The following is a 72089-nucleotide window of genomic DNA, read 5'->3' as shown; positions in this document are numbered from 1 at the left end:
TCACAACGCAGGGCGGCGTGAGCATGTAGATCTGATATTTTCACAATTTCTGCCCCTAATATTTAATTTATCATTTTAAAAGTATTAAAAAGTCCTTAAATTGTCTCTTTAGAAATGTGCAGATAGCCTCTGTATACTGTTGAGTGGAAAAACAATGTTTCACATTAAGCTAAACATTTGGGACCACCCAAGATCATTTGGAGACCCCTCTAGGGGTCCCATAGTTGAACCACTGACTTATAAGGGGAGTATGGAGACCCCTCTAGGGGTCCCATAGTTGAACCACTGACTTATAAGGGGAGTATATGAGGCTGGATCCGTCTGGAACACTGCACTAGGCTCTCGCCAGCTCTGTAGCTCTCCACACTTGAACAGTTGTGTCCTTAAATTCAATTATAATAATTAACCCCTGTATATACGGGCAATAGTTTTACATGACTTTGTGTACACAGCCAATAGTTTTACATGAACATGTCTAGGCTTTAGTACTGTACTGCCTCGTATAGCCCAACAGAGCCCAGCACAGAACAGCACAGCCCACCAGAGCCCAATACAGCCCCCCAGAGCCCAACAGAGTCCAGCAAACCTAAGTCCAGCCCAGCCGAGTAGGAGTATAGACCGGGGAAAGGGGGTAGTTAGATGACTCCACCAGGCCATTACTGTCCAGATCTGGCTTGAATAGGCCAGACTAGGGTAGACAGGACTGCACCAGACAACACCAGGCTGCTCCAGCCTGGTGGGACACTCAGAGACTTTGTAAACGCCTGTGTACATTTCCCATAGATTCTATGGGACTTGAACACTTGCTCCTGCCCTTCGTGTACACAATCTGTGCCGTGTCCCCTCAGAGGGACATTGTGGGCCCCCCGACCTCACTTTGAGAACCGGCCATGGACCACTTGATAAGCCCACAGTGTCCCTCTGAGGGTCCCCCGACCTCACTTTGAGAACCGACCATGGACCACTTGATAAGCCCACAGTGTCCCTCTGAGGGTTCATGTAAAACTACTGGTGACTTTGTACACGCCTGTGTACATTTCCCATAGATTCTATGGGACTTGAACACTTGCTCCTGCCCTTCGTGTACACGGTCTGTGCCGTGTCCCCTCAGAGGGACACTGTGGGCCCCCGACCTCACTTTGAGAACCGACCATGGACCACTTGATAAGCCCACAGTGTCCCTCTGAGGGTCCCCCGACCTCACTTTGAGGACCGACCATGGACCACTTGATAAGCCCACAGTGTCCCTCTGAGGGTCCCCGACCTCACTTTGAGAACCGACCATGGACCACTTGATAAGCCCACAGTGTCCCTCTGAGGGTTCATGTAAAACTACTGGTGACTTTGTACATGCCTGTGTACATTTCCCATAGATTCTATGGGACTTGAACACTTGCTCCTGCCCTTCGTGTACACGGTCTGTGCCGTGTCCCCTCAGAGGGACACTGTGGGCCCCCCGACCTCACTTTGAGAACCGGCCATGGACCACTTGATAAGCCCACAGTGTCCCTCTGAGGGTTCATGTAAAACTTAAAACTAATGCCCGTGTACACAGTGGTTAATCGCATGTGCAAGGATCTACAGAGCTGGCTGGAGCAGCCTGGTGGAGTCTGGTGCAGTCCTGTCTACCCTGGTCTGGCCTATTCAAGCCAGATCTGGACAGTAATGGCCTGGTGGAGTCATCTAACTACCCCCTTTCCCCGGTCTATACTCCTACTCGGCAGGACTGGGCTGGACTTAGGTTTGCTGGACTCTGTTGGGCTCTGGGGGGCTGTATTGGGCTCTGGTGGGCTGTGCTGTTCTGTGCTGGGCTCTGTTGGGCTATACGAGGCAGTACAGTACTAAAGCCTAGACATGTTCATGTAAAACTATTGGCCGTGTACACAAAGTCATGTAAAACTATTGCCTGTGTACACAGTGGCTTTTTCCTTGACCTTTCGAGTTAGGAGTGTCGTAGAGACACGAGACCGGGTTTGTTGGATTCAGCGTCAAAAAGTAAGTCAGAATAAGTGTCTTTTATCCGAAAGAATGTGTAATCGTGTTGGTGGCGTGCAAATTTCGTGTCTTTTTCGCAATCATAAAGGGTTCAAAGTGTCGGAGAGACACGAAACCCATTCCATCGGATCAGGCATCCTTCAAATATGAAAAGTGTTTCCTGCGTAAAACAAACAGATTTTTTTAGATTTTTTTATTGATTTTAAGGACAAAAATCCGGGTTTCGGTGTCTTTTTCGCAATCGTAAAGGGTCATGAGAACCTAAGTCCAGCCCAGCCGAGTAGGAGTATAGACCGGGGAAAGGGGGTAGTTAGATGACTCCACCAGGCCATTACTGTCCAGATCTGGCTTGAATAGGCCAGACTAGGGTAGACAGGACTGCACCAGACAACACCAGGCTGCTCCAGCCTGGTGGGACACTCAGAGACTTTGTAAACGCCTGTGTACATTTCCCATAGATTCTATGGGACTTGAACACTTGCTCCTGCCCTTCGTGTACACAATCTGTGCCGTGTCCCCTCAGAGGGACATTGTGGGCCCCCCGACCTCACTTTGAGAACCGGCCATGGACCAGATCGGGCATGCTTCAAATATGAAACGTGTGTCCTGCCTGAAACAAAACATATTTTTTTGATTTTTTTATTCATTTTAAGGACAAAGGGCCTGTTTTGACGCCTAAAACGACCCTTTTCCTTGACCTTTCGAGTTAGGAGTGCCGTGTACACAGGATCTACAGAGCTGGCTGGAGCATGGAGCAGCCTGGTGGAGTCTGGTGCAGTCATCTAACTACCCCCCTTCCCTGGTCTATACTCCTATTGGGCAGGACTGGGCTGGACTTAGGTTTGCTGGAGTCTATTGGGCTCTGGTAGGCTGTATTGGGCTCTGGTGGGCCGTGTTGTGCTGTGATGGGCTCTGTTGGGCTACACGAGACAGTACAGTACTAAAGCCTGAACATGTTCATGTAAAACTATTGGCTGTGTACACAAAGTCATGTGAAACTATTGCCCGTATATACAGGGGTTAATTATTATAATTGAATTTAAGGACACAACTGTTCAAGTGTGGAGAGCTACAGAGCTGGCGAGAGCCTAGTGCAGTGTTCCAGACGGATCCAGCCTCATATACTCCCCTTATAAGTCAGTGGTTCAACTATGGGACCCCTAGAGGGGTCTCCATACTCCCCTTATAAGTCAGTGGTTCAACTATGGGACCCCTAGAGGGGTCTCCAAATGATCTTGGGTGGTCCCAAATGTTTAGCTTAATGTGAAACATTGTTTTTCCACTCAACAGTATACAGAGGCTATCTGCACATTTCTAAAGAGACAATTTAAGGACTTTTTAATACTTTTAAAATGATAAATTAAATATTAGGGGCAGAAATTGTGAAAATATCAGATCTACATGCTCACGCCGCCCTGCGTTGTGAGGTGTTGTGAGCATGTAGATCTGCTATTTTCACAAGGCCGTGTTTTACAAAATGTAACGCCTCAACTCTTTGTCCAAACAGTGAGGCATTGTGAGCTTGAAGATTAGCTATTTTCGCCATCTGTTGGAACCAAGTCAAATAAATGCAAGGCCTACAATTCTCTGTCTGTCTGTCTGTCTGTCTGTCTGTCTGTCTGTCTGTCTGTCTGTCTGTCTGTCTGTCTATCTGGCAATATCCTCAGGGTGTCCAGTCAAAACACCACAAAACTGACATTCAAGGAGTAGTTCACCCCCAAAATGACTTATTTTTTCAATGTATTACTCACGCCATGGAGACTTGAGTTCAATAGAAAAAAAGTCACTTTGGGGGTGAACTACTCCTTTAATGAAATGTTTTTCTTCTCTTCACCCACACCAAATGATCACCACTCTGTTTTGTTACACACGTGTGGTTCTAAAGATGAAAGAAAAATGCAGGGCATTCACAATCCGGCTAATTAAACAACAAACAAATTGGAATTATCAGAAATATTAGTTAGTCGCACGCATACTGTACCAACAAAACACAGTAAGTCCAAATGGAAAACAAATACACTTGCACTGATCTGAAACATTCTCTCCCAGTGAACTTGACTGACCAGGGAACAAAGACAGACTGGTGCCACTCATCAAGCAGAAGCCACTGATCAAAAGAAGGCACTAATTGACCACACCTGGCTTGGTGGCCTGAGTGGTGTAGTATAGTGTGTTGACAGCAAGGCTTATACAGGCCAACCTACTCTGTCCCTGGCATGTGCGAGGTGCTTGTAGATCTGTGAGGTGCTTGTAGATCTGCTGTATTGGGTTTTTTAACTAGTTTGAAGTGTTGGTGCCATGCTGTGACAGCTTGAAGCAGGGATGGCTCCCCACAAACCCAATTGTGATGAAAAATATTTATGAAATAAATAAATGAAATATATATATATATATATATATATATATATATATGTATATATATATATATATATATATGTATATATATATATGTGTGTGTCTGTGTGTGTGTGTGTGTGTGTGTGTGTGTGTGTGTGTGTGTGTGTGTGTGTGTGTGTGTGAAAGACAACTGACTTTTATGTAAACCATACTATATGGACAGTTTGTTCTGCATGTCACTATGCTGGAAAGTGTCCTAATCGGGAGATAAGCCCTGGGGGTCCCTGGAGGGGTGGAGGTTGTGGATTGGCAGGCAAGGAGTGTGTGTGCAAAGTTTGGCATTGAGTAATATGCTGGCTGTGTACACATGTTCACAGCTGCGTCAGTTCAGGAAAGGCTAAGGTATGGCAACATGACTGGTGTCTTGCAAGACACCAATCATGTTGCCATACCTTAGCAACAGGCACGATGAAAAGTACATTTAATTATTTCCCCCCTGTAGCCAAGGTATGGATAAGCCCACAGTGTCCCTCTGAGGGTCCCCCGACCTCACTTTGAGAACCACCACGGACCACTTGATAAGCCCACAGTGTCCCTCTGAGGGTTCATGTAAAACTACTGGTCGTGGACACCACCTAGGGCCTGTGTACATATGGCTCTCTGCTGCCCCCCAGTAAGAAACTATAGACGGCACAGACCGTGTACACGAAGGGCAGGAGCAAGTGGTCAAGTCCCATAGAATCTATGGGAAATGTACGAAGTCGTGTACAAAGTCACCGGTTGGTCCACGAGCCATAGTTTTTTCCATTGTAGCTCCCTACAGTGTACACGAATATGATTCTTACCCTTATTATTATTATTATTATTATTATTATTACCCTATATATATATATTTCCCCCCATTTATCATTATTATCTTTTGATGATGTGCAACAGATGTAGAATGGTCTTGGATGGTGCATGTGAGAGCCCTTATATGTTTTGTCAATGTATTATGTTTGTTATGTGATTGTTTCATGTCATTGTTGGTGTGTTGAGCCTGAGGACACTCTGGAAGACGAGATGCTGCATCTCAAGTGTTTAATCCTCCAATAAATTTTCAAATCAAATCAAAGCAGAGAGAGAGAGAGAGCCCCCGTGAAGCAGAGAGAGAGAGAGAGAGAGAGAGAGAGAGAGAGAGAGAGAGCCCCCGTAAAGCAGAGAGAGAGAGAGCCCCCGTGAAGCAGAGAGAGAGAGAGAGAGAGAGAGAGGCAGAGAGAGAGAGCCCCCGTGTTGGTCAAAAATAAATAAATAATGACTCACGGTCGAGTTGCAAAAATCCACACCAGGAGCTCATTAAGTAATTTCCAGTCCCAACAAAATACTCCGTGATTGTTGATAACAGCTCTTCTTGCAATCATTAGCTAGCATCCTTAAATCCTTAAGCAGAACTGCCTAAACTTTTGTTAGTTTAGTGTTCCTTGCGACAGATCTCCCCTCCTCTCTGTGTCCAGTCCACACGTGAAGCAAAATGACATGAGGTATTTTTCCCCCTTGAGAATAATAATGGCAGGCATCAAAAAAGCGATATAAGGTATTTCTTTTTCCTTGAAAAGAATGAAAGGCAGAAAATACCTACTGTAATCTGTCTGAATCGATTTTTTAACTCTAATTTACTTAAAAAAAATACTTGTATTTACTTACTTATATAATACAAATAGTTTTAGTTAAATAAACTGAAATCTTAAAATGTTATAATTAGTTTTCCTGTACTTTTTTCACATTAACATCACCATTAAATCCTATTGTTTAGTATTACAATGCCATTGGCCACGATATTTGCATATAAATACCCCCCACAGAGAATGACATTCACACCTCCCAGAGAAGTTGAAATTCCAGCTTTGCAGGGCTAAAAAAGAAAAAAAAAAGTGTAACTGACTTTTTCCAAAATGCTTCGTTTTGATTATTATTTTTTTTAAAGTAAAGTAAGGTAACTAGTAACTAGTTACTTTTATAATTTAGTAACTAGTAACGTAACAAGTTACTTTTTCAGAGCAGTAACTAGTAAAGTAATAAGTTACTTTTTTAAAGTAACTTGCCCAACACTGCCCATATATGAGTAATTCTGAACCACATCACTGTGACTCACAGACATCACGTGACATCACTTCCTGTACAGCAGACAGTCAAACAAGCTACGAGGTTTTTCAGGATATAATGCGACCTTCGGTCGCAATAATAACTAGTAAGACACCTCAGGGTGACTTGCGACCTCAGGGTGACGCCAAAGTTCTTGGCCAATATGGCCAACCACAGCGTTTCTTTGACGATTCTAGTTGTTGTCATTCTGGGGGGAGTTTGTTCATGTTTTTGTGAGGGTATCAACCCTGGGAGACACGGGGAGAACATGCAAACTCCACACAGAAAGGCCCTATCGCCAACCCCAACTAGGGTGTGGGCGCTGATGACACGGAGGGTCCTCACGCCGCCCATATATGTCCTTAATATTGATAACATGATATCCTTAAAGGTGATACACCATGAAATTTCACTTTTCCTATTTTAAAACCTTTTTTTGCTCCCACTAGCACCTTCTATCCTCACAAAGTCCCATTTCTGACCGTTGTGTCTTTCTCTGGTTTTGAGAAGGCGAAGGTTAAAAGTATCCCACGGGTTCTCAAAACAGGCTATCCAGATTTGCTGCCGATTGTGACGTCATCTGCCGATTGTGACGTCATCATCACACACGAAAAATTAAAAAAAAAAACATTTTTTTCAAAAAAGTTTTTTTTTTTTTTTTTCCAAAAAAATGTTTTTTTTCAAAAAGATTTTGGGGGGGGGGGGGGGGGTGGCGCAGTTCAGGCCAAAGGTGGTACTGCAGCTGAAATGCTCTGAGAGCCATTCAAAAATGAGAGAGGCTCTCTATTCAGGAGTGGTAATTTAGCCTCAAACCTTTTGAAAAACGTTTTTGGGACATAAACAATATGACATAAATACTTTTTAAATGCATGGTGTATCACCTTTAATAATGTCCTTAATATTGACAATATAGGAATCTCCATATATGGGCCTAAAACATACGTAAGTAATGCCAAGCAGGGCCTTGGTGAGTTAGGGCCTTGGTTTGATGCCTGTGAATCTCTATATATGGTCATGGTCAGGGGGTACCCTAACATTCTCATTTTCAGCCTGGGATTTATGACGTCAGAAATCTCCATGTATGGGCATAAAAGCTTTTTTTTTCTTTTTCTGGTAATGACCATATATGGCAGGGGTCGGCAATAGGCGGCCCGCGGGCCAAAACTGGCCCCTCGGAAATTATTTCTGGCCCCTCAGATTATTTTGAGATTTATTCATTTTATTTTACTTTTTATTTAAACAATACTGACAGTCCCACTAGATTGGTAGCACTACGAGCGAACGAACGTGTCGCTGCGCTGGACCGTCTCTCTCTCACTCACTCACTCACTCACTCACACACACACACACACACACACACACACACACACACACACACACACACACACACACACACACACACACACACACACACACACACACACACACACACACACACTGTCCGCAGAGCAGTGTTGTTTTTGTTGACGAGACGTTAACGAAAATGATTTTGTTGACGCCCCTTTTTTTCACGACGATGACGTGACGTTAACGTAACGAGCTAAACATAAGTCTGACGAAAATATGACGAGACGAATTTGTTTTTTTCGTTGACGTAACGAAGACGAGACGAACATCTGGTCTATCGGACGTTAAATAAACATGCATGAAAAGCTGCAATATATTATAGTAGTTGTTTCAATGGAGGAGTAGTGGCCAATCATATGGAACGTTCTAGGACGCATATAGCAACAGGCTCTGTGATTGGCTGGGATGTCGGCAGGAACACACGTGTTGTTTGTTGTTGTGGTCAGAAGTTGCACACATTACAGCTGGGAATGTTACTAAGTTTCTATTAGCAAATGAAAGCTAATCATCTGATTGAGTAAAGGGCCTGTATCTGCCTCGCGGCAGCAGCGTCAACATCAATTAATAGATTCGGTCGTCGGAAAAGAAGACACGATATGGATCTATTTTACAATCCAGTAAATAATGCAGGCTTACTTACAGTACCACAGAGCGCTGCTATTCCAATCCGGTAAGCTGACGGCACAAGCCTTTTAACAAATCATAATCATTTGCTTTGCTGAGAAGAGAAGAGAAGTTGATTTCCTTTCCCATTGACAACTGGACCCGCCGTGGTCACTTTCCTACTAATCCCTCCTCAACGTTTTCTATAACATCTGGCGCTAAGCTTCAGGCTAATGTTGGCTTGTTTAAGCAAACGTACATTAATTGGATTGTTTGTTGTAAAGCATGCAAACTTTTTTTCCGCTGGATGCAGAGAACGGTACGCGATAGCGAACGGTGCTATTCTCAAAGGCTACGTTAGTGACGTAGGGGTTGTTTGTTTCCCGTCAGCGGCCGCCGACGTCGCGTATGACTGTGACGTCACTTGTAAATCCTTGGAACTCAACAGTACCGTGTGTGTGTGTGTGTGTGTGTGTGTGTGTGTGTGTGTGTGTGTGTGTGACTACAGTACAGACAGCACAAGCAAGTGCAAGTGGCCATGGATACCGTATTCTTATATTATATTACTCCTGTGCATATAAATAGGATGGGGCAGGTGTAATATACACTTGTCATTAGCCTATACATTATGAATTCAATTGCACCTGTCAACTTTGATTCCAATGTCTAATAATTAATTTATTTAAAGACACATTTTTCTTTTTAACTAAAACTAAAAACTGGACTAAAACCTTTGTGTGGGTTTGTCGACTAAAACTTGACTAAAACCTTTCGAGTTCTAGTCGACTAAAACTAGACTAAAACTATCAACGATATAAATCACTAAAATCTGACTAAAACTAATAAGCATTTTGTCAAAAAGACTAAGACTAAGACTAAATCTAAAATGCCTGCCAAAAACAACACTGCCGCAGAGTCACACCACGCAGCAGTGGAGTGGTGCTGCTGCTGCTGCTGCTGCTGTGAGCTTGCACCGTTGTAGGCTACCTGTGGTCAAACTGCTTCTGTCTTGGGTGGAAACTAACTGGTGCCAAATCCATGCTTCATCTTTGGTGCTGTGTCTAAAATCCTTGCAAGCAGCCAAAACTGTCACGGCAAAGCCGTGGTGCTTCTCAAATGGCTTTGCGTAGATGAGACCAGGTAGGTAGGATAAACACAAAGTTTGCTGTTCATATTCCTCTTTAAACGCCCCTTTTCACTGTTTACTCCTCTTTCTTCATGCCTTTGGATTGTGTTCTCTTGCCAACTAGAAGCAGATAAGGCTGAATGTTTCGCGTTGTCTAGCTGTCTGTCTTTCTGCACAAGTAGGCTTGCAGCTGCACTCAATTCACACTAACGACCAATGTTTGATCCAACGTGCAGCGGTGTCGCGCAGAATGCGCACATTATTCAATCTACAAACTCACTCACAAGGCGTTGTGCTGCACAGCGCTGTGAGATGTGCAAAGTGATTTATTATGAATCATGCATATGTGTATGTAATGTTGTAGCCTACTTGCAGCAAAGAAGAGGGGAATAATAATTATGAACATAAATAAAAGTATGTAATCATTAAAATTATTATAGGCTACACTAATCAGTCCTATTTGCAAATAGAAAGAGGGGAAACAGCTTGTCTTTCCACATATAGGTCTATATATTTTTCTTTTTTAATCACAGATGCCTATGTCTTGTAAGGCAGTCTTGGAGTTCCAGTATTGTTTAACTATGACTTTCTTAAAATAGCCTTTAATTTTTTCATTTAATGTTCTGGCCCGCCATCTAATTGGCCCGGAAAAATTTGGCCCGAGGCCAAATCTAATTGCCGACCCCTGATATATGGACTTTTTATTTTATTGTATCCTTTATTAATAATATGTATCCATAATATACATACGATAAATGTTATGCCCATACATGGAGATGGGCATGAAAAAACGTACGTTAATTAGTAATGCCAAAATTTGCACGTAATAACTGCCGCAAATTTTACGCCACCCCTGCAATATATACATCAAAATGTGCGGCTCAGCCGGGAATGGGGTGCTATTACTTTTCTTTCCGCGTTAAAGTGATAGTTCGCCTATTTTATAACCACAGCTGTATGGAGTACTCACCAGTATAGGACTTGTTCCAAGGGCATGAATTGGTCTACTGAATCCCCTGGACAGAACTGTGGTCATTTTTGTGCTGAATTAAAAGTAGTTCCATTGAGTTGGCTGGCCCTAAATGTTTTAATAAACTAATCCACAAAACTGCCGTCATTATTATTGTTGACATATTTCTACTATATAGAGCGAGTCTCGTTAAACTTTGACCACTCTGTCACATGGTACTATTTCTTGTGTCGAGTAAGATCACTGCGCCCCATCACGGCGCGTGCTTGCTGTGCTCTGTGCTGCAGCACACGCCCCCATAACAAGTGGTTGGGTTGCACGCAAACAAGCATGGAATAGCCTAGCGCAGCTAAGCTCTATCTGCCGTTTCTAGCACAAGGGATATATATATCCACGCCTTACTGGATAAAAGAAAAGCCTCTTCCACCGTTTCCCCAAGGATAAAGACACCAGACAACTTTGGCTTTTTGGAGCCTGTGGGGTTTCCTGTTCTTTTTAGCTCCGGTCCCATATCTAACGCTACGCTATGTCACTGATGAGCACTTGCGCTCAGAGCCGCGGCAACCCAGGCTGCTCAGCCTCTCGTCTGTAGTAAAAAATAAAATAAATATTTCACTGGAAGTTTTAGCTACTCCACACCGCCCTCTACAGATATTGTCAATAGAAAAGTCCATTTGCCTTCTGGTGAAATATTTTATTTTATGGCGAAAAGTGAATTTTAGACATGAGATTTAGACAAAGATTGCCGCCACTACGGAGAGTAGGCTTTTTACTCTATGAAGATGTCTTCGTTTTGGTGAGAAGCGAAACTGTACTTTGTATTTTTACTACAGACGAGCGGGTGGGCAGCCTTTCCAACTGCGCAAGGGCTCATAGGTGACATAACACTCCGCACTACTTCAGTGCACTACGCTATGGACCAGAGCTACAGTTCTTACATTGACGAGGGTAAAACAACATAGGACTAATACATAAAATACATCGTCTGTAGCATTGGTTCTCAAAGTGGGATCCGGGGACCCCCAGGGCAGGGTCTTTGAGGGAATATGAGGGGGTCCCCAGCTAAAATTATAGTTAGGACCGAAGGCGAGATTTTAGCTTTCAGCAGAGCTGCTTGTTTTGGGGCTGTGTGCTGCCCCTGATGCGCCCATTGAGTTGAATGCGGTGCAGTGATCTAATCGAGAGAAGAAATAGTACCATGTGACAGAGGCGTCCACGTTGGACGAAAGTTACACTATATAGTAGAAATATGTCAACAATAATAATGACGACAGTTTTGTGGATTAGTTTATTAAAACATTTAGGGCCAGCCAACTCAATGGAACTACTTTTAATTCAGCACAAAAATGACCACAGTTCTGTCCAGGGGATTCAGTAGACCAATTCATGCCTTTGGAACAAGTCCAATACTGGTGAGTACTCCACACAGCTGTGGTTACAAAAAGTCGAACTATCACTTTAACGACGCCCAAAAACCCCATTGACTTTGAATGGGGGACTCCAAAAATAAAAAATAAATAAATAAAACAAACTTGGCGCCACATTACTCTGGCATACTTTTGCCTAGCAACGTGATTTAAACTTTAAAACGCGCACACGACTTTCAAAACGGTAAAAACTCGAGAAACTCGGGGTTGGCACAGGTAGGGTACCTATAAAAAACTCGGGATTGGCACTAAACAGGTTAATAAAGTTTTCAAATAATTGTAGTTTTTTTATCTCCAAGATGTAGTAGAGAAGAATAAAAGTACTGAAATACTCCAGTAAAGTAAACGTAATGAAAATGTTTACTTAATTACAGTCCATGAGTCAATATACTTAGTTACTTTACACCACTGTATGGGGGATTGGAGCGCAAAGAGAGAGAGAAAAAAAGAGAGAAACAGAGTGAGTGAGTGAGTGAGTGAGTGAGTGAGTGAGTGTGTGTGCGCGCGCAGAGGTTAGAATCGTACCCCTTCTCTGAATCATCTTCTCCCTCAGCTCAGACCTCTTCTCATACACCAGGTCATAGTATTCACCCTGTATTTCACACATCAACAGACAATGAGAGTCAAACTACATCAACATGTTAACAGACTGTTCCTTAACATTGGTTGGAATTAACTTTAACTTCCTGTATTTCCAAAATAAAAGACTAAACAGATCAGGACCTCACTAGGTATAAGTGAACACTGTTAACTTCATGAACCTTAGCTTCCCTATTCTGGAGCAAACATTCTGTGAAAATAGCAGATCTACAAGCTTAGCTCACACTGAGCTTGCATAGAGGGAGTGTAGATGAACAGAGTAGATCCCTGAGGAACCCTGTTCAGTTTAAGTATGTAAGGTTTAAATGTTTAATGAAGCTAAAGTACAAGTTAACAACGTGTCACATCATGAGGCATCGTGAGCTTGTATGAGGACATGGGACATTAAGTTATGGGGGGAAGGGGGGGACTTGGCAATACAAGGTTTCTGTCCGACAACAACGATAGATTGTTTTAACGTTTACACTTTATTTGGAACCGCAATGTAGTCATTGGAACATGTAAATAAATGTCACAGAGAGAATATTAGGTTCTTACATAGCTGTTAGCTGACTTAAATATGTCCCTCTCTATGTTCTGAGAATCAGTCAGCAGTTCCTTAATGTCCTCAGCTGGGTCTCCTGTTGACATGTCCTCTACACTGCTCACCAACACACAGAGAATGAAAGAGACAAAGTCAGACATCAGATTCAACTCATTCAATAAGTGATAATTGTTCAGCTGGTCTGGGGTCTAGAAGACGGTGAGAACACAGTGTATTTGTTCTGCTCTCTGTGTGATGAACACTCACAGCCAGCGGACATTGAAGTCACGTTCCCACTGTTTGTAGACTGTATGCCAAGCCTTCCTCATGTCTGCAGAGAGAGGGAGGGCTGTGATGGAGTCCCAGCTGAGAGAAAGACAATTATAGAAAAGACAGAGACATAGAAAGAGGAGGGGGAAATACATAAAACCATCATTATCATTCCTCCTCCTCCTCATCATCATCTATCACATAACAGACTGTTTAGTGGACACTATTTGAATGGTTAAGTAATGTTTTGTTTTTGTAGTAAAAACAAGGTAGAACAGTTCTACATTATAAATCATTTCAACATGAATTAATTCATTGTGTCTATCAGCTGAGGTTCACACAGAAAGAAACAAAAGACAGAGAGAACATTACCTTGTAGATAAGATCTTCGTCATATTGCAGTCTGAGCCTCTGCATCTTAAATCCTCAGCAGTGTTCCTGGAGCCACAGCGTTTACATACCCAGTCGTCATCATCAGTGGATAGTTTTTCTGGTCGTTGTGTCCTGGTAGAAAAAAAAAGAAAAAAAAACATAAGAGTCACGTTAGTTCTGTATGAATTACATTATTTAATAAGTATTAAAAAAAATGAATTAAAATGATGATGAAACATGAACCAACATGTAACATGTTACAATGTTTTTGAGCCCTGGGAGATGGATTGCTGAGGTGGAGCGCCACACCTACCATTGTAGTCAGTGATGTGTTCTAGAATTTTTTGTTTAGGTCATACTATAATTCATGGGTTTTCAACCGTTGGTGGCCTGTCCATAGTATCTCTGAAATGTTCGGTGAGTTGGACTTTCCGACGTGCAACTCTCATTCGGTCTAATGCTTTTCAGAAGTTGTGAGTGACGTCTTGCCTGGCTCCAGACCATAGACCCACCCACTCTCTGAGCGGACTGGTTCTCTTGGTCTGGCGTTGTCAAATGACGCTAAAGTTTCTCTGGTCTCAGGCAGTTACAGGTCTGAGCCTCGGAGGTGGGGGTGGGCCTTGAATCAGTTTGAGGTAGTGTAGCCGCTAGCTGTTTACAAGCCTCGGCTGCTACAGCCAGCCAGACCCAGTGCACTGTGAGGCTGCTACAGCCAGCCAGACCCAGTGCACTGTGAGGCTGCTACAGCCAGCCAGACCCAGTGCACTGTGGGGCTCGGAGGAGGATGAGGAGAGGAGACCGCATCCAGTCTGATTCTCATATGTTAATTCGTGTATAACGGCCCAGTTGACACTCGGCCGTTATTTTAATCTTTGATATGTTAATATTTCCCCGTCTGAAACGGCTGATGTAAATGGTGTTTGATCAATACGCGACCCGAGCACTCATTCTCACATGTACACACGTTATGTGCGGGTGGTGCACTGCTCAAACAAGCATGCACAGGCAGGTCTGTGTACTTTTAAAAGTTTGTTTTTGTATTTAATCTTAAGAACAACAGTACAGTATGTACACAATCACTCTGAACAGTGCTGTGCGGACTCGCACGCAGCCATCAGTCAAACACAACCCCTCCCACCAATCCCCTCCCTTTTGAAATCTCTTGTCAATGGGACAATGTCAGAATGAAATCAGACTGACAATGTCAGACTGAGTCTGAAATCCGGCTAAGTGACGTAATTTTGTAGTTGAACCGGACCTTTTGACAGAAAAGTTCGCTTTCTGATGTATGGACAGGCCTTAATTCATGCGTTTTCAACCGGTGGTGGTCCACAGACCAACAGGTCTGTCTGTCTGTCTGTCTCTCTGTGTGTGTGTGTGTGTGTGTGTGTGTGTGTGTGTGTGTGTGTGTGTGTGTGTGTGTGTGTGTGTGTGTGTGTGTGTGTGGCCCATATGTACAGACTCATTTTTCTAACTTCAGTTTTGGCTCCTCAAACATTTCAGCAACAATAACAAACAGTTATAGGCTAAAGAAAAGAATACACCTGCAAAAGAAGTAGGGAAAAATCCAATAACTGCTACCTGCAAAAACAAATGCTTCATAGACAGAACCTCTAGACGAATGTTAGTTAGGCCTACCTTGCATTTCATTCAGTGTGATATGACGGACAGTTTGTGAGTGTGGGAGTTGTCAGGTCTATTGTTAAGTTAATGTGTGTGGATCGCTTCAGAACTACGGTCCACAGCCATTCCTGTGGCCGCACTACAGTCCCTTTGAGCCGCATTGTCCCTATGTCTACATGTTATCTTTTCAACGGCCCAACTCTACCCCTAACCCTAAACCTAACCTCCGTGGGGTGTAGCCAGAAAAAGTGCCACGACCGGGATACGAACCCGGGGCGCATGGATTGGATCCCTAGAGATCAATCCACTAAGCCACGAAGGCAGGTGCTGCGCCAGGGCTGGGGAACAATTGCCTACCTAGGGGGGGAAGGGGGGAAAAAATGGAAGGGGAGAGGGGGAGAAGGGGGAAGAAGGAAAAAAGAGGAGAAAGAGAGAAAGAAAGAGAAAACGAGCGTGGAAGGGATGAAAAATGCAACAGGCCAGTCTTCGTGTGCATCTCCCCAGTGATCTGTCCAAGTAGTTTATGAGTATATATGATAGATTCATGAAAATTGTGACTTTTGTCGATTTTAGGTATGGTTGGTGAGGATCCGAAGGTCGTGGGTTTGATTCCCACCTACGCCGGGTCAGGTGTTCGATTCCCACCTACGCCATGCAAAAATAAAACTCAATGAATGAAAGAAACGTCCTCATTGTTTTAACCATCTCTAAATGGACCACAAAATCAATTTTATCACCATCATCTAACCTATTTGTACTATTGTATTACTACAATATAACATGTAGGCCTACTGTACATTGGCACATATTGACAGATGCCTGTTAAGTATAACCCTTGTGAGACTGTACTTCATTCATAGATGTATTGTACATCTATTTATATTCACTGGTGATAGATGTACACAGTATACATGCATTTATTTATTCACTGTACATTTTATGTATTGTTACCCTTATAATTATTATTATTTTATATAATTATATAACATAATAATTATTTTCTCTTATTCAGAGATCCACTGCAAATGCAGATCAGTATTTATTTCATCTTGGTTTGGAACAAATTCACTTAGAAGTACCTTGTATTTCATTCATTCTAACTAATGCTGCTGACATTTCTTTTAAAATCTTACTCTGTATGAGTTACAACAAACAAACATCAACAATATTATGACATCTGGACTTATTTCCAATGGGGATCAACAAAGTCAACCATTGAGGTAAAAGCATAACATATTTCATTAAGTAAAAAAATGCAACTGCATGAAAGGTAAATATAATTTTAATCTAAAAGATTAAAATACAACAGGGTATTAATCCCACATACAACATAAACATGGTGACAACAAATATATATGAATACATCATCACTCTTGGGTGGAAACCCTGTATGTCCAAAACGTTACTTATCACTTATTTCTTATCACTATTTAAAAAGTATCTAAAATAGTGAAAATAACTGATCTACAAGCTGACAACACGTCAGCATCTTGTGGGCCTATAGATCTGCTAACATGGTGAAAATAGACGATCTACAAGCTGACAACACTTTGATGTGTTGTGGGCTTGTAGATCTGCTATTTTCACTACTTTTATGCAACACTCGTGTATGATAAAGTAGGGCATTCATTTACAATAAAATAAAAGGAATGGGACATGGTTTCTGCCCGACAGCGACAATATGTTGATGGCTCTGGTGGCATCACACTTTGCACAAGAATAATAAAACAAGTCTCAACTACATCACAAATTTAAGTAAGGGAGAGGCAAACATCTGCTCATTTATTTTTTGTTGTCTGCTAGCCACTCCTCTTTTGATATGGTGTCTGTATTTTTGGGCAGTGTACAGTATTATGTCCTGTTTCCTGTGTTCTGAACTGGCCACTTTCTGCATGAATTTGCCTGCACTGTCCGCTTGTTGAATCTGGCCGTGGAGGCGCTTCGCCTTTGGTGAAGAGGTGCAGAGAGAACAGCTGAGGTCTGGGAGACAGCAAAGGAGAAATAGAGAGAAATATGTATAATCAATACAAATTCAGTGTCACACAGGTGACAGTTTATGTTTGCCTATGTGATAATACAGTATGCCCATCACACATCAGATCCCACCATGGCATTATCTTTTTTTAGCAGCCATCATGAAGGGGCCATCTATGTCTGTACACAGACATTTGTATGTGGCACAGATTTACACACTATTATAATGTTCTTATTTTGATCATAAGATCCAATTACAGAATGTCAAGTCTCCATACAGGTTTTCGTCAGAATATGTATGACACTGATATACTGGTTCTCAAATGTTTTATTTGCACAGACCCTTAACTCTGAGTGTCTTAATGGTTTTGATTGAATAGTTACTTTGTTAGCAGTTCACAAAGGAAAAGCACAGTACAGTTCAGAATCAGATACAAGGTCTACTAATAGGATTTAAACCCAAGAAAGCACAATGGCTTGTTTACATGTGGGTCCTTTTGTACTAAATGTATAAGAAAAACACATAGATCTATAAACCACTAATTTGTTTGTTATGCTTTGTTGATGAGCCAAATGTAGTTTTCTCCTTTTCACTTTCATTACCATACTATATGACTCCTTATCTTAATGTTTCAATGACACTGACAATACCTTAAAAATATATATACATATAATAATAGCCTAATATTGCAATAGCAGGACAGTAACTTAGCTATGTAATCCATAGGATAGGCCTATATTAAAATGTCTTTACAAATAAAGCATTTACTAGATAGTATTGGCCAGCCATGGATCAAATGAAAGACAGTAGCAGACACCATCACCATGCCTATTGCCTACATGAAGAATGTTATTGTATATGTATGGTAATGCATTTCATGCAGATGACCAGACCATTACCATAGTAATTTGTAGAAGTCACGAAACTTACCTTGAGTGTTAGGATAACAAAGCCAGTGTCCAAGTGTCCATTCATCCAAAGGTCTCTAAGTGACAATTGTTTGTTTTTAAAGTCGGACGCTGCATTGAGAGAATGTGGCTCACTTCACTCTACCACTGTTCATATCATAGCCATCTCGTGTGGTTTCTATTTGCTGATCTGTGCTCAGATGCTGTCTAGAGCCCGCCTACTGTATCCGGTAATGTGTAAGCCCACATTAAAGCAAGTAGCGTTTCCATATCCGCTCTGGCCCCAGACCGGAACAGCGACCTGAAAAGACGGCGCGTGATTGGTTGGAATCCCGCAAGGGACGGTGTGTTTTGATCGGGGAGGGAGGGCAGGGGAGGAGAAATGAAAAAGGAGTCCGGCGATTTTATTGGCAGACACATGGACGTGCGACGGGAGGCGTTCCGATTGGAAAGAAATCACCGCGGGGGAGATCTTCCATTGGCGACAATTGAACTCGCTCTCCTTTTATTTGGACGCGAGGAGCCCCGCGGTTGGCCAGTAAAGGAGGAAGCGAGGTAGGCGAGCGCTCGCTGGGTAGGGCATCGGCATTCTGTCTGTATTAGTAGGGGAGGAAAAGCCTCGTGTAGGGGAGGGGCCTCGCGAGGCTGCCACTCAAATGACGTCTGGCCAATCACAGCGCGTCTTTTCCGAACTTGCCAGATTGCCGTTACATTTAGATATCACGCGTGTCAGCCACCTTCTTGTTCTTCTTCTTGTCAGGTTTATTGGCGGTTGGCATACAAACTTGTGCATTACCTCCACCTACTTGACTCTTTGTCTAACTACATTATTTCTATTTACACGTTTCACTCATTTATAAAATCCACCCCAAAGTCTTCCCCCTCTCGCACCATTTTGATCCTTTCTGATTTGGTTTGTATATCAACTGCACAGTTAATCACCATTGCAATGAATGCCAAAAACCTTTTCTTATCCATGCAAATGTTTGTTTCTGTCACATTGCTCTCTTCTTCCTGCTGCACTTCTCGATCTCCATTTCTGTTTGTGTTGTTGATCCTGTCCACTCTTCTCACTGCTTCGGGATATGATAAACTCTTCTTTTCTGCCCTAACCCTGCACACCTTCCTCTCCTTCTCACTCCTGGGACACTGGGTTGTTCCCCTCCACAATGAATACATTTAGCTTTTTTCTTGCTTTACTTCGCATTCCTCTTTACATTTTTCTTCCCCACACCTCCCACATCTCCTGTTTTCCAGACACACTGATGCTACATGACCATACTGCTGGCAACAAAAGCACCTCAGTGCCAGGTAAACTCTCTGGGGTATCACATTCCCTTTAAAAGTCAAACACATATATTTGCTTTCCTCCCGTATTTTTGCTCCACACATGTCTTCTACAAGCTCCACAAGCTTCTTCCTTTTCTTTCGATTTTCCCTTCCATTCTTATCGTCCCCATCACACTCTTGACTCTCATCTGCCAACTCCATCTCACTACCAAACATTTCACCGTGCCTGCTCGTGCCAGCCATCCAACAGCTGATCTCGCAACGGGGTGCCGCCCTGTCAGCTACCTCCTCTCTCTCCACTGACTCACTCACCCAATATTTTACAACATGGTTCAAACATATTCTTCTAGTTATGTCATAGATCACACACCAAAAGTAACTCACAGCTGCTCTCCTTATATGGGTTCTCAAACCTTTTGATCTCACTAACCCATATTATTAGCCAACGTTGCACATATTCGTCCCCTGTCCCACCGTTGTCTACTACTTCCGGCTCTCTCTTGTACACACGACACATTAGTAAACTGAAGCATTTTGCCAAAACATAGAACGGAGTGTTATGGAAAATTGGAAGTTTGCTTCTTCAAGCTTAGTTTTTGTGGGACAAATGCTATTTACATCAGGGGTCTCAAACTGGCGGCCCGGGGGCCATTTGCGGCCCGCGAGACGATATTTTGTGGCCCCCACCTTAATATGAAAGTTTAATGTTAGTGCGGCCCGCGAGTTTTATATGAACCTCAAAACAGTTGATAATACAGTACAGTTAACAGTACAGTACATGTTCCATAAGTTAAACACAACTTGTTTACACCAGGGTCCTTGTTTATCGTGTTTTGTGTTAAAAAATAAAAACGACATTTGAAAAGATTGGATTTTTTTTAAATGTATTTGATGGGGAGATAGATACAGTAGTTGTTAGACTGGTATGAAACTACAGTATAATAAAACAAATTAGTGCACATGCACTAATTTGTTTTATTAGAGCATGTGCACGCGTGCGCAGCGCGTGCATGTGCGCTGAGGCTGCGGCCCAGCCTCAGCCAGACTCTGCCTCCAGCGGCCCCAAGGTAAATTGAGTTTGAGACCCCTGATTTACATAATACGTAAGCATCTCTGGCCCTGGCTAGGGGGTCTGACACCTACCTCTTGTATGCTTACTTCCTCAGCATTGAATGAATACTATGTACAGTATGTATTCTATGTAAAAGGCCATGCCACACCTATTATTTGTTGGCCATGGGATCCCCTGGGTTTAGCTTGAGAGAAGAGTATAAAGGCACTAAGAAATGATAGGAGAGGAACTTCTGTAAGGAGAGCGGAGGGACTGGACTGAGGCTGTGAGGCCATGAGGGCATACAAGGCTGAAGCCTTGTAATGGAATATGCTGTATATGGACAAACTTGCTATGCCTCCTAAATAAAGCTGGACATTTTATCTTGATCTTTGTCTGAACAATATGTTTCTCCCATAACAGTTTGGCACCCCAGATGGGATTGGATTATTTATTTATCTAGGTTGTATGTTGTCAAAGTATCCATGTTTTGTGAATATGAAGTTAAATGTACGTATTGTCTTTTTAGTTTATTAGGAAGTATGATAGGGTTTGCTTTCCCAGTACTTAAGAAAAATCAGTTTTGATGCATAGACATGGGAAAAGGCTGCCTTTTAAAATGAACACCTACAGAAATTGTGGACTTTTGCAGCATGGCTTGGTTAAAAAATAAATAAAATAGACATCTGGACATAGATGTGTGGAATTGTGGACTTGCAAGCCGTCTATTGCAGCTCTTACATACTTATGTGAAAGGTATGTTTTTCATTAGCCCCATATAGAACCTCACCCGTCGCTGCATACTGTTGTGCTCCGAGATGAGGTCCTATAATGTCTCCGTGCGGGGGTAGAACGCCTCCAACTTCTAGGTAGAAAACACTTTTCCCGAAATTGCATCCACAAAGTAAAGGTAGTTCCGAGCTCCCAGACTGTGGTTACCTAACCAGGGTACATAAAACATGAACCAGGGCACGAAACAACCGCTTAAATCGCTAGCGACGGGTGAGGTTCTACATGGGGCTAGTTTTTCAGGTGAATCTTTTTCATAACGTATTGTGAGTTCAAGGGTGAATTTAATTGTGTTACATTTCTTTGTAGCGGAGCGGTTAAGTGCTACGATCTTTCAATTTATGATAAAAGCGTGAAAATTGGCATGAGCAATCTCCATGGGTCACTTGACAAGAAAATTGTCCGAGGCAATTGAAATTTCAATATGGCGGCCGTTTTTCAAGATGGCCGACACCTTAGTGCAGCATTTAAGTAATATAATGGTTTATTTGGTGATACAAGCATGAAAATTGGCATGAGCAGTATCTGTGGGTCACTTGACAATAAGCCACCCACAGCTACTTGACATTTCAAGATGGCGGCCATTTTTCAAGATGGCCACCACCTTAGAGGAGCAGTTAAGTGATATAAGGGTTTATTTGGTGATACAAGCATGGAAATTGCTATGAGCTGTGTGAAAGGCTCATTTGACAAAAAAACACCCACAGCCACTTGAAATGTCAAGATGGCGGCCATTTTTCAAGATTGCCACCACCTAAATGGAGCATTAAGCAATATAATTGTTTAGTTAAGTGACACAAGCATGCAAATTGATATGAGCAGTCTTTATGACAAGAAATCACTTTCAGCCACTTGACATCTCTATTTTCAAGATGGCCCCCTGGATCCTCAAAAGATACATTTTCTCATAGAAATGTATGTATTTTTCATTAAGGACGATTTGATGTCATTTTTTAATGACAAGTTAAATAACAACTTTTAACACATCAAAATACAACTGTGTTGATGGTAGATTAGAAAAGTGTGAATATCTGCACTACCAGGGCACACTGGTGATATATCACTGTTTTTAAACTCAGAATGGGGTTCAATGTCAGCGAATTGAAAGTTAGTATCCCAAATGCTGTCTAATTTACCCCAAAACTGTTAGATAGCTGCACCTGAATTGACAGGTTGTGCCAGTGCGGGAGAGACAAGCCAAGGTTAATGGGGTTTTAGTTAACCGGATGGTGTACAGATCACACAGCATTTAAATGGCATTGGAAGAACGATTGGACTAAGTGTAGGGTAAAGGCATGAACTTAGTTGTATCACATACATCAAAGTGCTTGGTAAAAGGTGGTAAAAGTATAAACCCTAAGCCTCTGCTAAGACATGGCAGAAGCCATCATAACAGTTGAGAAAACTAACTGGGACAGATGTTTCATTTGTCAGCAGGTCACCAAGGAAAAACAAATTGGGGACATATCCTCAGTGATGTAGCCCCAAGCTTATCGGTGTGTCAGGTCTCACAACATCATGCCCCTCACTTGGGTGACCCAGCCGGGGTTGATCAAGTCCCGACTTATGTCCCAGTAGCTACCCACAATCAGTCTTATTAGGGAAAGACGGAATTCACTCCATCGCTCCGGAACTACTCTGCAGAGACTGTGAGAGGCAATCTGGCGCATGGAGGGACTAGGCTGAGTGGATTGAGTCCTGTTCGGGCCCCTCCTATGTGTCACCATGTCCTGGACCTGTGCGTTGCACCAGACTCCAGCCCCAGACATTTCACTCAGGAGTGGTAGATTCTTGAGCTGCAATGGTACTGCAGGCTCCACCTGGCCCAACGGTGGTGCTGCATGCAGGCTCCACTTGCGGCTTGAATGGCCCTCCTAAAGGCCTAACCGTGGGTTTGTTGGCTGGGGCGCTAACCCAAACTGCTCCCGGATGCCGTCTACATTCTGGCTGTCACCCGTCTCTCCGGTGGTCACCAGACTATTCCTGGTTGTCACATAGTCTATTCTATGAGTCACTATAAATAAGATCAATGCTCTGCCTATCTTACTTAGTCCAACCCGACTAGATGAAGGTGATGCCATAGCTAGCACATTGACAAGACACAGGGCAAAATATCATTCAAGCTGTAAACTTAAGTTCACCAACACAGAGCTGGAAAGGGCCCAAAAGAGAGCATCTACTGCTGCTGAAGACGCCAACGATACCAAAGATATCCATGTCATGAGGCTAAGAAGATCCCAGCCCTCAAAAGCTGTGTGCTTTATCTGTGAAGATGAGAGTGCAAAGTCCCCCTTACAGGACACAATGACAATGAAACTTAATTAAAGTTAAAATGAATGTGCCAGGAATCTAAGCGACAAGAAGCTCCTTGCAAAGCTTGTCATTGCGTCCTGTAAGGGGGACGTTGCACTCTCATCTTCACAGATGAAGCACAAAGCTTTTGAGGACTGGGATCTTCTTGGCCTCTTGACAAGGATATATTTGGTATCTTCGGTGTCTTCAGCAGCAGTAGTTTATCCTTTTACCAACTTTTACCAAGCACTTTGATGTATGGGATACAACTAAGTTCATGCCTTAACCCTACACTTGGTCCGATCGTTCATCCAATGCCATTTAAATCCTGTGTGATCTGTACACCTTCCGGTTTGTGCCCTGGTAGTGCAGATATTCACTCTTTTCTAATCTACCTATGATCAACACAGTTGTATTTTTGTGTTAAAAGTTGTTCTTTAGCGTTTTGATCTTTTGAGGATCCAGGGGGCAGCCATCTTGAAAATTGAAATGTCAAGTGGCTGGAAGTGATTTCTTGTCATAGAGACTGATCATAACAATTTGCATGCTTGTGTCACTAACTAAACAATTGTATTGCTTAACTCATTGAATGCCATTTCAAGATGGCCCCCAAGTACCAGACTGCCACTATCCTAGATTTCTAGTGCACGGATCAATTTTTAGTGCACGGATCGTGCACGCCCATGCACCATATATGCATCATATGTGTAGTACTTTTTAACAGCTTTCAAACAAAAAAATCCGCTCGGAAATCCGTTCAGGCATTCATGAGATAGAAGCCTTCAAAGTCAGACAAAACAAACACTGCCACCTTCCAAATTTCTAGTGCACGGATCAATTTTTAGTGCACGGATCGTGCACGCCCATGCCTAGATCATGCACCATATGTGTAGTACTTTTTAACAGCTTTCAAACAAAAAAATCCGCTTGGAAATCCGTTCAGGCATTCATGAGATACAAGCCTTCAAAGTCAGACAAAACAGCCATTTTTGACATTTTGAAAGATGTGTTTGTTATGGGGCTAAACATGCAATTTCGCAATTGCGATCATGCCTAATACATTTGAGGCATTTTTAGAAATTTTTTTATAAAAAAAAATTTTGAAAAAAAAAAAAAAAAATTTTTTTTTTTTTTTTTTCAAAATGGCTTCCAACTCGGGAAACTCGGGCTGTGGCAGCCTGGGAGTACTGTAATAACTCGTGAAACTCGTGCCTTGGCAGTCAATGAGTTAATGCTACATTTAGGTGGTGGCAATCTTAAAACAAAAACCGCCATCTTGAAATTTAAAGTGGTTGTGGGCATTTTCTTGTCAAATGAGCCTTTGAGACAGCTCATGGCAATTGTCATGCTTGTATCACCAAATAAACCATTATATCACTTGACTGCTCCACTAAGGTGGTGGCCATCTTGAAAAATGGCCGACATCTTGAAATTTCAAGTAGCTGTGGGTGGCTTATTGTCAAGTGACCCACAGAGACTGCTCATGCCAATTTTCATGCTTGTATCATCAAATAAACCCTTATATCACTTAATTGCTTCACTATGGTGTTGGCCATCTTGAAAAATGGCCACCATCTTGAAATTTCAATTGCCTCGGACAATTTTCTTGTCAAGTGATCCATGGAGACTGCTCATGCCAATTTTCACGCTTTTATCATGAACTGAAAGATTCTGATGAAAAAAAGCAGTTAGCCGCTCCACTATTGGGCTTCTTACTGATTACGGTCCCAATTTTGATTATTATAGTGATCTGCTTTGCTTTCAGGGGTTTTGACAGTCAAATATGTGGCCAGTATTTGACATTGTCTCCTTAGAAACTAAATGTTGATTTGTTTTCTATGTTTTATTGCTGTGTTCTTGGGAACTCTGTATCACGTCATTGTATGCTTCATTTTGATTATACGCATGTATTTGTCTGTATTGTGAAAGGTGGATGTTTGTGTATTCTCCATTATGTTGGAATGTGTTTTGTTATTTGCTATCATCCCCCCGAACCCTCCAAACGGGAGTCCCCCAGGGATCCGTACTTGGACCTCTGCTTTTCTCCCTGTACACTAAATCCCTTGGTGCTGTAATCTCTGCTCACAACCTATCCTATCACTGCTATGCTGATGACACTCAACTGTTTTTGTCCTTCCCCCCTTCTGCCACCCAGGTGGAAGACAGTGGATGTCAGCCCACCACCTCAAGCTGAACCCGGACAAGACGGAGCTACTCTTCTTCCCAGCTAAGTCTTGCCCCATGCAAGATCTCACTATTACCATAGATAATGCATTGGTGATGCAGCTCCTCATCCAGACATCTGTCATATCAAAACTTGTAACTCTCTCCTCACTGGTCTCCCGGTCTCCCGGCATGTGCACTTAAACCTCTCCAACTGATCCAAAATGCCTCACATGTTCTCACATGTCTCTCCCCTTCTCAGGTCCTTCCACTGGCTCCCGGTTGCGGCCCGCACTGAATACAAAACACTGATGCTGAACTTCAAAGCAGCCAAAGGCATGGCTCCTCCATATCTCCAAAACCTGATCAACCCCTACAACCCCACCCGTTCACTTAGATAAGCCAACTCAGGGATGCTGACAGAACCCTCGCTAAAAAACCCAGGGCAAAAATCCACTCGTCCAAGGCAGTTTGCCCTCCTAGCCCCAAAGTTGTGGAACAAACTCCCTGTCGCACTTAGAACAACACTCGCTAGCTTTCGCCGTGGACTGAAGACTCACCTTTTCAGACTCCACCTAAACCCTTAGCACTACTGAAACACTCAATGACCATACATGAAGCTAGTTAGCATTTGTTTTTAGGTTTTTAGAACCATTTCTTGACTAATTATTTAGTTTTCTAGATAGATATCCATTTGCATTTGTTATATTGCTGTTGATGTATTGACATATTATCTTGTTTATTATTGTGATGTTTTATCTGCTTATTGTAAGTCGCTTTGGATTAAAAAGTTTCTGCTAAATGCCTAAACTAAACTGTAAACTGTAAACTGTTATTGATTCTTATCTTCATATTTGCTGTAATGTCAATAAAGTGTCAAAAGGGAGGAATGTTATGGAAATATTGGAAGTTTGCGTTTTCGAGCTTAGTTTTTGTGGGACAAATACTATTTACATAATTGCGTAACCATCTCTGGCCCTGGCAAGGGGGTCTGACACCTACCTCTTGTATGCTTTACCAAGATGTCTCCGGATTATCAGAAACTGCTCCAGAAGATAGCAGTGTTAGAAACGGAACTATTCAATTTAAAACAGCGTAGAGGTCTGGATAAGACTCTTTGTGCAAAGCAAAAGGACATGAAAGGACGGATAACAGGCCAAACAGAGAGCCCTGTTATCACTGATGACTGGCTTGCACTATAGTCCAGAAACAACGCTACTGGGACTCCACTTCAAGAGTGGACTACTGCTAAAGGAAAGAATGCTGCAAAAGAGAAAACTGCAGTCCAACCTCAAACACTGTGTCCAGCTGGCAGATTCACGCCACTGCAGGAGGACTCCGGATCTCTCTCGGATGACACAGACAGTGTATCCACCTTGCAGGGTAAGAAGCAAGAATGACTCGGACCCAGAAATTCTTATTGTTGGAGATTATGCTGTGAGGGATGTGAAAGGCATCGGAAAGGGGAAAGTGTTTTCCCAAAGACAGAGTATCTGACATGAATGAGATGATCCTGGATCTTGTAGCTGCCCACCCAACGGTGAACACCCTGATTCTACCCATTGATACATGCGACACCGAAGAAAAAACTGTTGGAAATCCTAAAGCAGGACTTCACTGCTCTATTCACCACACTGAGCTCCTTGAGTGACATTGAGGTATAAATCAGTGCCCCCTACCACCTATGAGAGGGGGAGATGAGGATTTTAGTTGAGTGTCTGCATTGAGTAAGTGGCTCTCAACCACATGTAGTATCAATGAATGAATGAATCTAATCTATCTATTCTTCTGGGACCGCAAGCATCTTTTTGATGGAAATGAACTGAACAAGCGGGGTCAGAAACTGTTTGCTGGAAATGTATTCCATATACTTGGAATGGCACAGGTGCTCGAATCCGGAACACAAGAGGCCAAGACGAAGGATGGTGCTGAGACTGCAGTCCCTGTCGAGAACGCCAGAATGGAAGAGTCCATAGCAACATATGCTATTGTTATGGAAACCGAGCCCCCGTCCAGAACAGAGAATGCCATCACAGCAGCAGCAGCGGAGGAGGCCATCGTGGATGGCAACCTCAAGCTGATCCTGGGCCTGATCTGGATTCTCATCCTACACTACTCCATCTCCATGCCGACAAGGAGAGTGGATGAGGACGTCATGGAAGAAGAAATGGACGCCATCACAGATTCCGAACTGGACAGTACAGAACCGGACAGTGCCATAGAAATAAATGAAGTCACGGATTCTGAAACAAGCTGTGATGAACTATCTCTTTATCCAGAGGATGCTGGTGGTGGCTCGAACCAGGAGCAGAGTGGAATCTCAATGGACATGAGACAGAGTTCTGGTGAGGATGATTATTTTTCAATCTCTCCTATCCCCATGGTCGATTCCGCACGGAGTATGAATGAGTTAATGAATAGTGGAATTAAAATCACCAAACGCAAGGCCCCACAACCACCAAAGCTGTCGCAGAGCTCACCACCATCTGAATTCACAAAAGGGAGGAATAATCTGAAGCACACTGAGATTAAAATGCCCCCCCCCCCCCCCCCTTAGGTAAACACTTGAAATTATACTTTAAAAAGTCAAAGTGTGTGGAGTCAGAATCTAAGCTTCAATTGCCAGTTCCTGTGTCTGATTGGAATCCTCCTTTTTAATGGCAGTGAGATTGACATATGGGATGTGAATTCATTCATTGTCTAAGTGGGGGGAATACCTGATTTTTGTTGTACTGTATGTAAACTGTCTTGTTGATTCATATGCATTATGGGTCTAAGGAAAAGAATAAATGGTATATTTTTGGTTATTTAAAATGTTTTAAAGTGGGGAACTGTCAAGGAAATTATTGAATGTACAGTAAAACATTTGAATGAACCAACTATGTTATTCTTGGTATAGCATAGTGATAGTTCCTATGTATTGGTCGAAATTCATGCTCCGGTGAATTACTTACGTTTTATTGCTTCCCTCTTTGTCACCTATGTAGCTTCAAAGGAGCTGACAAAAGTCTTCATTACTATGCAGATGTTAAAGGGATCCCTGGCTAATACGACAAATATGCCTTAACTCATTTAGTGCTCCTGAAATTAACGGATTATAAAGTCCACAATGCCACCCTCAGGCTGCATTCACTCCCGTTATCTTATTTTGAAGGCCAGAAGTCCACAGCGTAAACACTTCCGGTCTGACGTCATCGCGTCCTGCGCCGGAATCGATTGTTGTTTACGTGGTGTCATGGCGGATCAGCTCGGAGCTTTTCTCCATGTGCTTTATAAATGAGCATCTGCCTCCATCTTCGCTTCTAAAGTGTAGTTTTGAGATAATGGACCTTCCGCCATTGTACTCTGTAATATAACCGCCGTTACAGTAATATATTACTTTTCACGAGTATACTCGGGATTGGCACTCCGGGTACTCGAGTACTTTTCACAAGTCTTCTCGGGATTGGCACTATATGAGTTAATACATTATAATTGTCCTCTATAAATAGAATGTAAAATTAAAAACACCTTAATTATTTTATTTCTTCTAGAAATAGCTAATCTTTCACTCAATAGGGGAAATGCCCGTCGCAAGTTGATGATGTCATGAATGTAATTTGTGATCTATCCCTATGGAATTTATGGCATGCATGTGCAAATAAAAACAAACGTAATACTTCCAATGGTTAATATGAGCATCAAATCAATATTTCAAATGTGTTTGTGTTTGTGTTTTTTTTTTTTTTGCACATGCATGCCATAAAAATTACACATGACATTTATGACATTATCAACTTGCGACAGGCATTTCCCCTATTGAGTGAAAGATTAGCTATTTCTAGAAGAAATACAATATTTAAGGTGTTTTTAATTTTACATTGTTGTTATAGAGGACAATTATAATGTATTAAGGCATATTTGTCGTCCTAGCCAGGGATCCTTTTAAGATATGGCAGCCACAAGGGAGGTGACAGAACTCTGGCTCTGCCCTTCCCTATGTTGAAGGAGGGACCACTTTTAACTATAAGAATCAATGCAATTTAATGTGAGATACTTGTTGCACTAACTTGCATTGACTGTTATGGTCACTTCAAGAGTTCATATTTTAGATTGTAATTAAAGAATATAAAAGATGAGTGTTAAAATTATTTTATTTACTTCTTTCTATTGTTTTAGAGATTCTTATTTCAGTGGTTGGGGCATGCGTACAAGTGGCTAAATATGTCATTTTACACAGAATAAGCCCATTCCCAAGATACAACGCAACCTTTCATGGTTGGATGTGACTTATGGGGGCTAGAAGTGTTACTGTCAATAGAAACTGCTGGCTTATTGTGTCTAAAAAGACATATTTAACCACTTGTACGCATGCCCCCATGCGTACGCATGCCCCAATGATCTCCCCTCTTGCTTGTTAATATTCATTTGGGATCCGCCATTTAACTCTGCGAGCCGCTGGGCTGGATAGATGGAACAAAATGGACCCATGGACTCCATGTATTTACCCTGCGAGTAACAAAAACACCCACAATTAGCTGTTTTAAGCCACCTGTGCACATTGAACATAATTCCTTTGCACAAGTCTTGCGTTTCTCTGTTTAGTCAAGTTGCCGACTTGGCGTCCTTTTGGTCGCTTTAATTTTATGGTTGGTGGCGACAACTGCACTTATTTTACCATTTCTTGATAAAACTATTTATTTATTTATTACATATATTTTTTTTTGGGTTGCCAATGTGCGACCCCACTGTCACCTGCCCACGAAACCACGTTGGGTTGGGACCCATAGTTTGAGAACCGCTGTTGGGACCCATAGTTTGAGAACCGCTGCCCTATAGCATGGGTTTTCAAAATGGGGTCAGGGACCCATAGGGGTCCTCAGAGTTATTACGGGGAGCGGGGAAGGCACCCCATTCAAATGATATCAACGCACTGAATGGGAATTTGTCATGTCTTTTCAGACGATTGAATGGTGCAGTAGCTGAGATACTGAGCTACCTGTAGGTTGTTGTCACACCATTGATTGAGAGATAAATCACTTACCGATGGAACTCTGTTGCTGCGCCATCATGTTCAGTATAGTTACTGACCATATGGTCAGTATAGTCACTGAGCATGATGGAGGCGTGCCGTTTCAGGTGACCTTGAGCCACCTGAGACATCGCCGAGCACGCCACATCGCCGAGTGTTACATTAACCATTTGAACCCCAGCTTCCCCATTCTAGGGGGGAACATTCTGTGAAAATACCAGAACTATAACCTGTTGTGAAGTGTTGTGAGCTTGTATAGCTGCTATTTTGGGTGAAGAGGTTTTGTGTAGAGGGAAAAAAAGTGGAGCCAATGGTCAGCTATTGAGGGTTGAGTCAGCACCCGCACATGCACAAACGAAACGCGCACACACCAGTGCACGCGCGCAACACACACACACACACACACACACACACACACACACACACACACACACACACACACACACACCTTGTTAAGTCCTGCACTCTGACCCTCGCTGGTGGCCGAACACTGTCACCATGACCACCTGTCAATCAAAATGAAAGCAAACATTTTCATTCATTCATTCCTAGATCCATAGATAGATGAATTAATTAATTAATCTCCTCACCTCATGGAGACTGACATAATGTTTAACCCATTAAGACCTGAGGTTGATTCTACAAATGTCTTCTAAATCCTAATGTTTTATATCAGTGGTGCTCAAACATTTTAATGTCAAGGACCCCTAGAATTATATGTATTTTACCACAGACCCCCATCTAAAAATATGTTGTTCCGGGGACCATGATTAAAAAGAAATAAATAAATAAACCAAATTGACTTCATGTAGGCTTACTAATCTACTCATAAAGCAATTACCCTAATGGGACATGGTGGTCTGTCAGATCTGTCCCAGTGATTGGTCATTACCCTAATGGGACATGGTGGTCTGTCAGATCTGTGGTGAGGATCCAGAATGAGGTGTGATGAGGCTTCAAAGCCATGCATACAGACCTTAGTGAAAGGGCTGGAAAAAAAAAATACTCAAATTATTTACTTAAGAAAAAGTTTCAATACTGCAATGTAGAAATACTCTGTTGCAAGTAGATGTCTGGAATTCTAAATTTACTTGATTATTGGTATTTAAAGTTCCAAAAGTAGAAAGTAATCATTATGCAGAGAGTCCCATTTCACAAGTTCTCAAATGTATACAAATCTTTTGAAAATAGTCGATATACAAGCATCCCAACGCATTGAGAGCTTGTAGATCAGATGTCCAAAATATAGTATATAGGGCTGAAATGCTTAGTGTGTTTTGTAGTAATAATCAAAATATACAAAGTAACTAGTAAATAACGTTTTCAAATAATTGTAGTGGAGTAAAAGTACAATATTTATCTCTAAGATGTAGTAGAGAAGTAAAAGTACTGAAAATTGGAAATACTCCAGTAAAGTAAAAGTAACAACACTTTGTACTTAATTACAGTGCTTGAGTCTATTTACTTTACACCACTGTATTTTGGGGGCTTGGAGCGCAAAGGACATAATGCATATTGTAGATAATCATTTAGATACATTTTAATGACAATAGTGTGCAGACTATTCAATATAAATTTGAAATTTACCTACTTAGGACTAGGAGTAACAATTAAACGTTCAAGTTACAAGTTCAAAGACCTTTTCCAGCAGAACTTTGTTTCTCTTGTAAGCCAAGTCAAGACATCATTAACTCAATCAAAATGAACATTCTCCCTAAATTTTAAAGTTTTTAAAATATATGCATTAATACGTGTTCATGACAAGATGTATGCACCTGAGACTGTTTACCCGCCTCTGGGCTCTTTCCTCTTAAAACGAATGAAAATATTTGAAAAGAAATATGAATTTGAGGTTGTGGCGTGTCGTGTTGTGAGCTTGTAGATCAGCTATTTGCAGAAGAGATGTTGTGTAGAAGGGAAAAAAGAGGGGAACAAGTACAGACCCCTGTGGGGACCCAGTCAATAAAGAGAGAGAGAGAGAGAGAGAGAGAGAGAGAGAGAGAGAGAGAGAGAGAGAGAGAGAGAGAGAGAGAGAGAGAGAGAGAGAGAGAGCGTGCAAGTGTGTTTTACCCTTTCTCTTTAATCTCTTCACCCTCTTCTCCCTCAGCTCAGACCTCTTCTCTCCCATCAGTTCCCAGTATTCCTCCTGTATTTCACACATCAACAGACAATGAGAGTCAAACTACATCAAGATGTTATCAGACGGTTCCTTAACAATGTTTGTAATTAACTTTAACTTCCTGTATTTCCAAAATAAAAGACTGAACAGATCATGTCCTCACTAGGTATAAGTGAACAGTTTAATGTAAGTAGAACACTGTTAACCTCATGAACCCTAGCTTCACTATTCTGGAGCAAACATTCTGTGAAAATAGCAGATCTACAAGCTTAGCTCACACTGAGCTTGCATAGAGGGAGTGTAGATGAACAGAGTAGATCCCTGAGGAACCCTGTTCAGTTTAAGTATGTAAGGTTTAAATGTTTAATGAAGCTAAAGTACAAGTTAACAACGTGTCACATCATGAGGCATTGTGAGCTTGTAGATCTGCTATTTTTACTATGTATGAGAACATGGAGTATTAAGTTATGAGGGGAAGGGGGGGACGTGGTGATACAAGGTTTCTGCCCGACAACAACGATGACCACATTAACCCTTTATACATAGTTGAACGGGGTCCCCCAGGGCTCTCAACTAGGCCCAATGCTTTATTCTCTCAACACCAAAAGCTGATATAAAAGCTCACAGCGGGTTGCATTGTAGTGCATTGTAACTGTATAGATCGGCTATATTAGTCAAATATTCACCTCAGAATAAGGACACTAGGGTTCATGTGGTTAACTGGCATCCCTATTTGACATGTTATTGTTTATTTTTTAATGTTTACAGTTTGATGTTAGACATATATTTGGAACCGCTACATTGTAGCTCATGTATTCATTAGAAATGTAATAAATGTAAATAAATGTCATGGAGAGAATATTAGGTTCTTACATAGCTGTTAGCTGACTTAAATATGTTCCTCTCTATGCTCTGAGCATCAGTCACCAGGTCCTTAATGTCCTCCGCTGGGTCTCCTGTTGACATGTTCCGCACACTGCTCACCAACACACAGAGAATGAAAGAGACAACGTAAGACATCAGATTCAACTCATCATTCAATAAGTGATAATTGTTCAGCTGGTCTGGGGTCTAGAAGACGGTGAGAACACATTGTATTGGTTCTGCTTTCTGTGTGAGGAACACTCACAGCCAGCGGACATGGATGTCACGGGTCCTCTGTGTGAAGTTTTTATGCCAAGACTTCCTCATGTCTGCTGCAGAGAGAGGGAGGGCTGTGATGGAGAACCAGCTGAGAGAAAGACAACAATAGAAAAGACAAAGAGACATAGAACGAGGAGGGAGAAAACATGAGGAACACATTATCATTATGATATTATATTATAATACTCTATTACATATATGTAACTATAACATGGAAGTGTGTGTGTGTGTGTGTGTGTGTGTGTGTGTGTGTGTGTGTGTGTGTGTGTGTGTGTGTGTGTGTGTGTGTGTGTGTGTGTGTGTGTGTGTGTGTGTGTGTGTGTGTGTGTGTGTGTGTGTGTGTGTGTGGGGAGGCGTAAGGTCCCATTGGCCAGGGATTCAGAGCCCCATTTCCTTGGGTTCAGGAGGAAACCAAGCGGGAAACTGGACACCCGTTCCGCTGGTTTCGGGGTCTGGTCAGATTGGCCAGACCTTAATGACCTCTGTGTCCGTACTGGAGTGTCCCTACAATGGGAGCGGTCTGACTCTGGGACTGTGAGGGTTTCAGAGGACTTTATAACTGACCCCCTCATCCAGGTCAGGGCAACAGCCACCTATGCTGGTCACAGTCACCTGCTAACAGCTACAGGTGCCAGACGCGCCCTCATGGACCTACACCAACACCAACAGCAACAACACTGGACTGGACTGAAACTCCAGGGGAAACTTGCATGTCTCCCCTATGCTGACCACTCTGTCTCACATTCATTCCTAAAGAACACTGCACTCAATGAGGACATTATCACATTTACAATTAAAGCCAGATTACAAGTCCTTCCCACCAGACTCAATCTTTCCATCTGGTTCCCCAGCACTCAGGTTCCTCATTGCTTGCATCACACCACAGAACAGATCACTGAAACACTGTCACATATCTTGAATGGCTGCTATGCATACAAAGGGATGTACATAGCACGCCATGATAGAATTGTGGAACTCATAGCAAAGGACATATCAAAATATCATGCACCCTCAGTGAGAATGTACAAACATTCCCGTGTCATTCCATCCATGTTTCATCTCTGTGATAACTTGGACATGTTTGCATCTTTGACAGCTAATACACCAGATGTTGTTGTGGTTGATGAAGAGTCCAGGGAAGTGTCTGTATTGGAGATGGCCTGCACCTTTGACCCTAGCCTAGAGGAAGCTTTCATGACCAAAGTCATTAAATACCAACCTCTCCTAAATACGATCTCAGAGCTGGGGTACAGGTGCAGACTATTTGTTTTCATATTTGGCAGCCTAGGACATACCCACAGGCTGGTTGTTAGAGGGTTTCAGCAACTTGGAGTGCCTAAAAAAGAGGCAAAAAGGCTGGCAAAGTATTGTTCCGTCTCCTCTATAATCGGCAGCCGCCACATATGGCGGAGACGCTGTTACTTATACCCGTAGAGTACCAAGTGCCTTGCTATTGTATCATGAAGACATAATGCCAGGATTTTGTAAATGTTACTCTACTGCACCTATACTATTTGTGTCCTTGTATGCATCTCCTTTGTGTGGACATAAATAAATGGTTAAAATGTGTGTGTGTGTGTGTGTGTGTGTGTGTGTGTGTGTGGTAGCTCTTTAAAGTTTAAACAACAATAATAATATAGGCTAATTAAATAAATGAATTGAATAAATAAGACATTACGTAACATTATTTGGTTACTCGAATACCTGATCAGCTTTAAACATATTTTATAAAGACATAAAACCATCATTATCATTCCTCATCTTCATCATCATCTTCATCATCAGCATCATATATTACATAACAGACTGTTTAGTGGCCATTATTTTAATGCGTAAGTAATGTTTCGGTTGTTTAGTAAAAAAACGAAGTAGAACAGTTCTACATTATGAATCATTTCAACATTAATTAATTCATCGTGTCCATCAGTTGAGGTTCACACAGAAAGAAACAGAAAGACAACTTTACCTTGTGTTTATGATCTTCGTCACATAGCATTCTGAGCCTCTGCATCTTAAATCCTCAGCAGTGTTCCTGTAGAGACAGCATCTACATTCCCAGTCCATATCATCAGTGGATGGTTTTGCTGGTCTTTTCGTCATGGCAAAAAACACAGAGTCAAGTTAGTTCTGTATAAATTAAATTATTTCATATTTATTTATAAGTAAATAATGAATTAAAATGATGACTTGTGGAAACCAACATGTAACATGTTACAATGCTTTTGACCCCTGGGGGATGGATTGCTGAGGTGGAGCGCCACAAATACCATCAGGTCAGTGGTATGTTCTAGATTTGTTTTGGGGTCATAATTCATGTGTTTTCAACCGGTGGTGGTCCTCGGACCACCAGGTGTGTGTGTGTGTGTGTGTGTGTGTGTGTGTGTGTGTGTGTGTGTGTGTGTGTGTGTGTGTGTGTGTGTGTGTGTGTGTGTGTGGACGGACAGGTTTTTATTACTTTGTGGGGACCAAATGTCCCCACAAGTATGGAAAAAGAAATAGACATTGTGGGGACCAAATAGTAGGTCCCCACAACGGTTTTGGTTAGGTTTAGGGTTAGGGTTAGGGTTAGGGTTAGGGTTAGGTTTAGGGTTAGGGTTAGGTTTAGGGTTAGGGTCGCGATCCAAACATGCGCAATACGAGTGAATCGGTTCATTCAGTGCGTATCGGTACAATTGACGGCTGAAATCGTGATGGATCGTTCCGTGAGTGTCTGGATCGGTAATCTCAATGGTTGTATCGATTTTTTCATGTAGTATTTCATTCTATCCTGTGTTTCCGATGCGCCTTAAATGCACCATCACAGCCCTCCTCGCCCCCCAAAAAAGCCCTTGGTAGCGACTCGACACAAGCGTCTCTTCCACAGCGCAGAGCAGCTGAGCGCTGCGCGCAGCACAGTGAACACCCCCACCCAACTTAACGACTGCAGATACAGACAGCACCACGGGTTATGATATATGATCCACATTCCACACCCGTTTTCTTGTCGAGTCTCCGAGATCATTTTGTTAAAGAAAGCTTCTGCTGCGCTTTATTGACGTATGAAGTACAACAACGTTGCTGGGTGTGCAGCTAGCGTTTAAAACACAGTATTTATCACTGTTTCACAACTTTTGTACTGTTGCTGCAGTGCTGCTGTTCTCTGAATGCAATCACAACGCAACGTGTTATGAGCTTGTAGATCTGCTATTTATGTAGGCCTATTTATTCTTGTAGGTCTGCTATTTAAGCTCACAACGCGAGCTTGTAGGTCTGCTATTTAGGTGTGTGCAAAGTAGTTTTTTTTTTTGCCTATAGGCTTACTAGGCTATTATATAAAACAGATTAACCTTTTCATGACTTTTTTGACGGCACTATCAACAGTGTGTGACATTAATGAATGAATCATTTGTGTTTATTTGTTCACACATCATCTTTTCTATTAATATGATGGATTTATGTTAGTAATTATAATCCATGAATTATTTAATCTCTTAAATAGCAGCACTGGCGTTACATTTTAAACAAACACGCTGAGCTGACAGGCCCTATTTGGTGTCATATTGACATATTCTTTTTATATTGTAATTATATATTTTTAGGGGCATGTCATGTGGTCTACCTGCACACCCTTGATCTACTGGTATCACAATCTACCTTTTGGGCACCCCTGGTTTAAGTGGTTAAATGTCTGAAAATACTCTCTGTGTATGAGTCAGCACCCTGCACATGCATGCACACACACACACACACACACACACACACACACACACACACACACACACACACACACACACACACACACACACACACACACACACACACACACACCTTGTTAAGTCCTGCACTCTGACTCCCTCTGGTGGCCGAACACTGTCACCATCACCACCTATCAATCAAAATGAAAGCAAACATTTCACTTAATTCCTAGATCCATTGATAGATTAATTAATCAATCTCCTCACCTCATGTAGACTGACATAATGTTTAACCCATTAAAGGGCTACTTCACCTCTGGGACAACCAGATCTTATTTTATTGTCATTCTGAGTTATTTTTTGTGTTTTTTGCATTATCAGTGATGAGTTTTGCATGATGCAAAACGCATCACTTGTACATGCTGAAACACTAAAATATCTCAAAAAACAGATTGAACACAAAAAATAACTCAGGATTGTGTTGATCGTGTCCCAAACGACAATAAAATAAGATCTGGTTGTCCCAGAGGTGAAGTGGCCCGAGTCCGAGTTAACGAATTTAATTGCAATTAATTCACGGTTATGTTAATCGCGATTAATTATTTTAATCGCAATTAGTCGCATATTTATTTATTTTAGCCATTTGGCCTACCCGTGATTTAGGACAGTGGTTCTCAACATTAACATTATTTCAGCAATTATTTTTGGGGGTCCCAGATGATTAATGTGCAACATTGTTTTCTCACTCAACAGTAAACAAATAGGCGGGTGCAGATATGGTTTGACCCCCCCCCCCCCCCCCAAAAAAAAAATGCAACAAAAGGTTTCTCAATGGTTTATTGTAGTATCAGGTGTATTTAATAACATATCAAAAGTCTACCAAAATCTGACCACTAGAAATGCATTTTTCAAGATGGCCGCCGCCAGTTCCTTAAAAGACCATTATTCCTTTATTATTCATCATAGACAAATATTGGTTGTGTCAAACCTCATATTTTGATGATCTAGGAATCCAATTAGCATACATTATAGTCAAGTGATTGCAAGTACAATTATATGTTAAAACAGTTGGTTATAATAAGGTTATAAGCATATTTATGTTAAATTTTAAGATTTCCGAATGTAATTGGACGTTTCTCCTTTTTCCATGCACCATAATGTCCAGTATTGATGATTTCAAGTAACATTTTATTAAAGCTTTCAGGAAATTTATTTTGATACCAATAAGGAATACATTGGTTAATACTGTGAGGTACTGTGAAATTAATAAAAACAGGGAGGCCATGTTATAGTTAAATATACAAATTTGGGAACAAATTCCTTACCAAGAAATGTCTTCACCATTGTGTTTGATAAGGTGTCTAGTATCACGTAACAAATACAAATAATGAAATATAACTCCCCTATAGGGGAAACTGTGACATGCTGAAAGTTGGGGTGCTGCAACCTTATACAGGAACAATCTAAAGAATTTTAATTCTCACCTCAGTACGTAGCCTGTGATCAGTTAAACAAGAGTTTCTTCATGATTATTAATTCATTAAAAGCATTAGTTTTGCACTGAAACGACTGAGAGTCACAAAAGAGTTTTTTTGTTTGAAAATATACATTGCTGGGTGTATGTAAATAAAAGTTCATTTCTATTTCACTAAAATAGTTTGAGATACTGTTCCTCTAAACCAGGGGTCCTCAAATACAAATCTTGAAGGTCCACAAATATTTTTTTGAAACAGGTCCGGGTCTGGGGAAATATATACTATATATGAATCTATATATATATATATATATATATATATATATATATATTTTTTTTTTTTTTTTTATTAAAAAGGTCTTAAGTCCTTAAATTATGACTTCACTTTCATCTGGCCTGGGGACTCCTCCAAAAACATTTGGGGAACTCTTTGACCCACAAGTTGACTCACTGAAGCAAGAAGGGAGAACAGAATAAGTTGGAGCAGAAATATTTATTTTACGAAAATTAGATGTTTGCGCTAGTGTTTGTTTCTTTTAACAAACTGGGATAATCTTCGAATGCTTATGCTTGTGTCGCAACGTGAATATCGATCTGAAAACAAGGTGTCGCGCATCGGAGACACTGAGGCTCGTGGCTCACTCCTATACCGAGTAATGCGTGTAGCTCGCAGCTGGCTTTGCTGCATGGCTCGCTGCATATCCATGGAGAAAGAGAGAGGCAGCCATGGCCTGTGGCACCTCGCAACAAACTCTCTGGAGAGATTATAATCCTCATCCTGCAAACGTATTCATGTTGATGTTGTGCTTGTGCGCGAATGAAACCCACTGATTTATAACTAGTTTACAGGCTGCAGCTAACCGCTGCTGCTGCCTGCTTCGGAAGCTTCCGCAGTATGTGAAATGAACAGAGGTGGTAACAGCCTATCAGCGCGTCGCTGTCATAGAGATGACAACCCATAATACTCTATGGCCCGGCATCAGCCAATCAGCGTGCCGTTCTCTCTCTCTCTCTCTCTCTCGCACACAGATTTCAGAGCGCTTGCAATGAAGTGAATGAATACAACGAGAAGTGGGAACAAAACGTGAAGATATTTTTCCACGTTTTCTTTTCTTCTTTTTAATAATTCGTCCTGGGTCCGGTCGGCGGTGCCTCGCGGTCTGGACGTGGACCGCGGTCCGCCTATTGAGGACCCCTGCTCTAAACTGTTGCATCTAAAATACCTCAAGGGGTCACCTGGAGGGCCTGGTACCTCTGGAGGGTAAATGGTAAATAAATGGTAAATGGTGCATTTATATAGCGCTTTTATCCAAAGCGCTTTGCATAGATTGTGCATTACATTCACCCATTCACACACACATTCATACACCGGTTGCGGAGGAAACCATGCAAGGCACCAACCTACTCACTGGGAGCAATTAGGGGTTCAGAGTCTTGCTAAAGGACCTTTCGACATTAACTCATGGGGAGCCCGGATTCGAACTGGGAACCCTTCGGGAACCCTTCATGCTCTAATAACGGTTACTCTACCCCTGAGCTATGCCGCCCCCCAGGGGGGCGTGGATGTGTGTAGCAGGGCTATAATGCACTTTGGGCGGAAAAGGGAGCATGAGGGGTGAATGGTGTGACGATCAGTGAGGGGACCAGTGTGGGAGTGTAGTGGGGAGGACTAAGCTGGGCCATCATGGGCTTGGAGAGGGAGTGGAGGTCTGTGCTGTCACAACCTAAGTGTTTACTGGGTCTTGGCAGGAGTAGGGATGTCGATGGTTAACCGGTTAATCGGTTAGCCGACCGTTAAGAAAAGACCGGTTATGCTTAACGGTTAAACGGTTAATTTTCATAATAATATGATTGCATTGTCCTGGTCCTGGAAAGTGTGATTTTGTTAAACAGACTGCTGGTTTTGTGTTGCGCCGCTGCTGTGTTTTCATTTCCTCCTCCTCCTCCTTCTCCTCCTTGCCTTGAGCTCGCTTGGAAATCAAATGGCAGCGCCGTCGCGGGGCGCACGATGGAAAGAATGCGCATCCATCGTTGTCAACATCAGTGTTGTCAAATCAAATGAATGCGAGACACCCGGTCAGAGAGCAGACTAGCTCTGTAGTGGTCTAACGCTGTGGTGCAGAGCTAACCATGAAACGAAACTTCGCCAAACTTTGCTGCACGGGCAGAAAAGATCATTTGAAAGCCAACTCCAAGATAATAGCCAAAGATATTATTATGCCAAGGTACTATATTAGTGTTGTCCTGGTGAAAGTTTTCCGTGAGGTGTTACACTGTGCCCTGTCGCCAATCGACTGCGCAACGAGAAGAGAGAGAGAGAGAGAGAGCACTGCTGAGGTAACCGAACAATCGCCCCAAAACACACTCGCCCCCAGTGTTTTATGTGTAGGACTACATGGTGGTTTTGATGGGCAGGGGCGAGCTTGTTTTGGGACGAGCAGCTTATTTTGCATCCTCATCTCAACAGCGCAGCAAAAAAGGTTGAAAAAAAAAAATACAAATAAAAATAATTAAAAACTGTTAATTAGCCGGTTAATGCTGTCGGCTAACCGGTTAGGAGAAAAACCGTTAGCGACATCCCTAGGCAGGAGTAGTTGAGTGTGGCGCGGATAGGGTTCAAATTGACTTGTCACAAATGTCTTTTCTGGAGCATTTTAGCAGTAAGAGGGCACATGGGACAGCTCATGACACGCTGTGCTCTGATCTTCCCATCTAACCAACTTCCAAGGCCCACGCGAGGCTGCGTCCCTGCTGCTATCTAACAGACAAGCATTGCTTTCTGCATACACCTCAGCTTTTTAACTGGAGAGGGTAACAGCCAAGCACCCTCTGAGTCACATTGATAGGTCACTAGGGGCTCCTGGTAATATTAATGGTCTTAGAAAAATACCAAACAACCAGACACTGACTCTCCTGTGAGCCAGTCCAGCATAGTGACACACCTGTCTGCCTGACACACAGTCATGCGCCACATGGTGGTTTTACAACCACCAACACTGGGAACCGGCCTTCCTCATTATCTATACCAGGGGTCCTCAAATAGAAATCTTGAAGGTCCACAAATATTTTTTTGAACCAGGTCCGGGTCCGGAAAAACAAATATATTATATTATATATATATATATATATATGTTACAGGGTAAATGGGTAACTCAGGGAGACCTCGGTAAGAGCGCTCGTTTTGTAGTTCACCACACACTAATCACCACCAGATGGCGACGTCAGCCACTGGATAAGAGAGTTACGTCACGCTTTGAACTCGCCGCAGACCGGAAGTGTTTACTCTTTATTTACTAGCCTAGCCTAGCCTAGCCTAGCCTAGCCTAGCCTAGCCTAGCCTAGCCATTAGCTCCATTGTAGTCACTTGGACAGGGCGTTTAACGTGCGCTTGCCCAGGCCTTACGGCCTGGGCATAAATATAACGATTGCATTCACCACGGCTTCGTAACTCGCGCGGCGCTCCGCCGGCCGCGCGGCCCTGGCCCGCTCTTCGCGGCCACTCGCGCCTGCGGCGCTCGGGGGCGAAGAGCAGGACCAAGGTCCGCTGGCCTTCGCGCCGCTTGGGGCTTCGTGGACCCAGGGGGGCCTCGTAACTCGTTTGGGCTTCGTGGATACAGGGGGGCTTCGGTAGCCGCTCGCAGTGTCGTGGACAATAGAGCGGCGCACCGCCTGGAGTACGTTGTATTGGCGACCGCTTGCTCCGCCCCGTGCCGCACCACGAGTGCTCCGCGTCTCGAATGCCCTGGTTCTCTTTAAAACCGTGACATATATATATATATATATATATATATATATATATATATATATATATATATATATATATATAATGGTCTGTTTCCAGATTCTTTATTAAAAGGGTCTTAGGTCCTTAAATTATGACTGTCATCTGGCCTGGGGATTCCTCCAAAAATCATTTGGGGACCTCACTTGACTGAAGTGCAACAACCCATTGAAGGGAGATTACAGAATGTTTAAATCAAAGTGGAGCAGAGATATTTTGCGCTAATGTTTGTTGCTTTGTTTTCTTTTAACACACTGGGATAATTTTCGAATAATTTATGCTTGTGTCACAAGTTCTCACAACATGAATATCGATCTGAAAACAAGTACCCGCGCGTCAGAGACTAAAGCGGCTCATAGCTCACTCCTGTACTGAGTAGTGCAGCTCACAGCTAGAGAGAGACGACGGTGGCACGTCCCGACAAACTCTCTGGAGAGAAGATTACAATCCTACAAACGTATTCACGTTGATGTTGTTGTGCGTGAATGAAACCCACTGGTTTATAGTTGCGCTGTTGCAGGCTGCAGCTCCGAGCGCTTACTACTGAGACGCTTCGCTTCCGTGGTCTGTGCAAGGAAGATTTTGGGTCTGTGGAATGAACTCTAGTGACCCAGCTGGCATCAGCCAATCAGCTCGTCGTTGTCCCTCCCTCCCTCTCTCTCTCTCTCTCTCTCTCTCTCTCTCTCTCTCTCTCCTCTCTCTCTCTCTTCTCTCTCTCTCTCTCTCTCTCTCTCTCTCTCTCTCTCTCTCTCTCTCTCACACACACACACACTCACAGCGCATGCAATGAATGAAGTGAAACGAAGCGTGGAGATATTTTTCCTTTTTTTTTTTTTCTTTACTATAATTCGTCCTGGGTCCGGTCGGCGGTGCCTCGCGGTCCGGACATGGACCGCGGTCCGCCTATTGAGGACCCCTGATCTATACCCACCACAAGGACCTATCATGACCCGAAGGGCCACTTGAAACCAGTGGGACCATCAGTAAGCCAGGTGACACCCCTGTCGGCCTAATGCATGAGCCTAATTCCAATACCTTACTTGCCTCCTCCGCACTCCGTCCTCCAGCGTGATCAGGTTTGTGTCAAATGCTATTCCATTAATTCGTTTTTGGAGGAGCTGTGAGCGAGGAGAGGAGGCTGCCAAAGCTTGGAGTAAGATCTGGTGAAGATTCACCAAGTGTATCCTTCATGTCTCCTTTGAGCTAATGTCATCATCGGAATATGTGACATAATTTCATAATATTAGAGTTGTTTTGTAGGTTTTAAAACATTCTGAGTTCATTTGTTACACTTTCAAATCAGCCAGAATAACCATTCTGACTTTTGGTTGGGGTCTTTCCTCACCTGGGACCCCCCAGACATACCCCTGAGCCTATCTCAGTAATTGCTCTGCTCCTGCTCCAGAATAATGTTAAATTAGATCATAATTGAAGCATAAAGGTTTGTGTAGCTGGGCTCTGACAACAAAAAATAGTAGTAGCTAATACCAGGGGTCTTCCACAGGGGGTCCGGAACCCCTAGGGGGTCTTCAGAGTTACTACAGGGGGCTCACCAAATCACCAGGAACTTTGTTTTGTTTTACATTAACCCTCTAAGGCCCACTGTTGTAATATTACAACGTTTGTATTTTATCCAAAAAAAGGTTTAAATCATTTTATTTTAGCTCCCCCTACCACCTAAACATCACCATTGGATTCTATTGTTTAGTATTACAATGCCATTGGCCACGATATTTGCATATAAATACCCCCCACAGGGGCTGACATTCACACCCGCCACACCCGCTGACATTCCAGAGTTTTGACGAACAACATCTCACTTTTTCATGGAAGCTATTCCTCACAAAAACATAAGTAAAATGCCTGTACTATTGACCACTTGAACCCTAGCATCCCTATACAGAGGAGGACTAGACAAAAATAGCAGATCTACAAGCTTGTAAATCGAGCTTGTACATCGGCTTGGAGATTTGGTGTAGAGGGAAAAAGAGGTGACTAAGTGCAGTGTGAAAGGTCAAGTTTTTAAGTGGTTAAATGTGGTGGTGGGGGTCCCTGCTTAATCTCTCTCAGCTGAGGGGTCCTTGGCATTAAAAACCTTGAACCCAATATACAAAAGTGATCCAATTGTGAACTAAGCTGCCTCAGACCCAAGTGGTCCAAAAACTGTTAATTAAAGATCAGCCTGTCTCTCTCCTCTCTCTTAAATTAGTGCTCTTATTAGCTTTGTAGTCTGTTAAAAAGGCCAGCTGAAGTCAGTTTAGACCAGCTGATTGGAAAGGGGCTACTCAGCCTATCCCAGCCCAAATCACGAAATTGCCAAACTAGTTAGTCACCTGAATCTCATTGTAATTAACAGTAAGCTATAAAAGCAGGTAAAGCTTGCTGTTCTTTCTCTCTGTGCAGACCACTGAAGCGTGCATCTGTTTGTTGTAAGTAGGCTACTGTTTATCTACTCTGTGTAGATCAGGGGTCTTCAACATTTTCAGGCCAAGGACCCCTTAGCTGAGAGACAGATGAAGCAGGGACCCACTCTACATTGTTGTATAAAACTGTGTTTCATCAATTTCATAGGTAGATTCATAGACGTGTTTGACAGCGCTGTCATCAGTCGATGTTGGATTTGTGTTAACACATTTGCCGCCAAGGTTTCTTCCAAATCAGAAAAAGGTCCCTGCCACCATTCACTCCCATTCATTTTGAAACAGCTGTAACTTTGCTATATGAAGTGCTATATGAACAACAAACACATCAGGATAAACTTTAGGGTTTATTCTTTCATGTTGACGAGCGTTGAGTCTAAAAAAGGTTCCATGTAGAATTCCTTTGCGGTTGAATTGAGAGCATCATCCGCTAAATCTTCCCTTTCAAACTAGGTTCTGAGATAATCGCATTTTTATGTTTGACAATGCGACAGAACGGTCACTGTTGCCTCTATCTCAACATGGCCTATATGAAAAAGTATCTTTAGGATGTTTACTTTACTGTGAAGTAGACAAAAGTAAAAAAATATTCATCATATATAGTCATATTAGTCATATTTATAAAAAAATATATCAAAATAGTGCTCTGTTTTGTGGTAACCTTCAGCATTGTTTCGGCTGGAACTCCATGAAAGAATATGTTGTGAGTCATGATAATTTTTTTATAGAAACTAGGCAGCTGCATCATTATTTCCTGAAATTTTGATGTGCACATCGTCAAAGTACAATATTCCATATAATATTGTTTCACAGAAATGGATTTCAGAGATACACACATGTTTTTGATATAAGTAGGTCGGGAGTGGCTTGTTGTCGGTTTCAGCCGGTAACACGCGGGAGTCTGTCCCCGTTACAATGCGCTAGACCCCTGGGAGATGGACTGCTGAGGTGGAGCGCCACACCTACCATCAGCTCCCAGTACTTGCCGCACAGCTTGCCAAGCTGTGCTACTCATACGCTGAGTTGGCGGTGCCCGGAATCGAACCCATGACCTTGCGGTACAAAGGCAAGAGCTCTACCGACTGAGCTACCCAGGCACAGTAATTACTTGTGCCACAGTAATAGTTCAACCAGGAATATTTCCAAATGTGATATCAAAATGGAATTGCTGAGAAAGTGTTCCTTATTCTACCCAAAAAAAGTACGTTTATAAGACGTTCTATTTTGAATTTATGACACAAAAGAAATTATTTTCTGACCCACATCACTTCTCAAGAGAAGAGAAAGGGGGTTTATTTGTGAAATATTGCCAGGCCAACATCAAATGCTCAACTGCATATCACAACAAACATCTCAGACAAACCTCCGGACTGCTGTCTTTCATTCTAAAAATAAAATGATGTCTGTTGACCTTATGACCTGCAGGTAGAAGGGCCTTGTCAACTAGAATGAGCTAGCTGGTTTGGCACCCCAAAGAGTTAATTCTGCATCATGACACAACACTGGTTATGGTTTATGTCCAAGGTTGTGGTATACAAATGGAACCAAATGGACCCTTACGGGTCCATTTGGTTCCATTTGTACACTCTCAGAGTACCTGTAATGGCCATTCAGAGCTAGCACAGTGTTGTGGTGTCACCAAGTTTCCCTTCACCAAGACTGCTGTCTTTCATTCTAAAAATAAAATGATGTCTGTTGACCTTATGACCTGCAGGTAGAAGGGCCTTGTCAACTAGAATGAGCTAGCTGGTTTGGCACCCCAAAGAGTTCATTCTGCGCAACAACACTGGTTATGGTTTATGTCCAATGACTTTGTGGTATACAAATGGAACCAAATGGACCCTTACGGGTCCATTTGGTTCCATTTGTACACTCTCAGAGTACCTGTAATGGCCATTCAGAGCTAGCACAGTGTTGTGGTGTTACCAAGTTTCCCTTCACCAAGACTGCCGTCTTTCATTCTAAAAATAAAATGATGTCTGTTGACCTTATGACCTGCAGGTAGAAGGGCCTTGTCAACTAGAATGAGCTAGCTGGTTTGGCACCCCAAAGAGTTCATTCTGCATCATGACACAACACTGGTTATGGTTTATGTCCAATGACTTTGTGGTATACAAATGGAACCAAATGGACCCGTACACTCTCAGAGTACCTGTAATGGCCATTGGCATTCAGAGCTAGCACAGTGTTGTGGTGTTACCAAGTTTCCCTTCACTAAGACTGTTGTCTTTCATTATAAAAATACTGTAAAAGCTTCTGTTTGTCATTTGGCCTTGACAGACAGACAGAGGCCTTGGTAAACAAGAATGAGGTGGTTTGGCTCCCCCATGTGTTCATTCTGCATCATGACAACATGATGGCTGTAACTGAAGCACTATAGAGATTGTCATGTTGGACCCATGGCATGGCACCAACCCCTGCCTACTAATAATTAGTGATGGAAAGTAAGTACATTTACTGAAGTACTGTTATTGAATACAAATGTGACACTTTTACTATTTAGCATTCACCTCCACCAGGTGTTTTAGTGAAATATTGCCAAACCCACAATTTTCATTAGAAAACCACTATGGATAGTTGAATCACAGCTAGTTCTCTCAGCTGTCAAACAGTAAAAATGCATTCGAAAAAAAGAGTCAGAAATATCATTAGAATTCAGTTCAGTTCAGTTTATGTTCAGTTCTTTGGTGCATTGTACAAGTATACATTGAAAAAATAGAAGTAACAAAAATATGCATACAAACTTGCCCAAGTCCCTGAAGAAGTCCCTGAGAAGCAACGAGCTTGTTGGGCTCTACCCCTGGTAATGTTCTTGCATTTTTTTATTACACTTATTTATTTATTTTCCCCCGTCACAAAAATATAAATAGAAAAAATAGAGAAGGTGCTTTATCTTCAAAGCTGCATCCTTTCTCTCACACATATGTATGAATTTGTTGATTGACTGGCCAAGTTGACCAAGAGCACTCCAAGGTGTGACATTTTATATCGCCGTTATATCATTACCAACAACAATAGCAATTACATCAATAGTGATAATAGTGGCAATAATCCATCCATACAGTATGTTATATTTTTGTTTTGTTATATTATAAAAAGTATATATGACCTAGATTATTATCACCATTATCACTACCATATAATAATGAAATAAACAAAATAAATAGGAAAAAAGAAATCACAAGGTTCAATGTTCAAAGGTGCTAAATAATAGAAATAAACAAAATAAATAGGAAAAAATAAATCACAAGGTTCAATGTTCAAAGGTGCTAAATAATAGAAAATGATTTCTTCGCCCTCCGGAGCGCGTGTGTGTGTGCGTGTGTGCGTGTGTCTGTGTGTGTGTCTGTGTGTGTGTACAAAGAGCTCTTCACCTCTGGTGGTACAGGAAATAGCAGGGGAAGGGGCACAAGGCTGTATATCTGCAGCCTGGGCAGACAAACGGCGTTTCCTTCCGGACACCCTGGTGGCTGCAGACGTGGCAGGGACGATAAGGCTGCTGCTGACGGGCGGTGGGTCTGATCTGCTCCAACACATGACCTGAGAAGTCCACATCAAACCTGGTCTCAGGGTCTCTGTTGCGAGGTCCCCTAGGCGTGGGGCCAAGGGGGGCAGGGAGAGACGCGGCAGGGGGAGACGCAGCAGGGGCAGACGCAGACCTTCTGCGGAAGGTGGGGGCAGGTGCAGCTGGGGCATCAGGTGGGACATCACATGGGTCTTCTTGACCTTCTGCTTCCTCAGCCTCATCAGGTTTCGGTCTGGTCCAGGCTTTCACCACGAGCATGATGAACTTCTTCAGGTTCCTGCAGGTCTTGTCCTCTTCGTTGTTTGCCCTGAAGAGGATGAAGGCGTTGACGAGGGCGATCTGCATAAGGTATGCTACAAATTTAGATGACCACTTGATCGTCTTCCTGGTCCAGGGATAATACGAAATCCGTTGGTCCATCCTATCAACTCCCGACATGTAGTCATTGTAGTCGCACACGCAGAGAGGCCTTGTGATGGAGACAGTGATCCACGTGATTTTGCCGTTTTCATCTTCTGGCCCTTTTTTTCTCACCTGAACAGTTTTCATCGTATCCTGGTGGAAGCTGGATATCATGCGGACTATACGTTTGTCCCTCCAGGCCAGGACCATGACATCATCTGTGTGGCGAGACACTGTTTCCCCTACCTTCAGGTTAGACGGCTGCGCTTCACGGATGGATGGCGGTTCTCCCCTGTGCGCACGAAGTGTGCCACACGAGTGGATGCTGTGACTGAGGAGGAGCTGCGACATCTCAACGCTGTTGTAAAGATTGTCCTGGAAGACACGATAGCCCTGTCCCTCCAGGCCCTCTATCAGGAAGCTCACTGTGTCCATCAGGGAAGACTTGATGCCGCAGTAGGGCTTCATTGCGTAGCAGTAACCACTTTTTGAGTCGGCCAGCACGTAGCTTTTTATCCCATACTTTATGGGTTTCATCGGATTGTAGACTTTGAACTTCAGCCGTCCACGCCACAGGAGTGTTCCCTCATCAATGCTGATGTTTTGGTGAGGTTTGTACATCTCCTTGAATTTCCGGAGCAGCATGTCCAATACGGGGCGGATTTTGTGGAGTCTGTCCTCTCCGTCGATCTCCATGTTGTCACTGAAGTGCAGAAACCTCCAAATGAGCTGGTACCTGTTGCGGGGCATGGTCTTGTTGAAGTATGGCGTTGCTATGACTTCGTCTGTGGCCCAGTAGCTCTCGATGGTGGGTTTCCACACAAGGCCTGTGAGAAACTGTAGGCCCAGGAATGTCTTCATCTCCACCACTGTCACCTCCGTCCAAGCGCGGACCCTTGAAAATGGCAGCTTGTCGGCCAGCTTTGCCGCCAGTGCGTCGATGCTCTGTTTAGCATAGCGGTTGGTCTGGTCTACAATATGCTGAAGCAACTCATCATCGAGGAACAGCTCTGCATAGTCGACTGGGTTGTCTGAAAGAAGATCTGCTGCTTTCCCACAAGGGCCCGGAAGTCCAGTGAATGGAAACTGCCTGGGGCTCCAGCTGCGTTCATCAACCCACTCGGAAGCATCTCTTCTTCTGGGCCTGCCACCAACTGTAAATCATAGAAATACATTTACCATAAAATATATATATATATATATTGTTTTCATTCATGTGGTATGTATGTCAGGGTTTCCCAAACGTCTTTGTCTCAGTGCACCCCATAAATATTTGTTTTAATCCGAGGCACCCCTACATTATAATTTTCAACTTTGTACTTCAAGTTTTAGATCTTTTTTAGAACTGTATGTCATATTACTGTACGTACATATGTAAACATTTCCCCCAAATCATGAGCAACAATTGTGAATATCATTAGACTGGACTGTTCCTATTCTGCATCCCTATTCTGGTAGAGAACATTCACCTACAATATCCGATATACAAGTTCATGCCACATCACATTGTGACAAGTTGTGAGCTTGTAGATCGGCTATTGTTTGTGAACAGACGTGGTACACTGTAGACTTCAACTGTAAGTGATTCAACTGAAGTTACAAGGCACCCCTACATTATAATTTTCACTCCCAGCACCTTATATTTATAGCATATCGTCGTTGATGGGTGGAAACCTTGTATGTCCAAAACCGTTCCTTTTGTATTTATCATCTATACAATGCACCAAACTAGTGAAAACAGCCGATCTACAAGCACACAACGCCTCGCGATGCGAGGCGTTGTGTGCTTGTAGATCGGCTGTTTTCACTAGTTTTGTGCGACAGTCTTGTATGATGAAGCAGGGCTTTTCTTTACCAAAAGACGTACACATTTGAAACTTGGAGATGCAAGGTTTCTGCCCGACAGTGACGATAATTTAGTGATTATGTTGCAAGGAAAACGTTGAGATAATAGCCATTTTGGTTAGAACTGACTGAAAATAACTTTGTACTTCAAGTTTTAGATCTTTTTTAGAACTGTATGTCATATTACTGTACGTACATATGTAAACATTTCCCCCAAATCATGAGCAACAATTGTGAATATCATTAGACTGGACTGTTCCTATTCTGCATCCCTATTCTGGTAGAGAACATTCACCTACAATATCCGATATACAAGTTCACGCCACATCACATTGTGACAAGTTGTGAGCTTGTAGATCGGCTATTGTTTGTGAACAGACGTGGTACACTGTAGACTTCAACTGTAAGTGATTCAACTGAAGTTACAAGGCACCCCTACATTATAATTTTCACTCCCAGCACCTTATATTTATAGCATATCGTCGTTGATGGGTGGAAACCTTGTATGTCCAAAACCGTTCCTTTTGTATTTATCATCTATACAATGCACCAAACTAGTGAAAACAGCCGATCTACAAGCACACAACGCCTCGCGATGCGAGGCGTTGTGTGCTTGTAGATCGGCTGTTTTCACTAGTTTTGTGCGACAGTCTTGTATGATGAAGCAGGGCTTTTCTTTACCAAAAGACGTACACATTTGAAACTTGGAGATGCAAGGTTTCTGCCCGACAGTGACGATAATTTAGTGATTATGTTGCAAGGAAAACGTTGAGATAATAGCCATTTTGGTTAGAACTGACTGAAAATAACTTTGTACTTCAAGTTTTAGATCTTTTTTAGAACTGTATGTCATATTACTGTACGTACATATGTAAACATTTCCCCCAAATCATGAGCAACAATTGTGAATATCATTAGACTGGACTGTTCCTATTCTGCATCCCTATTCTGGTAGAGAACATTCACCTACAATATCCGATATACAAGTTCACGCCACATCACATTGTGACAAGTTGTGAGCTTGTAGATCGGCTATTGTTTGTGAACAGACGTGGTACACTGTAGACTTCAACTGTAAGTGATTCAACTGAAGTTACAAGGCACCCCTACATTATAATTTTCACTCCCAGCACCTTATATTTATAGCATATCGTCGTTGATGGGTGGAAACCTTGTATGTCCAAAACCGTTCCTTTTGTATTTATCATCTATACAATGCACCAAACTAGTGAAAACAGCCGATCTACAAGCACACAACGCCTCGCGCTGCGAGGCGTTGTGTGCTTGTAGATCGGCTGTTTTCACTAGTTTTGTGCGACAGTCTTGTATGATGAAGCAGGGCTTTTCTTTACCAAAAGACGTACACATTTGAAACTTGGAGATGCAAGGTTTCTGCCCGACAGTGACGATAATTTAGTGATTATGTTGCAAGGAAAACGTTGAGATAATAGCCATTTTGGTTAGAACTGACTGAAAATAACTTTGTACTTCAAGTTTTAGAACTTTTTTAGAACTGTATGTCATATTACTGTACGTACATATGTAAACATTTCCCCCAAATCATGAGCAACAATTGTGAATATCATTAGACTGGACTGTTCCTATTCTGCATCCCTATTCTGGTAGAGAACATTCACCTACAATATCCGATATACAAGTTCACGCCACATCACATTGTGACAAGTTGTGAGCTTGTAGATCGGCTATTGTTTGTGAACAGACGTGGTACACTGTAGACTTCAACTGTAAGTGATTCAACTGAAGTTACATTGACAGATATCAAAATGATTTTGACCTCTATGGCCTTGCCATGCTGCAAGTAAAGCCAGAATAAGGATGGACATATTATGTGGCAGTGAGATCCAGTGTGATGAGCAGAAAAAGTTCTCACCACTTTTCTTCTTAGCCTTGCGGTGAACGGATGGGCCAGCAGCAGCAGCAGAAGGTGGTGGTCCTGGCTGGTCCTCCATCAGTGTGTCTGAAACCCCAGTGAAATAAAATCATGGCTCTCCCTCCATCTCAGTGTCCCTCATTCCATCCCATCCCATCCCATCCCATCAGTGTCCCAGTCCCGTCAGTGTGCGTCTGTAAAAATCATGCACATCAAAATGAAGTGCCATTTTTCATTTCTTGATATTAGTCAGTGTGCATATCAACATTTAGAATGATTATGACACCACATAATGTCATATTTCCAATTGAAAACTGCATGACTGAACTCTCACTTCTGCCAGTGTGCCAATGTTGGTACCTGTGCCTAATGTTGCCTAGGCTATCCCTGAACTACTGCTGTGGAAGATGGCTTTATTTTTTACCTGCATGGCTGGACGGAGATGGCCCTTGGTCAGCAGGGACAATCCCACTCCCCTCTGCGTCCTCTGTAATCACAAATTATTTCTCATTTAGGAAGAAAGTATATACAGAATGTAAACTACATGAGTGGACTACAGCAGCAGCAGAAGGTGGTGGTCCTGGCTGGTCCTCCATCAGTGTGTCTGAAACCCCAGTGAAATAAAATCATGGCTCTGATTCCATCTCAGTGTCCCTCATTCCATCCCATCCCATCCCATCCCATCAGTGTCCCAGTCCCGTCAGTGTGCGTCTGTAAAAATCATGCACATCAAATCAACGTACTATTTAGACATTTAGCCATCATCTGAGTGACTGAATAAGCTCATATGTCAAATGCAGTTATCCTATAATGCATCTACTTTGGTAATGTTGGTACCTGTGCCTAATGTTGCCTAGGCTATCCCTGAACTACTGCTGTGGAAGATGGCTTTTTTTTTTACCTGCATGGCTGGACGGAGATGGCCCTTGGTCAGCAGGGACAATCCCACTCCCCTCTGCGTCCTCTGTAATCACAAATTATTTCCCATTTAGGAAAAGGTATATACAAAATGTAAACTACATGAGTGGACTACTGCAATGCAAGATGGTTTTTGTATTTACTGTATGTACGTACCTGCATGCCTGGACTGAGTCAGGAAAATCTCTGCATCATCCTCTGTAATCAAATAACATTTTCCATTGGGGACAAAAGGAAAATAAAGTAGGAAAATATATATTCAACCCCAGCATCATGCTCTGTCATGCATGCATCTGTGTGGTCCATGACTTTGATGTATATTATACATACATTTGAACAACAGAAATGTGATTTTATCTAGTGCAATGCAAGATGGTTTCTGTTATTTGTATTACTATACCTGAGGAAGACTCAACTCTTGCCCGGCGAGTACCTGCATGCCTGGACTGAGTCAGGAAAATCTCTGCATCATCCTCTGTAATCAAATAACATTTTCCATTGGGGACAAAGGGAAAATAAATTAGGAAAATATATATTCAACCCCAGCATCATGCTCTGTCATGCATGCATCTGTGTGGTCCATGACTTTGATGTAAATTATACATACATTTGAACAACAGAAATGTGATTTTATCTAGTGCAATGCAAGATGGTTTCTGTTATTTGTATTACTATACCTGAGGAAGACTCAACTCTTGCCCGGCGAGGCTCCTCTCCTCTCTCCTCCACCTCCTCCTCAGAATCTGAAAATGTATAGGTTTGCAGCAGGGACGTGCAGAGAATGTTAGATATTTCAAAAAGGCCTTTTGTTGGAAATATCACAAATAGCAGACGTATCACACACCGAAAAAATAGCAGACCTCCAACGTGTCGCTGCGCGACGCGTTGTGAGCTTGGAGGTCTGCTATTTTTCGGTCTGTGATACCACACTGAACTAAGCATAATCAAGTCAATACTTGCGATGTGCCGTAACAGCATGGATTTCTACACAGAGAGGGCAATTCTTTCAACATAAAATGCTGCATTCAAGTTCAGGAGAGTTTGGACAAGGCAATTCTCTTGAATGCTGCCTTCATGTGTGGCATGGAAAGAGGGGGCATTTGCATTTCTTTCACCATAGTGAAAACTGCATTCATGGTCTGGAGAGAGGGCACTTTTTTACTTGTGAGCTTGGAGGTCTGCTATTTTAGATGTGTGATACCACACTGAACTAAGCATAATCAAGTCAATACTGGAGATGTGGTGTAACAGCATGGATTTCTACACAGAGAGGGCAATTCTTTCAACATAAAATGCTGCATTCAAGTTCAGGAGAGTTTGGACAAGGCAATTCTCTTGAATGCTGCCTTCATGTATGGCATATGGAAAGAGGGGCATTTTCATTTCTCATTTCTCATAGTGAAAACTGCATTCATGGTCTGGAGAGGGCACTTTTTTACATACAGATATAGCCCCCTTTGATGTCTGTGTGCACGTGCCTGTTGTGCAGTGTTTTTATTTCTTGTTTTATGAATTGAATATAGGACACATATGGAAACAAGTCAGCATAGATGAGTTTCCTTTTATAGGAAGTTTGTTTGACTGCATTTCTGCAGCAGCATCATCATCATTTATCTGTGCCAGGAAAAGAAACTGTACGTTTTGTGCATGTTGGCACAAAAAAATAAAGAAAAGATGAATGATGAACACAAAATCCTACTTAGGATCCAAGTGACTGATATGTTATAAAATACATTTGATTGTATAGGCAGCAAAGACATTTTCTGTGCTTCCTTGACTTTTATTTGACTGTTTGCATTTACCCCTGCCTGGGTACAGCAGGGGTATGCAGCTGGGGGTCGGCAGGTTAGTTACTTAGCGTCGGCAGGTTAGTTACTTAGCGTAAGGCAGGTTAGTTACTTAGCGTCGGCAGGTTAGTTTAGCGTAAGGCAGGTTAGTTACTTAGCGTCGGCAGGTTAGTTACTGAGGTAAGGTTTACTGAGGTTAGGTTTAGGGTTGGGGTAGAGTTAGGGTTATAGTTTTAGTGTCGGAATAACGGCCCGTCGGCACACTGCTGCGGACCCCCTGGTGTCTTGCACGCCGCTGAGCGACAGTGAGCGGTTGCTGCCGAAAGTCGGGGGGACGAAGATGGCGCTGAGAGCTGCTCTCGACACGCTGAGAGCTGCTCTCGCCATCTTCGTCCCCCCGACTTTCGGCAGCAACCGCTCACTGTCGCTCAGCGGCGTGCAAGACACCAGTCATGTTGCCATACCATACCTTTTTCTGAACTGACGCCACTGATAAAACACAATGTAATTTCACGTTTCAATTCTTACCCATGTCGTCCACACAACGAGCCTGCTTCGCTCCTTGTTGGGGATTCCACTCGGAGTCTCCCTCGCCATAGGGGCCTTCATCATCATCAAAAACATCATCATCATCATCATCATCGCTGTCGGGGTTTTGGGGGCAATAACGTCCAGGTACGGTCGCCGTCCTGCCACTAGTACGTGGCTGAACAGGCTCCGCTTCTACCTCCTCGTCTGTGTCATCGTCAATATGGCGTTTCAACAGTTGGAGGATTGTTGGCTGTCCCTTGCCTGGTTGCGGACCCCGGCGACGTCTTTTGGAAAGTAGAGGCATGGCCCTAAACTAAACTAAACTCACTAAAACTAATCCAATCCCACCCGACACCCGATATAAACTAAAACTAGGCTACTGCTACACTAACACTCCTCTCTCCCTCTCTCTCCTCCTCGCCCTCACAACGAACAGTACACTAACACAGACAGACAACAGACAACGTTTTTTTAGACAACACAGTACACCAAACAGACAGACAAGTACAGACAGACGAAAAAACACTCCTCCTCGCCCTCACAACGAACAGTACACTAAAACACACAGACAACAGACAACGGAACGTTTTTTTTTTGTTTTTTTTGTTTTTTTAGACAACACAGTACACCAAACAGACAGACAAGTACAGACAGACGAAAAAACACTCCTCCTCGCCCTCACAACGAACAGTACACTAAAACACACAGACAACAGACAACGGAACGTTTTTTTTTTGTTTTTTTGTTTTTTTTAGACAACACAGTACACCAAACAGACAGACAAGTACAGACAGACGAAAAAACACACTACCTCTCCCTCCTCTCCTTCACCACCACCAAGTAACACCAACAGCTAACACGCTAACACGCTAACACACACACACACACACACACACACACACAAACACTCGCAAGTCTCACCTCAATCACTCCAAACACGCTCGCTTTCTCTCTCCTCTCTCTCTCTCAAACGGTCACCACACCAGTCAATCACAAACACACACTCTCTCTCAATCAATATCTCAAATCAAATTCAATGCTCTCTCTCTCTCTCTGTATCTCTGTCTCTCAATGCCAACCTACTCCCATCAACAGGTTGGGGGCGTGAGTGCAGTATTTATAGTGTTGGGTGGTGTGACTTATGTTTACATGAAGTGACCTATAGAACACAGCCACGTGTGTTGTTTTCCTTACTGATCCTATAGAAAAGACCCACCACTGTTGTTTAGTTTATTTGACCCAGAGATGACATCCAGAAACATAACAATTTGGATCACGTGGTTTAGTGTTTACAGTATGTTACAAGCACATGGACCCTCACTCATAGGTTGCACAGGAGCGCCATCTGGTGGATTCCAGTGGAAAGCTTATCTCGTTCAGGGACGAGTTAGATAACTCTGGCACACGTACGTTATTTTTCTTAACTCGTTCAGGAACGAGTTTGGCACAGGATGTGTTAATGTGTGACATCACTTAAATTGTTGATACTTTGTAAACTTGACCTATCACTCAGTACTTGGTCTGCTCTTTTTTACCTCCACACCCAACCTATTTGCCGAAAATAGACGATCTACAGCTTGTAGATCAGCTATTTCAAGCCAAAGTTCTCCTCCTCCTCCTAGGAATCTGAATCTGAACCTAATAGGGATGCAATAGGGTCCAAGTTGTTAATCTAAAATAATTATCCTATCACACAGAGATTTGGCGGCCCCCTGTAGTAACTCTGAGGAGCCCCTAGGGATCCTGGACCCCCTGTTGAAGACCCCTGGTGTAGATATTGGAAGTTGACTGCTTAGTTATTTAAGCAGATATTTATAGATATTTTTGACATGATTGTTTGTGGATTATGTGTTGATCATTTGTTATTTGTATTCTGTTTTGTTACAGAACCACACACATCTGTACAGTTGAGCACATTGATTGAGGACAAAACTGGGCAAAATGTCAGAGGAAAAACATTTTTGTGTTATCTGTAAAGAAGGTGCCACACGTAGCAAACGATTGGTAAACAATCCAGCTATGATTGATGGCCTTCTACAGGCATGCAGGGAGAGAGTGTCTTTAGGTCAAAGTGACATTCGGCAACTAACTGACCACTTATCTGGCCTGAATGAAGTGCAACTTCAATCTGTTTATTATCACAGTGATTGTCGTAAACGTATCATCAACAAGAGCTTGATAGAACATCTTAGGGGGAAGCAATCCCGACTTCCAGGTCTAGAACAGACAGGTGCATCAAGTGCAACAGAACATACTCGACCTAGACGGTCAAAGGTTGTCCCAAAGGAGGAATTATGTCTGTTCTCGCCATGTGATTTTTGTTCCAAGGCTGGTTTAGAGCCACTGCACCGTGTTTTCTCTGATGCAATGGGCGAAACACTCCTTGAAATCAAGCAGCAGACCCAGGATGACCAAGTCAGAATCTGCGTAGCAGATCTAGTGGATGCTGGGAATGCTTCAGCCCTTGAAAAACATTATCACAGGAACTGCTTGCGGACTGCACAGCACACATATACAACAAAGGCAGGTCACGATAATATATCACTCATTCGCTCCTTGTGTGATGAACAGTTGGTCCTCGCCATTCAAAATACCCTCAAAGATGATGTTACACTTGACATGAGTGAGGTCAATGATGCGTACTTGCTAATCCTGAAAAGGTATGGCATGGATGTGGATGAGACTACAAACCATCGCAAGTATCTAAAAAAGATCATTGCTGAACAACTTCCAGATGTTCAGTTTGTCAGATCATTACGACGAAATGAGCCAGACAAGCTGGTCCAATCAAGTGCAGTTGCCAAAGCTATCGATCACAGAATTTCCATGATGGATGATGGTCAGGTAATTGGTAACCTGAAGAATATTGCTAACCTACTGCGGGAAGAAATAATGCAAGTACGCAGCTGGACATTTACAGGGACCTTTGGCAATTTTGAGAACCCCGCTCTACTCCAATTCTTCCTAAGCCAACTCCTCTTTGGCAGCCATGTTGACAAAGTGTCTGGAATGAGGAATGAAGAAGTAGACAAAGCTATTGATGTTGCATGCCAGTTTCTAGTACAGAACACTCGTACTGATCGTCAGGTGACACGTCAACCCAAGGCAGAGGTTGGATTCCGGCCAAACACCCCCTTGCTATCCACTCAAGAGTGCGTGACAAAATTCTTGTCCAGAACCTCTCGGATGTCTATATTGGAAGTGAATACCGTCAAATACTTGACCTTGAAGCAAGAGTTGAGCAGTCTGTTCTTCAGCGAATGATGGATGCTGGTGGATTTTGTCTCCCTGATTTTGTCAAGAAGGATGTGAACATCTGGTTTGCTATTGACAATATCGATCTTTTGGAAGACACACCCACTGGGCAGGACACCTTCCATGGGACCGTGGTTGTAATCAACCAGCAGGCTGAAGATGGCGACCTGATGAATCAACCACTTGTTGTACCAAAGAAACTTAGCACAGCATCTCCTCTGGCATTTGATGTAAACTTGCTGCAAGCGCCAATCATCAAAACCACTAGCCTGATAAATCAGTCCGCACATCACCACCCCCTGTTGGTGGGTGGTGTGTAGTGTGGACTGACACTGGAGATCATTTATTTTATTTCAAGCTCGCCCGAGGAGTGGGCGAATTGAATGGGCCAATCAGGGCTTTAGACTTGGGGCACGTGGTAGGCTGGTCCGGTCCCAGCCCCCCCCCCCCCCCCCCCCCAGGCCCCCTCCCTTCGGAGCTGTTCTGCCCACGTGAGAGTCCCTAGTGGACTCTGATTGGTGCTCTTCTGGCCACGTGAGTCGCTACTGGACTCTGATTGGTCCGTGAAAACTGTCATGGCGGAGTCAGACTCGACTTGAATTCTTTTAATAAACTATACAATAGTGCCGTTTCATTACGTTTTAATACCATTTTGCACTAACGTAAACATGCAATCATATAATATGTTATGAGAAATAACGTATTTTTGCAATGTCACGCCACGTCGCCGTCGGGTGCTCTAAGCGCGTGTGTGTGTGTGTGTGTGTGTGTGTGTGTGTGTGTGTGTGTGTGTGTGTGTGTGTGTGTGTGTGTGTGTGTGTGTGTGTGTGTGTGTGTGTGTGTGTGTGTGTGTGTTGTGTGTGTGTGTGTGACGTCAATAGGGTTTAGCCCGCCCCCGCTGAAGTAGAATCTCCGTCCGCAGGATCAGACTCTCTCCTGAAGTGAAACGTAGTGAAGAGTCTGACGCTTGCAGTCAGGCTACAAAACCACACCCATCAGATTTGAGACTGTGATAGGAAAGCGAAACCAACTTGTTTCCCAAGGCTACACTCACACCTGGGCACTTATAAACCACCTTGCAACTGATGATAGGGGGGAAACATCAACTGAAACTCAGTTGGCAAGCAAACAAGCCCAGAACAATGAAGAGCAGAGAAGTCATACAAGGAATCAAGATGACTCTACAATCCTGTCAATCAAGGAGCAAGTGCGTGAATCAGGGAAATTGGCAAAGAAAGATGTGATGCCAACTTGGGCAGCAACTTAATCTCTACTGTTATCACAGTCCTCTAAAAGTTCCACACATACAAACACAGGGGTGATTGCTCCACTGTTTAAGACCTCGCCAACAGATTATGCTACCCTCTATACCGTTCTGCAGTTAACCCAGGGCATCTCTGCAACTGTTGCCCTCATAGAAAAACACTGATAAAACTAGATCTCGACCTTTATTCCCGTGCTTTGAAGATTCAGCAGTCAGTCGGAAATACCAATTGGATCCTAAGAGCTGGAACTCTCCACATAGCATTTGCTGCATTACGTGCTCTTGGTAAAACTATTGATGGAAGTGGCCTTGACACATGTGCTATTGAAAGTGGTGCATACACATCAGCAGCTCTTCGTGGGATTTTTGGTGGCAAAGCTTACAAGAGAGGTGTTGAGTACCACATCACTACCAGCCTTGCAATTATGATGTTGCGTTTTGACGCCATCTTGTCGAAGATTCCAAATGGTCCAATTCGTAAGCAGTGCATTGATTTCAAAGACAAACTCCATGAACGAGACCCACAGATGGTAAAGACCTTTGATGAAATCCAATCCTGGTATTCTGAAATGTCAAACCACTCGAAGATGAAAAAGACATTGGCGAGTTTGCTCAGTTCTTGATCCAGTAACTTTACCAGGTAGAGAGTCTTCTTAACCTCATCAGCTCTTGTCGCTCAGGTGACTGGGAGGGCTACTTGTCATCATTAGATAAACTCATCAAGTATTTCTTTGCTCGTGACCTCCTTAACTATGCTCGGCTCATGCGAGTCTATCTTGCCCAAATTAATGCACTTGAACAGGATGACCCAGAAACATGGAACGCACTTAAGTCTGGTGCATTTGTGGTGGCAAGGTCAGAGATACCATTCACTCATCTCTTCACTGATCAAGCCCTTGAGCAGGAAATCAAGAAGCTAAAAGGACATGGTGGGATGGTTGGACTCAGTAGAAATGAGGCAGCTTTGGACCGACTAGTCACTACCACACCTCATCTTGCTGGTCTAGTGAATCAGTACCTCAAAAGCTTCCCAAAAGCTTCCAGATCTTCAAGGAAAGAACATTATCAGCTCTCAGGAGAGATTGCACTGAGGTCAAGAGAAAATGCTCTTAAGCAACGAAAATTGATTGAGCTGCACTGTGGAGGCAATCCATTCCAAGAAAACACACCACAGAGTCTGGTTTCATCAGCGCTTGTGTCGGATGGGGAAAAAAATTACATTCTGAAGTTTGCAGATAAGGGCCAGAAGCGCTTTGAGGAGTTTGTTTCCGAATGATTGATCTCTACATCAAGTCTGTCAGTGTGGGACAAAATGACAAAACTCAAGTTGAAGACCTTTCCGAATTAAAATGAAAAAACTAAAGTAAGAATTGGAGACAAAGTAATCAAGTTGCGTGAGGAACGTGAATTGCTGGGAAGATTTTTAATCATCCAAGGCAGCCGACCAAGTTTAGTTCCTAAACTTGAGGAGACAATTGGTGAATATGAGATGTCAATAGTTCCTCGCTCTCTGTGTGCTGTTGATGGAACCCTGTACATTCCAACAGACAAAGCCAGTCTGATGCATGCAGTAGAAGATGCCAAGGCAGAGCCTCTTGAAGTTGTCCCACAGCCTGATCTGATGCAGGATGATCATCCAGGCGTTTCGCAACCTGATTTGATACAGGAAGATCTTCACGGTATCCCACAGCCTGTCAAAGTTCTTATAGTTGATGCCATGGGTGTGCTTCAGAGCATGAAAAAGACACCAACCATGCTGAAGCTGGCAGATCTTCAGGATGCATTCAACAAACGAATCAAAACAATGATGGCTGGCTATAATGAGGGACGTGTTGTCTTTGATCGGTATATGGATCAGTCTTTAAAAAACAAGACTCGACAGAAGAGAGCAACTTCATCTGTTGAATACGAAATTCATCCAGAGATGAAGCTCACCATGTCCATCAAGGAACTCCTATCTGCATCATCGACCAAGAGGAAGCTGACAAATGTGTTAGGCCAGGGACTGCTTGAGTATTTCTCTAGGGACAGATCTTTCATGCTGGTTGTCATATATGATAACTTCATAAAGGGACATGATTTTGAGGATGTGCACACACATGAAGAGGCTGATACCCTGATTCCTCATCAAGTCCTTGCCTCTGCTGCTAATGGTGCTTTGCGAGACATTATGTGTTTGGTCACCCAACACTGATGTGCTCCTCCCATTACTTGACTTAGTGTCTTGTGAATACATTGCAGCTCCAACTTCTCTGACGTTTGCAACAGGCCAAGGTACAAAAAACGTCAAATCGATATATTCGAGCGAGTTCAAGTTATCGGACGTCACAAATGTCAAGGATTCCTTGGCCTACACAATTTCTCTGGTGCTGACTGGGGAGGAAAATTTGTTGGAATCTCCAAAAAGACATGGGTCAACACCTACTTGAAGCTCGATGATGATGACCCTGCCATTAACTGCTTCAAGGACCTTGGCAAGGGTTCCATTCCTCCTGAGCTCATTAACGGAGAGCTTCCATCACCATTGCAGCCATTGGAGCATTTTTCAGCAAGAGCGTCCACGTCCATGGACGCGGCCGCCAAAAAAACGGCCGTGGACGCGAAGCCGCGTCCATGGATGCAAACGGCCGGCCGGCCCGGCCGTGGACGCGGCCGGGGACGCAGACGGCCGGGGACGCGTCCATGGACGAGGCAGCGGCCGTGGACGCAGACGGCCGGCCGTGGACGCGTCCATGGACGAGGCCGCGGCCGTGGACGCAGTCGGCCGGCCGCGGCCGTGGACGCAGACGGCCGGCCGTGGATTGGTGCATCAACCTGCTATCTATCTATCTATCTATCTATCTATCTATCTATCTATCTATCTATCTATCTATCTATTTATACTTCACCTTTAGTCCAGAAGAGAGTTCAGCCTCAGGAACTTGCACACATGGAACTGTGTCATGACTGTGTCATGGAGCTAAACAGAGCTATGTTAAATACTCACAATGACTCTGATGGACCAATCAGGGTGGTGGTGGGGGGAGGGATCAAAAATAGACAGAAACTGGATAATGCTTTGTTAACTGTCCCACCTAAGTCACTGCTAGTCTGAACAAACATCACCTTCCCTCTCATAACACTACTACTACTACTACTACTAGTACTACTACTACTACTACATTTATATAAAGCTGCTCTTGCATTTGAATTCAAGTCTGACACAAGTTAAGGTTAACTTAGGTAGTAGTTCATTTTGCTGGCTTTTAGGGACTGTGTGTGAGTGTGTAGGCCCACAAATTATTATAATTGTCATTAAGTGACTCAAAGTGAGACATCTAATGGGTGTTTATTATTTTAATATTAACTGTGGGAAGATTATCTATTTTTTATTTTGCACTTACAGTGTTGTGATATTATTCCTGAAGGAACAGGGGCATTTTCACAGTCCAGGCTTTGAACCTAAATGCTGTTTACATTTTCTATAAATATTTATTTCTATATAAAACTCAGTTGTGTGGAGTTATTGTGTGCCTTTTCTTGTAGCTAAAGAGTCCATTTGTTCACTAGACATTAAGTCAAGGTTACTATTTTGAGTTGAAGCTAAGTGTTTTATTACTTTGTGGTTTAACATTATTTAAAAGACAAATTCCAAGCTAATTCAAAGAGTTAAGTTAAAGGAACACAAAACATGACCTAACTCACAGCTGCCATTGGACAGACAGTTACAACATACTCTTATCTTTCACAGAACAGACAATTATCATTTATTTTATCTATTTGAGACTATGTAGCTGCTCTAGGGGAAATAGAGCATTCATTTGGGATCAGCCTATTCAATTGATAATGACCAATGGGTGCCAGTTTCTAAGTAGTTAAGCATATTAACATAACAATATATGTGGCCTAGACATGGATATTGCCCACTCAACTCGTAACCTACAGAAATGTCCACCACATCACACAGTAGTAAAGTAATGTTTAAACACATTGATGTGTGTGAGTTACTTAAATGCTGATCAATGTGTGAATCTGGCTCTTATCAGGTGGGTGTTTTCTCTCCCTGTCCTGTGATGTCCTCAGTTAAACCAAGACAGTGCTGTTGTGACCAATGTGGAAAAAGCTTCAGCTCAATTTATTATCTCAAAGTAGACCAGAAAATACACACCGGAGAGAAGCCATTCAGCTGTGAACAATGTGGGAAGTATTTTGCTCGGTCTGGACAATTAAAAGATCATAAGCGTTGACATACTGGAGAGAAACCTTATTGTTGTGACCAGTGTGGGAAAATATTTGTTCAAAAGGGTATTTTAAAAGAACACCAGAGAATTCACACTAGAGAGAAGCCCTATTGCTGTGACCAATGTGGGAAAAGCTTTATTCGATTGTCTTATCTCAAAATACATGAACGAATTCACACAGGAGAGAAACCATACGGCTGTGTCCAATGTGGGGAAAAGTTCAGTTTAATGGCTGCTCTGAAAGTACACCAGAGATTTCACACTAGAGAGAAGCCCTATTGCTGTGACCAGTGTGGGAAAAGCTTTATTCGATTGTCTTATCTCAAAATACATGAACAAATTCACACAGGAGAGAAACCATACGGCTGTGTCCAATGTGGGGAAAAGTTCCGTTTAATGGCTGCTCTGAAAGTACACCAGAGATTTCACACTAGAGAGAAGCCCTATTGCTGTGACCAGTGTGGGAAAAGCTTTATTCGATTGTCTTATCTCAAAATACATGAACAAATTCACACAGGAGAGAAACCATACGGCTGTGTCCAATGTGGGGAAAAGTTCCGTTTAATGGCTGCTCTGAAAGTACACCAGAGATTTCACACTAGAGAGAAGCCCTATTGCTGTGACCAGTGTGGGAAAAGCTTTATTCGATTGTCTTATCTCAAAATACATGAACAAATTCACACAGGAGAGAAACCATACGGCTGTGTCCAATGTGGGGAAAAGTTCAGTTGATTTCACACCGAAGATGATGCATATCACTGAACCTTTTCTCACACTGGACACAGCAGTATATGGCTTCTCACCAGTGTGGCTTTTCAGGTGTCTTTTCAGAGCCGTCTTCAGAGTAAACCTTTTCCCACATTGGTGACAGCAGTAAGGTCTCTCTCCAGTGTGAATCTTCTTGTGTTGTACGAGGCTAGATTTTACATTGAAACGTTTGCCATTGAAATCTCTGGTGTACTTTCAGAGCAGCCATTAAACTGAACTTTTCCCCACATTGGACACAGCCGTATGGTTTCTCTCCTGTGTGAATTTGTTCATGTATTTTGAGATAAGACAATCGAATAAAGCTTTTCCCACACTGGTCACAGCAATAGGGCTTCTCTCTAGTGTGAAATCTCTGGTGTACTTTCAGAGCAGCCATTAAACTGAACTTTTCCCCACATTGGACACAGTCGTATGGTTTCTCTATGGTTTCTCTCCTGTGTGAATTCGTTCATGTATTTTGAGATAAGACAATCAAATAAAGCTTTTCCCACACTGGTCACAGCAATAGGGCTTCTCTCTAGTGTGAATTCTCTGGTGTTCTTTTAAAATCCCCTTTTGAACAAATATTTTCCCACACTGGTCACAACAATAAGGTTTCTCTCCAGTGTGTGAACGCTTATGATCTTTTAATTGTCCAGACCGAGCAAAATACTTCCCACATTGTTCACAGCTGAATGGCTTCTCTCCGGTGTGTATTTTCTGGTCTACTTTGAGATAATAAATTCAGCTGAAGCTTTTTCCACATTGGTCACAACAGCACTGTCTTGGTTTAACTGAGGACAGCACAGGACAGGGAGAGAAAACACCCACCTGATAAGAGCCAGATTCACACATTGATCAGCATTTAAGTAACTCACAAACATCAATGTGTTTAAACATTACTTTTATCATTCATGACATAATATCATGTTACTGTTACCTACATGCCTTTATATGGGGAGAACCAAGCAACAACTTTGACCCGGTGATGATTTTGCTTTTAATAGAAAGGAATCCCTTACATTGTTGAATGATAAATGTAACAGGTTAATGTTAAATTACTTTCTGATCTGTTTGTGTTCATTATAACAGCCACAGGAAAGATACATTGTTTCAGATTGTTCCAGAGTATCCATTTGCATTGGAATGCACCCATTGCTGTGCAGTGTCTGATTGCATGTGATCAGATAAAGACACAACAGAGGCCTTTTTTGCTCTGTCCTGTTATTTTACTATTTATAATGAATGTCACTAATACAATACAAGAGAAGGCAGATTTCTGTATGTATGTAATGTATTTATTTTTAATTGGACATGATAGAAGCAATGCATCGAAACTAATCATTGTAGTATTTAGGACCACAATAACAAGGAATAGTCAGGACTTTATGTTATCATTCTAGCCTAGATGTGATTGTACATTTGTGCTGTTTACATTTTTGTCTCATAAATTATTATACTTGAACCTTGAACCAAACTAACCTGACATTATTTAACATAGGTGAATCCACTAAGCCTACTAGGTTTTATACTGTGTGATGTGGTGGACATTTCTGTAGATTACGAGTTGAGTGGGCAATATCCATGTCTAGGCCACATATATTGTTATGTTAATATGTGTCCCAGCACAGCTGGCAGCTAGTCATTTTTTTTTTTTTTTTTTCATTTTCATGTTTTCATTTCATTTGAAAGCTGGGGATCATAGCTACAATATTGGTTGTGGAGATTGACCCAACATTTTTGAAGATATGGCTTATAGAATGATGCCATGCTGAAATAGTACTTTTGAGATATTCAAGTTTTAAATAAATTTCTAACCTGCAATGACCTGACTCCGCCACATGGGGAGCAATCTTCAATTCAATCTTCAATTCAAAGAAGCTTTATTTGCATGAGAACACAAACGTTTACACAGTGGTGGAAAAAGTACCTACATTTTATAATTAAGTAAAAGTATCAATTCTGCAATGTAGAATCACTCTGTTACAAGTAAAAGTCCAGAATTAAAAATGTACTTGAGTAAAAGTACAAAAGTATTGGTATTCAAATGTACTTAAAGTACCAAAAGTAAAAGTACAAAATGTTTGAAAATAGCAGATCTACAAGCTCACAACGCGTCGCACCGCAATGCGTTGTGAGCTTGTAGATCGGCTATTTTCAAATAGCCTTGGTATAACATAGGGCTAAAGTGGTTTATGTATGTTTTAAACTTTAGTTATTGCTTTGTAGATTTTGATTTTAATAGTCCAAAACATACATTAACCACTTCAGCTGTTATTGTAGTATTAAAACATATGTTTATTTAATACCGGACTTCTACTTGTAACAGAGTATATCTAAATTGCAGTGGGCATATACTTTTACTTAGGTAAATAAGATTCTTCCTATATAGCATTATTGGGCTAAATGTAAAGACGCTACGCTGCGCCAACCGTGAATTCAACACAATCTGCTGTTGAGCAGTTTAACCAATTTGCTACGTACGTCTCTACACAAACGGTCAGATTACAAAGATAAATTGCTTAGCGAAGGCTCACGGATGTCACCATAGGGTACGCTCCAGCAGAATGTCCCGTAATGATCGTATTATTTAACGAGGAGCATCTTTTAATCCGATCGGTCGTCGTTTCCTTAAAAAGGTATTAATGTATCTAAGTGCAGTACACCTCGCAACCGATGGGGTCGCATGGCTGAAAAACAACAGAAAATGTCGTCTGATCGGATTAAAATGCTGTTTATTAAACAATACGAAAGATACGGGTAATTTTGCTTGAGCGTACCATACTGTGACATCTGTGAGACTTCAGTAAGCACTTTATCTTTGAAATATGAACGTTTTTGTAGACGTACATAGCAAATAGGTTTAACTGCTCAACACCAGGTTGAAGTGAATTTATTACGTGCGCAACACCGTAACTCGTGCCCTATCTAAATTGGTCGGGCTAACTGTGCTAAATGTAACATAATCAGTGTTTTTGTAACTTCAGTCAGAAGGATAATCTGACGGTTCTGACAGACTTAACCTCCTCGCGTTGTGAGCTTGTAGAAGAGCAACATAGAGTTGGGTTGCCGTTTTATTCCATATGTATTGTGTATACCATGCCTGCGTTAGCCTGCAGCTAGCGCTAGCTAACGTTAGCGTTAGCCGTTAGCCACTCATCCAGAAGAGTCTAATAAGTAAATTTTCCAACGGCGAGTGAACGATTGCATTCCGTGTCCTTCATGGATTTTTTTCCCCTGGCTGTCAATGTTTTTATTGTCCAAAAAGAAAACGCTCTGAACGTTAAAACTAGACAGTTTACGATCATGACACTGAGTCAATGCTATTGCTAAGCAGTGACAACAAAGGACTCCTCGCATCCGGCTCAGGCAGGAAACGGAACGGATCCTTTTTTTCCAAACTCGAGAAGAAGAAAATTGATTAAAAATAAACAATGCATTGTAGCTACATGGCTGGGAGGACCAACAGAATTGTCCCGATCTCTCACATTAATTAAAAAAAGTCTTATTTACATTTACATGCAGAGTTAAGCTCTGGCGTTTAAGTGAAATGTAGCCTTGATATTATGAGATGCTGTTGTGGCATTATCTTTTTAGAGAGAAAAAAAAACGTCATATTGGCTGTAGGGAATAATGACAATTCCCGAGATGACTGGCTCCCAGCCAAATTGGGACACATATGCTTAACTACTTAGAAACTGGCACCCATTGGTCATTATCAATTGAATAGGCTGATAAATATATCACCCCAAATTAATGCTCTATTTCCCCTAGAGCAGCTACATAGTCTTAAATAGATAAAATAAATGATAATTGTCTGTTCTGTGAAAGATAAGAGTATGTTGTAACTGTCTGTCCAATGGCAGCTGTGAGTTAGGTCACGTTATGTGCCCGGGTAGCTCAGTCGGTAGAGCTCTCGCCTTTGTACAGCAAGGTCATGGGTTCGATTCCAGGCACCGCCAACTCAGCGTATGAGTAGCACGGCTTGGCAAGCTGTGCGGCAAGTACTGGGAGCTGATGGTAGGTGTGGCGCTCCACCTCAGCAGTCCATCTCCCAGGGGTCTAGCGCATTGTAACGGGGACAGACTCCCGCGTGTTACCGGCTGATACCGACAATAAGCCACTCCCGACCTACTTGTTAACTTAACTATTTGAATTAGCTTGGCTCTCTTTTTAACTCATGAATGCAAAAGCAGTCTTCTAAAGTAACCATGACAATTTGCCTTTTAAATAATGTTAAACCACAAAGTAATAAAACACTTAGCTTCAACTCAAAATAGTAACCTTGACTTAATGTCTAGTGAACAAATGGACTCTTTAGCTACAAGAAAAGGCACACAATAACTCCACACAACTGAGTTTTATATAGAAAATGTAAACAGCATTTTGGTTCAAAGCCTGGACTGTGAAAATACCCCTCTTCCTTCAGGTATAATATCACAACACTGTAAGTGCAAAATAAAAAATATATAATCTTCCCACAGTTAATATTAAAATAATAAACACCCATTAGATGTCTCCCTTTGAGTCACTTAATGACAATTATAATAGCCAGCAAAATGAACTACTACCTAAGTTAACCTTAACTTGTGTCAGACTTGAATTTAAATGCAAGAGCAGCTTTATATAAATGTAGTTTTAGTAGTAGTAGTATTAGTAGTGTTATGAGAGGGAAGGTGATGTTTGTTCAGACTAGCAGGGACTTAGGTGGGAGAGTTAACAAAGCATTATCCAGTTTCTGTCTATTGTGATCCCTCCCCCCACCACCACCTTGATTGGTCCATCAGAGTCATTGTGAGTATTTAACATAGCTCTGTTTAGCTCCATGACACAGTCATGACACAGTTCCATGTGTGCAAGTTCCTGAGGCTGAACTCTCTTCTGGACTAAAGGTGAAGTATAGATAGATAGATAGATAGATAGATAGATAGATAGATAGATAGATAGATAGATAGATAGATAGATAGATAGAAGGTTGATGCACCAATTGATGCAGGTTAGAGTTGTCCTATCTAAAAAAGAAGGTAATATTTGAATTCTCCATCAAAAAATGTGTTTTTTAGATGCATAGGGTACAATTGGCAATTATAAAATACCAATTGATGCAGGTTAGAGCTGTCCTATCCCAAAAAGAAGGTAATATTTGAATTCTCCATCATAAATTACATACAATAGACATCCAATTTGTTTTCTAGATGGATAGGGTACAATTGGCAATTATAAAATACCAATTGATGCAGGTTAGAGTTGTCCTATGCAAAAAAGAAGGTCATATTTGAATTCTCCATCAAAAAATACATACAATAGACACCCAATTTGTTTTTTTCGCGGCCTCGTCCATGGACGCGTCCACGGCCGGCCGTCTGCGTCCACGGCCGGCCGTGGTCCGCGTCCCCGGCCGTCTGCGTCCACGGCCGCGTCCGCATCCCCGTTTTTTTCCATGGCCGCGTCCATGGACGTGGACGCGGCGGCCAGCGGCTGTCTCTCGCATTTTTCATGCCGTGTTTACAGTCTAAAAGTCCAACAACCCTGCCATTACTCAGATGGGAACTATTTCGATCAAAGAACATGGAGGGTGAGATGCTACAAGCCCAAAATAGGTACAGGGGTACAGGGGTCTGTCTGGGGGGTCCCAGGTGAGGAAAGACCCCAACCAAAAATTCAGAAAGGTTATTCTGGCTGATTTGAAAGTGTAATAAATGAACTCAGAATGTTTTAAAACCTACAAAACAATGAAAATCGGACATTAACTGGCTGGTGTACTGTTCTGGGAGGTCCCAAAATAGATGACCCCCAGAAAGGGGGTGGGGTCCGGAAATTTATACACCCATTATTTTCTCATAGTTTGGACTTGAAATCCTACGGGAGCTGTGTTTTGGACGCATCGTACCACACTATAAGAACCACCACCACCACCAGGAACCGACACGCCCCATTCTTCTTACCGCCTATGGGCACTCGTCCTGGGCTTCCAAGTGCCCCACCACATTTGTTGCTTTTTTCCCCTCTGACATAAGAGAGAACTCATGTAACTTTGCACTTCAGTGCTCCAGGTGCCCAGGGAGCAATCAAGATACCCTAGGGCCTACGCCCACATCCACCTGAAGGGCTCCCTATAGGTCCACTAAACTCTTAGACGAGAGCCTGCTTACCTTTTCACCCACCCCCATCCTCTGCACCCTAGGCCTTATTCACTTATTCACCACCTCTGCCTACTGTATACAGGCAACCAGTAGACAATTACAGTAGGCTCAGATAGCTCTGCACTAACCTCCATACTCACCCTCACCCCTCTTTGC

At 42.5% G+C, this 72089-nt stretch overlaps 1 protein-coding gene and 1 long non-coding RNA gene across 2 annotated transcripts; both read right to left on the bottom strand.

Annotated features, from left to right (window-relative positions):
- Positions 1-31245: 31245 nt before the first annotated feature.
- On the bottom strand, positions 31246-53200 carry LOC308307232 (piggyBac transposable element-derived protein 4-like; the record flags this gene model as incomplete). The annotated part of the gene is made up of 5 exons (XM_080752405.1): positions 53069-53200; positions 48779-50486; positions 33786-33888; positions 32886-32939; positions 31246-31299 (listed from the first exon to the last, which is right to left on the bottom strand). The coding sequence occupies exons 1-5, from the start codon at positions 53145-53147 to the stop codon at positions 31246-31248; spliced, it is 1998 nt and encodes a 665-aa protein (XP_080608531.1). The 5' UTR covers positions 53148-53200.
- Positions 53201-53969: 769 nt separating this feature from the next.
- On the bottom strand, positions 53970-55362 carry LOC308306848. The gene is made up of 4 exons (XR_013963177.1): positions 54664-55362; positions 54387-54461; positions 54143-54184; positions 53970-54032 (listed from the first exon to the last, which is right to left on the bottom strand). It is a non-coding gene; the product is annotated as an uncharacterized lncRNA (long non-coding RNA).
- Positions 55363-72089: the final 16727 nt, after the last annotated feature.

This window comes from Nannobrachium achirus, assembly GCF_963921795.1.
Source record: "Nannobrachium achirus genome assembly, chromosome: 21".
In the NCBI taxonomy this organism is placed as follows: domain Eukaryota; kingdom Metazoa; phylum Chordata; class Actinopteri; order Myctophiformes; family Myctophidae; genus Nannobrachium; species Nannobrachium achirus.
This window is presented reverse-complemented; position numbering and strand designations above follow the sequence as displayed.